The sequence below is a fragment of the Adiantum capillus-veneris genome, chromosome 2 (assembly GCF_014529385.1).
Source record: "Adiantum capillus-veneris isolate H3 chromosome 2, ASM1452938v2, whole genome shotgun sequence".
NCBI lineage: Eukaryota > Viridiplantae > Streptophyta > Polypodiopsida > Polypodiales > Pteridaceae > Adiantum > Adiantum capillus-veneris.
In genome coordinates this window covers 159,491,132-159,563,220 of record NC_140932.1, presented here as the reverse complement: position 1 = coordinate 159,563,220, position 72,089 = coordinate 159,491,132, and the positions used below count along the sequence as shown (strand labels likewise).

At 44.1% G+C, this 72,089-nt stretch overlaps 1 protein-coding gene across 1 annotated transcript; it reads right to left on the bottom strand.

Moving 5' to 3' along the window:
- Nucleotides 1–23,910: 23,910 nt before the first annotated feature.
- Nucleotides 23,911–71,763, bottom strand: PEX4 (peroxin4). Its single transcript, XM_086529811.1, has 5 exons — nt 71,616–71,763; nt 25,622–25,741; nt 25,423–25,551; nt 24,222–24,351; nt 23,911–24,142 (listed from the first exon to the last, which is right to left on the bottom strand). Exons 1-5 carry the CDS (start codon nt 71,616–71,618, stop codon nt 24,051–24,053), a joined length of 474 nt encoding a protein of 157 aa, XP_086385937.1. The 5' UTR covers nt 71,619–71,763; the 3' UTR covers nt 23,911–24,050.
- Nucleotides 71,764–72,089: the final 326 nt, after the last annotated feature.

Below are 72,089 nucleotides of genomic sequence, written 5' to 3'. Positions count from 1 at the left end.
CGAACTTGAGCCAAACAAATTTCCGGGGTCTTTGAGAATTGTGCCGATGCACAGGCCACCAAATGGATGGTTGATGATCCATTATCCATAGCTTTTGGTTGCTTTTGTTCATTGTTGTCGCGGGCGCTCGAGCAAGGGGGTGCCTTGTTGAAGTTGCAAAACATGGAAGTGAACTCTCCCCTTCTTGCACTCCAATAATTGGCCGCACGATCTCCAAGTTGAATCGCCAAAGCAAAACTCTCCGATCTCCCAAGCCGCGTGAAGGGTCTCGTCCAAAGATCCTTCGTTGCTCCTCACAAGTCGCCTTCTAAAGCTCCTCGCAATGCCCGTCCAAGTTGCTCAAGCCATGCTCCGAAGGTCTCCTCCAAATAGGCTACGAAAGCTGTTTCCCACGAGGTACCGCCCTTGCATTGTGTCCTCCAAGGCAAGGCCAACACAACCCCTAGCCTAGTACCTTGGGGCACCCTCTCTTTGCCAAGCAGCATTTTAAGACACTGGCCAAGAGGTGGCAAAAAAAGGGGCACTGCCACCATGTCGCTGCCAGGGAGGGCGAGGTCGACTGTTGGATTTGAGGGGGGGGGGGCGGGGGGGGGGGGGGGGGGGGCACTGACGCGCAGGGCTGCGTGCGTCTGAGAATGCTGGAACCAGGAAGGGGAGGCGCCAAGGGAAGCTGCCGCAATCGGCGTTTCAAAACAATGTAGCCCAGGCGCCACCACTTGTCAAAACGCAACGCCGTTTCAGAACGCTGCTAAACGCTACCTCCTGTTGTGCTTACACTTGCCTGTTCAATAGCATCTCAAAATGCTCTTGAAGCAATCTCCTGCTATCAGCGTTTTAGAATGCTGCATTTTCTGAAGCTGCCGACCACGTCAACCATTGCTCCTTCATCGCAATCTTGGTGTTGATATTCCTCTTCTCCACATGTTGCTCCTCCCACGATCAATGAGCACAAAGCTCTAATACCATGTCAAAGTCGACGATGCGGAAGTGTAGAGACCAAGGGGAGTGAGGGCGCGCGCGAGAGAGAGAGAGAGAGAGAGAGAGAGAGAGAGAGAGAGAGAGAGAGAGAGAGAGAGAGAGTCTCCTGAACCAATCAACCTTGGCAATGAATAACTGAATGTGTATACAATGGAGGCAAGGGGTTACCTGTATAACAAGCCTTTTTAAATATAGTAATTTTTGCACATATTGTTAGAACCACGCATCGCGTTTCTTCATAAATGTTGAAGCAAGATTAGTGACCTTATTCAAGTAGATTGTCCAATTTGTTAGCCAGCAGACTCTAGTAAAAGGAACTTGCTTGGTTGCATTATTCGATCCAATAATTATTTTAAAATATTTAATTCACTATTGTTCTTGTATTTTTAAATAACAATCGATTAAAAAAATTAATCATATTGTTATCGATCAATAAAGTACTTACATATAGACACGTCACACGTAAAAGCTCGTTCTGTATTGCTTTCCACTCATAGTATTTACCTCTCTCTCTCTCTCTCTCTCTCTCTCTCTCTCTCTCTCTCTCTCTCTCTACATAACTACATACCCCCTCTCTATCATGTGATTAGCTAGCATTGCAAACTTTAAAATGATAAAAGTTTTCAAGTTTTTGTATACATGTACATGTGTTTGATGTGCCCTCGGTGTGTCTAACTCGCATATGGGGTGTATAGAGTAGATAGACACTACTGGTAAGGTTTGATTCACCATATGGTGTGTCATATCCCAGAGATAGTTTAGAGGTTAGGGTTTAGATATTACTATGGGTTGTTGTAATTCAATATAATCTGCTACTCCCACAATAATTTAGGGAAAAAAATAGATAGCACACCTCTATTTGACTCGCCCATGGTGTTTCCTACTTGAGTGCTTCTCAGAAGATCATAGATATCAGGTACAATGTTTGACTTGTTGGGGTAAAGCCCCATGTGGCCGGTTAGGCCAGGTGCCCGCCCACTATACTTATTCATTATGTACATAATAGAATAAGGGGGACTCACATGTAGAGAGTGAGTTTTTAGCCCCTGCAAACACAAGGTCTTCAGCACTATTGGAGCTCAGCAGGGAAGTAGGCAGAGAAGCACCAAAAACTGCAGCACGTTTTTGCAAGTCTGTTTTGACCTACCAAAACGTCTTCATTCAAGCCAATTCTATCACATTGTAACCAACTTTTTGTCCTCTTCAACTTTGCAGAAGAAAGTTTTCTCAAAATCTTTACCAATTTTGAGATACGTCACCCAGACTGCCTGTACGTCTAGGATACACCGCTACAGATTTTTACAGATTTGTTTTGACTTATAAAAACAACACATTTTAGGTCTATTCCCGTAATTTCCAACCGTCTTCGCATGGTCTACAACTTTGCAGAAGGAAGTTTCTGCAAATTCTGAACGGTTTGGGAGATATGGGTTGACCGGTTGCAGGGTATTAGGAAAGTTGAAGATTATGTATGCCTATTGTGGTGATTTGCTACATTCGGAGAGCTCGGATTGAGCTTTGTCATCCTCTTGTTTTGCGCATGATGTTCTTCTCTCAATGAAGAGAGTGTGGGTTGAGATTTTCAACAAATTTATGGGCATACGTTGAGAACACTTTGTGGATGTATGCATTTTTCTGAACTCTCAGGATTCGAGAGTCGGATTCATCACAGGTTATGTGCATTGACTTGTGCGATTAAGCAGATTTCAAGAGTGTGGTGCATGGATTTGCAGAAAGATTTGCAAGCATTTTTAGCATGACTATGAGCTGAATTTTCAGCTGATTTGGATGCTCTTTGCTATACATTTGGTACATGCTTGATGTTCGTTTACATTGCCATGTGGATGCACATGATGTGCGCTTTTCGGTGGATGGTATTCTTCGCCTTGCAATGGCATATGTGGGCTGATTTTCAGTTGTTTTGAGTATCAATTTGTGTCCTATTTTGGTTGGTTTGCATCCAAGTAAATGCCTCGCTTATAGAGTGCGGTTGATGCATTTTGTGTTTCGGATTACAGGATCATTTTCCAAGTTTAGGGAGTTGAGACTTTGTGGCAACTCATGTATGCTTGAGTGCCGATTTTGCGCATGATTTGCTCATGGTTTTGAGCATGTTTATGGCATGTATGGTTATTATGGTTAGATAGCCAAATACTGTCGAAACTCTGTCGGAATTTTCTTGCGAGTTTATTTGTTTATTTGCATAGTTTGCAATCGTGTTTTGATTGCATGTGGCACTCAATGGTTGCTTTGCCATAGTGTTTTGACATCGCATTGTGAGAGTGTTTGTTGACCCGATTACATCATTTGACATATATAGGGTAATCCCTTCAAGAGGGCATTGATTACCACAGAGTGCTCTTTGATTAGAGCGGTTTTTTTGGCATCATTTGAGGTGTTTTTCTCATTCTGTTTTGTTACATTGATCGCCATATTTGCCGATACTTCTCTTAGACAGCTTATGCCAGCTTATGTTGTATTTTAACAATACTTGATATATGAGTTAGCCAGGCTTTGGCTGTTGTCAGTTGATCGATTTGTGCTTGGTCTTCACAGGTTATCGCCATGGATTTGGCATGTACATCATTGTCAGGTTTGTGCTTTTCCATACAAAGTTTGATGGTTCAAACTTTGAGCATTGGAAAGCAGGTATGCAAGATGCATTGACTGAGTTGGGCCAAGTGTTGCCACTATAGGGCATGGATGCTAGGCCAGAGTCTATGACTGACGATGAGTGGGAGAACTTGGATGAGCTTGCACGTTCGACGATCATGTTACACCTTGGTGAGTCTGTCTATCGCATTGGTTTGGATGCATGTACAGCTAGAGAGTTATGGCAAAGATTGTGCAATGCTTTTGGCACAAATAAGTCTAGAGAGATCCTCAAAGGACGATCTCACAGACATAGAGATATTGTGTGTTGGCATTGTGGTCAAACAGGGCATGTACGTAGGCGTTGTTTTCGGCGGATGAGACAATGCAGGAGACAACACAAGAGGAGTGCTATCACTTTGGATGATGTGGGAGCAGATGTAGCTTATGTGCCTACGCATGAAGGAGATGTTGATTTTGCTTTTATGTTTACTCTTGACTTTCTTATGTCAGTTTTTGATGACACATTACCTTCGAATTGGATACTAGATGTGAATGTTAAATTTCATGTCACATAGAGTCGTGAGTGGTTTAGCACATATGCTAGTGGTATGCTTGGACGTGTGTGTCTAGCTAGTGGTTCAGTGCATGACATAGTTGGTGCAGGAGATGTCAGAATATTGTTGTCAAGTGGTGCATCATTTGTGTTGCGAGATGTACGCCATGTGCCAGATTTGACGCAGAGCTTGATCTCTTTAAGTCAGTTACGAGACAGCGGATGCCAGGTAGTGTTGGATGAGCGCAGTTTTAGATTGCATCGTGGACAGCTAGTCATAGTGAGAGGTGCTAGTGTTGGCACGATTCATGCGATGCAAGTATGACACAAATGAGACGACACAGTCTTCGTGAGTACGTAGCCATGTAGAGAGGTGAGGCATGTCTCCTTTGCAGATAGGTTGGATGATGCTCCAGTTTGTGAGCATGTTCAGCCACTTGTGCAGACAGTTGTGCAGCAGGGCATGTCATTCGTGGATATGATGACAAATGGATGGCTTGAGTCCAGAGGATTCATCCGTGATTCAGTCATTCATGGATATGCTTAGGCCAGAGGCTGATGTGTGTGGATTAGAGCTAGGTATTGCTCTTACAACACAGGGTTCAGGACAGACATGGGGCTTTATCCCAACAACCTCCCACGTAAAGGCCAATGTGGCTGTGAGAGAGAAAAGAAAACCGTACAAAACCTTTACAAGGCCATCACAAGTATGACCTCAGCCAATGCCCACTGGCTCACTGAATTTGTGTGCATCCAGCTCTAATCGTATAGAAAGTATAGAGCAATCGACACCATACTCCTCACAAAAGCCGCACATATCCTGCAGGTATCTCACCATACGCTGCAAAGTGCCCCTATGCTCAAGGCCAACGTCAGTCACTGGGCGACTAACTGCTCCCACTGCAAATGCAATCCCGGGTCTCGAAATCAGTATCTCGTACATGATAATCCCAAATGATGCAATCCTCCTAGCAATATCTGTCAATCTGACCATCTTAGTCAAATATGGCTCAAGACTCCACTCATGGAAATCACCTTGATACCCAAACTGCACTACTTGGTATCCACTGTCTCGTAACTAACTCACAGGGATCAAGCTCCGCGTCAAACCTGGCACATGGCGTACAGTTTGCAACACGTATGATGCACCACTTGAATCGTGCCAACACTAGCACCTCTTGTTATGACTAGCTGTCCACGATGCAATCTGAAACTGTGCTCATCTAGCACTACTTGGCATCCACTGTCTCGTAACTAACTCACAGGGATCAAGCTCTGCGTCAAACCTGGCACATGGCGTACAGTTCGCAACACGTATAATGCACCACTTGACAACAATAGTCTGACATCTCCTGCACCAACTATGTCATGCACTGAACCATCAGCTAGACACACACGTCCAAGCATACCACTAGCATATGTGCTAAACCACTCAAGACTCGGCGTGACATGAAATCTAGCACTCATATCTTGTATTTAATGCGAAGGTAATGTGTCGTCAAAAACCGACATAAGAAAGTCAAGAGTAAACATGGAAGCAAAGGCGACATGTTCGTCATGCGTAGCCACATACGCTACATCTGCTCCCACATCATTCAAAGTGACAGTATCCCTCTTGTGCTCTCTCATGTGCTGTCTCGTCCGTCGAAAACACTACCTACGTACATGCCCTGTATGACCACAATGCCAACACACAACATTTCTATGTCTTTGAAATTGTCCTTTGACTGTAGGCATCTCTCTAGACTCATTTTTGCCAAAAACATTGCACAATCTTTGTCATAAATCTCTAGTTGTACATGCATCTAAACCAATGTGATAGACTCACTCACCAAGGTTTAACACGATCTTCAAACGTGCAAGCTCATCCAAGTCCTCCCACTCATCGTCTGTCATAGACTCTGGCCTAGCATCCATGCCCTGTAGTGGCAACACTTGGCCCAACTGAGTGAATGTATCATGCATACCTGCTTTCCAATGCTCAAAGTTTGAACCATCAAACTTTGTATGGAAAAGCACAAACCCTGACAATGATGTACATGCCAAATCCATGGCGATAACCTGTGACAAGACCAAGCACAAATCGATCAACTGACAATAGCCAAAGCCTAGCTAACTCATACACCAAGTATTGTCAAAATACAACATAAGCTAGCATAAGCTGTCTAAGAGAAGTGTGAGCAAATATGGCGATCAATGTAACGAACAAGTGAGCAAAACCGCTCAAATGATGCCAAAAAACCCGCTCTAATCCAAGAGCACTATGTGATAATCGATGAAACTATCATCAACAATCTCCCTCCTGAAGAGATTACCACATATATGTCAAATGACATAATCCGGTGAGCAAACACTCTCACAATGTGATGCCAAAACACTATGGCAAAGCAACCACTGAGTGCCAAATGCAATCAAAACACGAGTGCAAACCATGCGCATAAACTCGCAAGAAAAATTCGACAGATTTTCGGCAGTATTTGGTTATCTAACCATACATGCCATAAACATGCTCAAAACCATCAGCAAATCATGTGCAAAATCCGCACTCAAGCATACATAAGTTACCCCAAAGTCTCAACTCCCTGAACTTGGAAAACAATCCTGTAATCTGAAACACAAAGTGAATCAACCGCACTCTACAAGCATATACTAGCATAAACTTGGATGCAAACCAACCAAAATATGGCACAAAGTGATGCTCAAAACAGCTGAAAATCGGCCCACATATGTCATTGCAGAAACTTCCTTCTGCAAAGTTATAGACCACGCAAAAACTGTTGGAAATTGTGGGAATGGACCTGAAATGTGTTGTTTTTACAGGTCGAAACAAATCTGTAAAAATCTGCAATTGTGTACCCTAGACGTGCAGGCAGTTTGAGTGACGTATCTCAAATTGGTGAAGATTTTGAGAAAACTTTCTTTTGCAAAGTTGAAGAGGATTAAAAACCGGTCACGAATTGCCGAAATCGGCTTGAATGAAGACATTTTGGTAGGCCAAAACAGATCTACAAAAATGTGATGCAGTTTTTGCTGCTTCTCTGTCTGCCTCCTCGCTAAGCTCCACTGGTGCTCCCAATCCCTAAGCTCTGATACCAGTTGAAGTGCGCGAGGGAGAGCGTGTGTGAGTGTGTGTAGCAATGGAAAAGAAAGGAGAAGAGGAGACCTTGTGTTTGCAAGGGCTAAAACTCACTCTCTACATGTGAGTCCCCTTATTCTATTATGTACATAATGAATAAGTATAGTGGGTGGGCACCTGGCCTAACCGGTCACATGGGGCTTTACCCCAACAATAGTTGACAGGTTTAGCAAGCAAGAACACTTTATTCCTGTCAAAAATAAGTATAGTGGGTGGGCACCTGGCCTAACCGGTCACATGGGGCTTTACCCCAACAATAGTTGACAGGTTTAGCAAGCAAGAACACTTTATTCCTGTCAAAAATACTATTAAGGCACACCAAATGGCAACTCTCTTCATATCTCAGATGTTCAAACACCATGGATTGCCAACATCCATCATGTCAGATAGAGATCCTAGAATGAGCAGTAATTTATGGAAAGGTCTCTTTGAAAATCTAGGTACAAGATTGAATTTATCTTTGGCCTATAACGCACAAACGGATGATCAAAGTGAGATAAACAATCTTACCATACTCGATCTACTAAAGACTTATGTTACAAAAGTAGATCAACGCTCACAATGAAAAAAGTACTTACCCCTTGTAGAGTATGCGTACAATAATAATGTCCATACTACTATGGGAAAGGCACCTTTTGAGATCATAGAGGGAAGACCTAAAAGTCCCTTGCTACTTAAAGTACATGGGAAGATCTTTGCTGCCGATGAGTATAGCCGTGACCTACAAGAATCTTTCCAAAAGATTAAGGAGGCTATATCTATTTCTCAACAAAGGCAAAACGTTGTTGCTGATAAGCACAGAAGGGTCTTAACGTTCAAAGAAAACTTAAGTTTTCCAATGCTCGATTGAGGCAAACGACGGGCAAAAATCATACGGGCCATCAAAAGTATTATGTTAAACTAGCAAAAAGATACTATGGTCCTTTTCAAATATTGAAGCCAATCAATGATATGGCTTATCAACTCAAGTTGCCCAACCATTGGCTCATACACAATGATTTCCATGTGAGCCTACTTAAGCCCTACAAAGGAGAGCCACCAACAAAACCAATTATTAAATACACCCCAAAAACCGAAGACCAAGAAGAGGTGCTACAACCCAAAGCTATTCTTCGGCATGAAGACAAGGTACTACGACATGGTAAGATTATCTGATGGTATTTTATTAAGTCAAAAATTATCCTTTTGAAGATGCTAGATGGATGCAAGGAATACAGCTTAAGGATAGTATGAACCTTGTCAATGCTTACTACATTAGAGTAAGAAATATACATGTTTCTTTTAAATGATTAATGTTTTTGTCTTATAAGACTAATTCTCTTTTTATTTTGCACAAACTTAAGTAGTATGCATGCTTAGAATCATGTTTGTGATGACGATGTTTCTCAAACACCAAGTAGAATTTGTCACTTTACTTTGGGAGAATGAAATGGACTCAAGAACAGACATGCTTGTGGCAGCTAAGTCTCCCAAGTCCCAAATGGAATTATTCATCCATCTTGGAATGATGTTGTAGGGTAAAAAGGGATCCTCTACCCACTAAGAAACATTGATTAATGACTAAGGCTTTATCTATTCTACCTCATAGTCGAGGACGACTATGATTTCAAGAGAGAGGTAATGTCATAAAATCTAATATCTAACCAACCCAAATGATTTTCTCATATTAAACTGATCATTTAATGTGGGAGAATAAATGGGAACAAAGGTTAGAATATAGGCATGTTCTTATGGATCTATCTCAACACGAGGCCAAAGGCAAAGGGTCCAAATGAGAGATGGTCAGTCAAAGAGCAATGCTAGAATGGAACTTAAAGACCTTAGGGTTAGCTTCATTAAAGACCTCCAAAGGTTAGTGGTAGAAGTCCTTGGATCTTAGGCAAGCTAGGGTTGTGCTTGAGATAGGAACCCAGCCCAAGCTTGAGGTGCTTGTCGTGCTTGCTAACTAAGGTGCTTGAGGTGCTTAATGACTAAGGTTCTTGAGAGGCTTAAGGTGTTTCCAAAGTCAAATTGGATCCTTACTCATGGGGGGTGAGCCCTAATTGTAGGGGCATGAGCGAGAACACACACACCCTTACACAAGCCAAGCCTTGTCTAAAGAAGCAACAAGGACACATGTCAAGTTCCTCTTCATGTTGCCCTCATAAGGTGCCTAAAGCCTATTGGTTGGCCTCTCAAGGGGTCCAATGATAATTTAGCAAATCAAATTAATTATTTATGCATTTATCAAGTTCTCTCACTCAAAGGGGAAAGGGGGACACTTGTTCTAAGGCTAGCATGGTTGCTTGGTATGCACTCTGCATGTGATTGGCTAAGCTTGTAGGGGTCCAATCAAATTGAATATTGAGCTACAATGAGGGGTCGACCAAGGAAGCTAGGGGTGTGCTTCTGGGGTCTACTCTCTCTCTCTCTCTCTCTCTCTCTCTCTCTCTCACACACACACACACACACACACACACACACAAGGTCATTCTTGCTTGGCAAAGTGCAAGAGCTCCATCTGCTTCTCCAAGCTTGTTGAGAAGTTAGGAGCCTACACCAACACTCTTGTCTATGGAATGCAAATCCAACCAAGAGCCATGCTTCAATGCTTAAGCTTGCTATCTTCTTCATCATCATTATTATGCTATTATGTTATGCTATGCAAGAAGAGTGATGATAAGTGAGGAACTATCCCTTTCTCATATGTTATTTCTTCTTCCTCTTCCCTACCCTCATTTTCACTAGCTCTCTCTACCTTCGAAGGTGTTTGAGGCCTAGGGACTGAGGCCGGGAATGGTTAATGCTTTTACAAAGTTTATGTTATGCTCGTGATGCATGAATCTTTCCATCTTCATTGCATCACCTAGGTCACAAGGAACACAAAGATTGTATTGTACCAAGTCTCTCTTTATGGGAGAATCAATAATACAAAAGCCTATTGGAGGGGGGACCGGCTCCACATAAATCCGGTCCTCAACTGTTGTCATGTTCTCTAATTCTCTCTCTTGCAAAAGTATTGTTCATGCCAAGTTAATTAAGTATAATGGTTGTTTTGATACCACTAATTAAGTTCAACCCTCTATGTTCTCAAAGTAGTTTCATAAAAATGCTCACTATAATTCGCTTAATTCCGCTATTCTCAATGTTCATAGGTCATTTCCATTACATGTGGTCATTTTGGGTCCTGTAAATATGTGTACAAATCCTTACACAATTCCTTAGGCACTTGTAGAGGTAGTGTCAACCTTTTGGAATCATAAAGTCTTGTGATGCACCTTTTAGCCGTAACCTTACCCTTGGCCCTTCCACTCTACTTTATTATCTCTTACTAAAATGATAATTCTAGTGAGAGAAAATTATTTAAGTAGACCAGAAGTTAAATTTTGTGACATTACCTCGCCCTGGAAAATCATTATAGCATTACCTCGCACTTCTTAAGGTAGCATCATGGGTGTTGGTACCCTATAGTTTTGTGATGTACCTTTCTGCCATCATTATAACTCTTGCGCTTGGTATCTTTTAATTTTTCCCAAAGAGAAAATCAGTTAAGTAGATGAAGAGCTCAACATTATCCTACTCTAACGTTCACGTCATCTTTGACTCCTCATGGGCATTTGTAAAGGTAGCCTGTGCCTTGCTGGCACGATAGGGTCCTAGGATGCACCTTTTTGCCATCATTATAACCTTGGCCCTTTTATTCTATTATTTTCTCCCTTTAAAATGGCCAATTTTAGAGAGAGAAAATCATTTAAGCAGGCCAAAATTCATTATTTCACCCTTATAATCATAGTCATCCTTGACTATGATTCGTATAAGGAGTGATTAGTCCTTGCTCCATTGGCATTTTGTAGAGGGTCCCTTTTCTGCATTCGACACCATTCCATAGTAGATAACCAATTCACTAGGTGCTTGGGAGCTCATGCTGCCATAAGCGTGTATTAATATTTTTCACTACACACATTTCTACTGCAAATATCAACTCTAGTTAGTACTTGGGAGGCAAAGCTACCGCAAGTGTGTATTCTTAATATTTGAGCCATATACATTTTTCATGTACAAAACAAGTCTACTCAGTACTTGGGAGGCAAAGCTATCTCAAGTGTGTGTCCCTTTGTATGCATAGATATTTAAAACATTTGTAACATTTGTAAATGAAGAACAACTAAACACAAGGTCTTGAGTTTTACGTCATTACATCATTTTGCAACATTTACATCAATGTTTACATTTTATACAATTCTTTTGTAGCATTTAGTCCTTTAGCTAGAGCTTGAGCATTCTTTTAGCAACTTTGAAAGGACAATTCTTAAACTTAAACCAATACTTACACAAGACCTTACCAATACTGAACATTTTGGATTAAGAGGAGAATAAGTTGTAGAACCTTGAAGGGATTTAACCCTAATTAAGCTTTAAATGGACTTTTATGAAACATTCCCTTACAGTAATCTCCTACTTTGTTCATAGGAACATATATGACAAGTTTGCTTCAAATTTACTCTTCAAATTTTTCCTTCATTAGTCGTGTGATTCCCACTTTTTTTGAAGTGTTCTGCAAATCTTTCCATAGATGTGGTCTAATCTTCAATAATTTCCCCAATGTTATGGCGCATTGAATGGTTGTTGACATGATCAAAATAAGATTTTTCACATCAAAAATTTTCTTTGCTTCATTTAATTTGGTGGTCTTACATAGCAAAGATTTTTCTTCGTTATCTTCCAAGTATGAGAGTAGGGTTTTGAGTGTTTGGACTTTAGAAAAGCTTGACTTGTTGGCCTCTTGAAAGCTTCTCGACACTTTCAACACAACTTTGATTCATTAAATCAAAATAAATTCAACCAAAAGATTGATTGAATAATCAAAATACACAAAGAAAACAACATAAACAAGAATCAAAACAAAACAAGACACCATATTGTGCAGCTTTGCTTCGATGGAGATTCTGATGGCTCTGGTGGCTTTGAAAGGAGGGTAATACATGAGTTCATGTGGTCAAGAAGCTCTCAGAGCACTCGTCTTCCTCGTGAAGAGCCAAGAAGTTGATTCCTACTAAAGAAGTGTGATGCACGCAAAATTACAATTTTGGGATTCTCTTTCTCTCTTCATGCATGCACCCCAAAATTGAAGTGGTTGCATTTCACTTAAACTCTAAGAATAATAGGTAAAGGAGAGTTCTATTTACATTACTTCTTTTGAATGGTTTTTGAGAATACAACATAAGCAAATTTGATAGAATGTCCAAAGGTAATAATAGTGATAACATTTTTACTTGATAGGGAAGCAATTGTCCTAAGTTGTTGCAAAAAATAGAAAAAAACTAGGAATCTTCAAAATTTGTGTGGAGACTAGGTAGATCTCCACAAGATATTTGTTGCATCAAGTAAAATACTTAGAGAGAACTACCCACTACTCATCATAATATTCTGAAAAGAGGAAACCAAAAAAGTAACTACAATCCACATATCCAAATATCTGCAAAATTGAAAGAGATCTTTGCTAGCAAGCTCTCAAACAAAGATAACAAGAGCATGAAAACATTGAAAATCCATCACCTTTTACAATGTTCAAAGGGAAAAATCTCAATCAAGTATTTCTCTAAATGATGCACTAAATAGCTATCAAAGGGAAAACTTCAGATGTCAAACAACACATAATAACAATCAAAGGGCAAACCTCATCATCAAATTACCATTGATGAACTATCAAATTATCATAGTCATCAGCCAAAGGAAAAACCTTAGGGAGAGAATAAAAACTTTCAGCTTTTAGAAGTTTGATATGCTTCTAGGATACTAGGATGAGAGCGGAAAAAACTTAGGGAGAGAATAAAAACTTTCAGCTTCTAGAAGTTTGATATGCTTCTAGGATACTAGGATGAGAGCGGAAAAAACTTTTTGGCATCCACTTGGCGCTTTCAGGGCCATGATTCTTATACTTAAGCAAAAATATACCACTGCGTGTCAAAGTGCCTTGATGGTCTATAATGGTCTCAGATGCAAGGATTTTAGAGTCTTCTTCTTAAAAAGGTGGATCATAAAAAAGGATAGGGAGTGATGGTAGAGAACCTTGGAAAGGACAAAGAAGAGTTATGTGAATGTGTTAAGAATTTTCCAAGAGTCAGGGAGAGATAATCGAAAAGGACTCATTGAGTCAATGCATTTCATTTGTGTTATCGTCATGGTTTGTTCGAACTAGTGTTAGCAGTCAAAATGTGATTCAATGTCTCATGATTTGAGATAGTTTGTTTGAGTGTTACATGTCTTTAAAATAATATTTTTATAATCTAACATGTGTGAAACCATTGATGCACTATGCATTTATATTTAAATTGTTTTTTATTTCTCAGTGCAAAAATGACGCATGAACAAAGGAAAGTCATCATGCGGGCCATTTTCAAGGAGCGTATACAGGCAATTTCATTATGTGCAAATGCCAGAATCCAACACATAAATGAGAGCAAAATTTTTATTAAATATTTCATTAGCACCATTTGAGAGAATAAAAAGTGCACACTGCATGGAGAAGGCCACTACGAGTTATTGGTGCATAGATTGAAGTCTTCACATACACTTACTTTCTAGCTCTATTGGATCGATAGGTTTGTACTCTTGTCCACACTTACCTGCCATCAAACCTTGCACTCCTTGAGCATTTGTATACGTGAACACATAAAGATTCTTACGGTATGTTGGCTCCCTAGCATTGGGGTATAGACGTTATTATGATCCCCATTTATGAACTTGTACACGCCCATATAAGCGTAATCCTTCACTAATCTCATTGCTTCATTTATCTTTATAAATCTCACATTAGGTTTACTGATCAGAGGAGATTTTTCTCTAGTTCTCCATGAAATTTTTCCTTCATACCCATCATTCGTGTACTATTAACTATATAAGGGTCAAATAAAATTCAATACTCAATTCCATTGTTGCCAAGTTACTAATCTCCATTGCAATCCACTCGTGCTAGTTCCTAGTTCTATCATCTATCTTGACACAAAATAATGCCCTGTCAGGTCTTTATATATTTTTGCTTCTAGTCATTTTCAAATTGGTATTGCAATTGCATGAGTTTCATTGTTGGTTTATTAGTGGATGTCCTAATGACTTCAATTTCGCTCTTAAAACTCACATGTATAGATTTTCTAGATATAATGTGATAAGACTTGTTAGATGATGTGTTCGACAAGATTTCTTCTTGGATGGGCTCTAAAGGTATTGAAAACCCCTCATACTCTCTTTAGTTGATAAAGTACTAAACCTATCTCCTTGGGCTTGATTTTGAGACTGATACAATCGTCCTGATCTAAAAAAACATGAAAATTGCAAGGGAAAGTCAATACAGAACCCCAACTTGAAATATGTGAGAGATAAAAAGCTGCCAGTCACCCAAGATTCTTCTTTGATTGAACCCTAGAATACATTTTTTACTTCTCGCTGACATTTAGCTCAACATCGACGCCTACCAAGGCCCTGTTCATCAAGATAGTGCTTACTCTTTTGAGACGTTGACCTTCACAATTTGGCATTCATCAAGCTTCATAACAAAAGATGACTTTATTGTTACACTCTTCCTGTCTCGACCCATAAAACATGCTTGTCTACTCTTGAAGCTTTGACAAGTCAACATACATATTTCTTAACTCTCTACATAGCAAAAGGAATTTTTGTCTTCCATGGGCATGACATCATCCACCCATTGAAACCCACCTAATGACCTAGCATTCTCATTATTGGTACATTTCTTTGCAAGGCTCACAATGTAAGTTATTGGTAGCAATGTAAATAGTCCCTTTGCCCTATGTCCTAGCATGACAACTTGTATGATGATTCTTATGCTTTGAAACTTATTCTTGCATTGTCACATATCTCTATCATTTCCTTAGGTGACACGGTATTCTTCAATTCAAAGAAATACTTGTGGCACAAAAACTTTGGTGATGTTAACATTGGATGGGTCATCCAAGAGCTCCACAAGCTCCTTTGGCTTGACGATGTGCTACAATAGTGTATATCGTGTTGCTTGAGCATTGGAGTTCATTCCCATCATCATGCGCACCAAATGACTGCACGTTGAAACAATGACTACTAGTAGCACCAAATGACTACTAGTAGCATACAAAAACTATAGAATACATGTTGAAAGCATGCATCACTACCATATCCGGTTCGTTGGACATGTTTCTTTCATGCTCCACCACATATAGAAAGCACTGACATTGCTCGTCTATTGCGTTTGTAAGTGTGGAAGCTAAGGGAAATATGTATGAGATGATCAATTTGACGCCGTATATTACTTGCAATGTGTTGGAGTTTAACATATTTTTCTAACCGCCACTCTTGCTCCTACTTTTGTGGCTTAATTTCTCAGTGAGCTTCGCCATTTTTTCATTGAGCTGCTTGGACTTCTCATTGGTATCCTCTTGGACTTGTTGAATGTCTTTGACATACTTCTCTCGTAGAGAAGAGTACACAATAGACATTTTCTTTCTTGCCTCCATTTCATTGAACAACATAAATACATTTTCTTGCAATAGCCAAATAGGCCTTCTTTTCCATCACCTATGAAATGCAACAGCTCCTTGATATTTCAAAATGGTGTTGATGCATTAATTAGAGGATCGCTTGGTGGTAAACCTAAATTGATTTCTTTGTACCCAATGCTCCATAGTTGATCTGCAGCTTAGGGATTGGATGTGTCACTTCACACGGTTGCATATTCTTGCTCCAAATCAGCATTAGGACGACACTGTTTTGTCTTGTTAGTAATGTTTTGAAATGAAAGTGGACTACTTGATAATATTTAGAGTGAGCCTGATCAAGCTAATTAGAGAGACAAAGTGTAATGGTGATTCACAATGCAAAAGCTACAACCAGAGGATGCTAGCTATGGAGAAAAGAACTAGAGAGAATTTGGAGATAGAAGATTTGGATGATTTTGTGAAGTGAAAAAAGGAAGGGAATTTTGGATAGCCTCCTTTGAATTCAAATGGTTTCTCATGGTTGTGATAGATAGAGAAATTCTGCTATACACAGGTAGAATAGAGACTCCCATTTCTCTAAGCTGCTTGAGGTGGAGATGGACAAGGATAGAGAGAGAGAGAGAGAGAGAGAGAGAGGCGGGAAAACGAAAATTTAAACTTCAAACACATATATCTTAAAATTAAGTTATCCACCTCTCATTTTGGTAAAAATTGCCTAGTTAAATACCAAAATGTAGGGGGGGGGGATTATAAGCTCAACATAGATCTTTTATCTACTCTTTTAAGCTTGGTCAAAGCTAGCTTAAGCTTTAAGAATTTTTTGAAATTGTCAAATAAAGAGGCCCTCCTATACCCCATTCACTTCTTAATGCAGGATTGTTTACTCTCAGGTTTAAACTACACTTTAAGAGTCATTGTCTTCCTAGATACAAAGAGAGGTCACCTTGCAATCATTTGTTTCCTAAATGGCCAAACTCGATGATGCAAACACTCCTTAAGTTCAACTTCAAAAAATTCTCTTGGGCAAGATATAAGCATGCACAAGTTAAGAATATGAAGAGAAAAAAAAGAGAATGATACCAATGGAGCAATAATTGGCTAAGCACAAGAAAAATGTGAAAAATGAAATATTATAGGACCAAGTAGAGGCCACATGTGGAAGTCAGTCATGAAAAAGAGATAGAAGTCAAAGAAGGATAGGAGTAGACTTGAGTTGATCATCATCATGAGGATCATGGATTCATGGATCCAAACAGTCATGGTAAGAGAAAATTTGGATTGATAACCCTCTTTGGAATATTCAAAAAATCCAAGATATGCCAAGCAATGCAAAAACAAGTCTTGGAGATGGTGATCAGCAACAAAAGGAGCAAAGGGGACAAGTAGTTTCCCAAATCAGTTACAATGCAAGGCTCCAAGACATCCAATTCCAAGAATTTTAGTTCTTTTCTAGTCAAAAAATGCAATAGTCGTAATAAGAAAATGGATGGGGGGGTTTCTAACTAGCCAAGGTATAGTTGGGGAAATGTCATTTGCTTCTCCTAGTGGAAACTTTCTCTAGGGGCAACTTCCATTGAGACCTCCAAGGTGATAAAGGCCTCTTCCTTTGTGAAATCAAATGCTTGTGGTCTACACTCTCTAAATAAGGATAGCCCCCAAACACTCAAACCAATCTTGCTTCATTACCCTTGACACAAGCTTTTGAAGTAGATATATCTCTCTCCTTGGGGTTATTATGTAAGGAGGATAACAATTTGCAGACTCACAACCAAAAAAATTGGATGCATGCATTCCAATAGCATCTTTTCAACTAATCACCTTGGATGAGCAAATGGAGAAGCGCCATTGTTTCCTTCAATAAAAGGCATTCAACATACAAGGGATGATGGTACATGCTCAAGTTGACAAAGCTGACTTTTGACACAAAGTAAACATCTAAGAAGAAGACTCAGGCCAATTATTATCTAAACTCAATGGATCAAACTTAGGACATAAACTAGAGAAAGAATATCTTATCAAAAGAAACTTTGAGTAGTCGACAAAGTCTGTAGAGAAAAATCTCAAGGGTGGTTCAAGTAGAGAAAATATTTATGACGCTAAGAGGTGGGGCACAAATGTGCACAATGTTCTACCAAAGAGACATGACACAAATTCGATTATGACCACTAGAATATTGGGTCGACCCTTTTCATGTAGCCATCATATATAACCTACTAATGGCCATGAGACCTTTTACAATGGCCAATAGTACAACTTTTACATTCAAAGTGACTCACTATACAAGAATGAACCATAGAATTTTTGGAGAGGAGAGAAACGTAGGGACATAAGACAAAACTTATCCCCAATATCTATATGTATATGTATATTCTATAACGGCAGTGAGAATGCCCTTTACAAGTGTCGAGAGCTGCGAGCTGAAGGTTAAAGTCCAAAACGAGCCTCTGAGAACGATAAAGAGCGAGAGAGAAAGAGAGAGAGGCTGCCGAAGGCAACCGGCCGTACTAGTATTTTATTACGGAAGGTTGGCAAAGCTTCTCAGGAGGCTTTATGAATGGGGTGGTGCGTATGATAAAGTTGTTCATCTTCTTGGCGGCCGACAGTCTCATTTTCTTCTGTGCTTGTGGTTGGAGCCACCTTCGCGTTGAGTTGGGGCGTGGACGCCTGCGCCGCCTTGTGTAGGAAGGTACCGCCTCTAGCCCTGGCAAGTGCGTCTTTCTCAAAGCCGCACCACACGCCTACGGCTGCTGTTACCAACCCTGCAAACGACCCGAAGCTCGCCATCGCTAGAGAGAGAGAGAGAGAGACAGAGAGAGAGAGAACTCTTCTGCGTTTGCGTGAATTTATGTTGTTGATTTTCTGTTGTTTTTGTGCTTTTCGGTACGTAAAGCATATTCCAATCCAGCTTTAAGAAATACCCACGTCATTATTTATGCTTAAGTGCTCTTAAAGACATAGGAAAATTAAGTCTGAAAGCATGCCTTGTGAATCACAAGAAGATTTAGAAATTTTCTCATGTAGGGAAATGGAGTCTTTTCCAGTGTTTTTCATACAATGCATAACATCATGAGCTTCGGCGCCGGAGGCACCACATACCTAGCTAGGTACGATTGGGGGCAGGGGACCACCGGCCCCCTCAATCGTACCTAGCTAGGTATGCGGTGCCTCCCTCACAGAAGCACCTTCCAAGACAATTTCCAAGATTGGGGAGACCTAATTATTCTACCTTCAAAAATTCAATTGTTTGTCAGACTCTTCTAGAGTAAGGAGCTCTCAACAAAAGTCTGAAAGAACTAGGCGACTTTCATGTAGAATGCAAATGCCCTTGGACCTTCCATTTCTTTCTTGTTAGTTTATGGTCGATTTTTTCCATTTTAAACAAAATGGGGGGGGGTGTGATATTGCCTCTAATTGTGTACTCATTGGTGAATTTTTTTGTCTAAGACCCTTGAAGATAGATCCCCATTGGTCAAAAAATAAACTATGCTATCATCTAAACAATCTGCCCGAATTCGATATAAAGGTATACTAGTACGGCCAGCCGCCTTCGACGGCATCTCTCTCTCCCTCTTTATCGCGTGCAAAGGGGCTTTTTTTAGTTCTGGGCTTTATCCTTCAGGTCGCAGATTGCGACACGTGTAAAGGGTTCCCCCTTCCGCCATATTATGTTAGTAGATTGCGAATTTTGGGGATCTACTTTGGGCTTAAGTGGATCCGGCTACCTATTAAGCAAGGGGTTCAACCTGAATGTATCATAGAGCTCTTTCCCTCCCCAAGTCATGCCTCCTGTGCCATGCGTTAGGTTTAATGAAGATCGACACTATCCTAATCACAGAAATTGAATCAAGTCCATGTAGATAAAAGGAAATTCAAGATTCCGCTTTGAAATGTAAGGTGACAAAGTAGTGCTTAACTTCCTTAGAAGTCTAAGAAATCATCTTGAAAGAGTGTTGAGGTATCCCCTTTCTTACTTGTTCTTTGGAATAAAGTAAAATTGAAACATTGCAAGCAAGCCAATCTTAGATTGTTCATTTCAAAGGAAAAGTTAGATGCTCTTACTATTTGTTGCAGCTCACACAGAAACCAGCAGCAGCATTGCAAGCACACACATACGCGTGTACACGCACAGAGAGAGGTGCGCGCGACACACAATGCGCATGCAGTCATTTCAAATGCTTGCAGGACTCGGTGGTGTGCTCTATGGCTACAGCACAGCACATGCAATCAACAGCAAAGACACACATGCAATCAACAATGATCTTGTCTTTGCCCCTTCTAATCATCCTTCTCAGCAACTAGACAGCATTACCGACTGTACGAACCAGAAGCAAATGGACACTTCCAAAATAGCATCAGCCCCTGCTACACCGTCTTTCCCATTGATGGCGTACACTGAAATTGGCCCCCAATTCGACGGCCTCCATTGCTTCGAGACCTTCGTCTCATGTGCGCACATGAGATGAGGATATACTGTACTCTTCATATCAAACTTATCATGAAATTCAATCTCATAGAAACTTACCAATTACTTCGCCACTTGGAAGGTGCATCAACAGCTCTGTAAAAATCTGAATAAAATTGTATTGACACATGTCTTTACTCATGAGAGTCCAGGTTCAAGGTGTAGTCACATAACTTACACAGACTCTCTCTCTCTCTCTCTCTCTCTCTCTCTCTCTCTCTGTGCAGATAGATTTTGAGTTCAAAACTCATCGGATAGACCTTTGAGGTCTCTTGGGATTGTTCCTACCACGTCAAAATTTCTCTCCTCCTGCTTTTACAGTCCTCCCCTACTTCCTTGTCTTTGTATTTCCCTAGTTTTATCCCCTTATCCCAAGGGTTTTTCACCACTGGTTTGTATCTGTGATTTTGTAATTTTTCAAGCAATACGAAGGGCTCAAGGCCCGCTTGTGAGAGAGAGAGAGAGAGATGAAATGTTATATTAACATCTTCCAAAGGCCAAAAAGACCTATGACACCAAAGAGTTACATCATGGTGAATCTGATACAAGGTCTGGATAAAAAGAAAGAAACTTACTAAATAGAAACACCACTAGTGAGCGTGAGGGGCACACATACAAAAGGTGGATGTGTATCTCTACGAACAGATATAAAATGGTGGATATGTGTATCAGAATCTGGAGATGGTTCGCACCAGTCAGTGCATGATCGTATCGATGTCCTCCATGGTGAGAGCGCACAAGGCATCTTCCATGTCTCGGAAATATAAATCCGATCCTTTGCTGCAACCTCCGGCCACGACCCTCATCCCTCTGCCTCTTGAATCTCCCCAACTCTGCTTCTCGATCATTCAGTGTAACTCAGTGTACCTCTGGTAGTGATATGCCTCGTATCCCTCCTCCCTGGGTGCTCTCATCTCTACTCAATCTCTAGATGGAAGAACATTGTGCTCTCTCTCTCTCTCTCTCTCTCTCTCTCAAGTGTAGTAGATTGGTTATGCCATTTCCCTTTTGAATAACAGGTTTTGAGTTCAACTCTCGTCACATAGACCTTTGAGGCCTCTTGGGATAGTTTCCTGCGATGTTTAAATTCCTTTCTTCTCGGGTGTGTGTGTGGGTATGTGAGTGTGTTAATAAAAAAAATAAAATGGTATAACATTTCTCTCACCCAAGTGTGGTAGATTGTTCATGCCATTTCCCTCTTGAATAACACGTCTTGAGTTCAACTCTCGTCTAATAGACCTTTGAGGTCTCTTGGGATAGTTTCCTACGACGTTAAAATACTCTTCTTCTCAGGTGTGTGTGTGTGTGTGTGTGTGTGTGTGTGTGCTTTAATAAAAAGAGGAAAATGGTATAACATTTCTATCACCCAAGTGTGGTAGATTAGTTATGTCATTTCCCTCTTGAATAACAATTCATGAGTTCACCTCTCGTCGGATAGATCTTTTAGGTCTCTTGGGATAGTTTCCTAGGACGTTAAAATTCTCTTCTTCTTCTTCTTCTTCTTCTTCTTCTCTCTTAATAACCCTACCGATGTCGCTAAATTTCCCGAAGACATCTTTGATCCTGGTATCTTATAACTCTAGATAGAGGCCCTAAATCCTCTATGATAACAACCACGTATCTCATAGTATGTTGTCCAATGGCATATATAGTGGAGCTTTGTCTCTAGCTCTCTTTCACACAGCTAGCACAACCTCCCCTCAATTGAGATGCCTCGAAATCGAGCAGTCTCAATCTCCAACTGCTGTGATGATGTCCCAATCCGTCCAATAGCATACCGTAAGCCGTGGGACGAGTGACCATGTAGGCAAGCCTGGATAAGAACCCATCCTTTGTGAGTTGGGAAAAATGCTCTCTGTATAAAGTCATCTTCATGCCCAGCTCCTGTATAGGTTGTATCCATGTCCTCTGGGTATCTAATTGCAACAGATCCTATTGTATAAGTCTAGTGGCCTCCTTCCGAGAGAGAGAGAGAGAGAGAGAGAGAGAGAGAGAGAGAGTACATCTAGAGAACCCGAATTTTTCAAAATTACCACAATCAAAATCTGTTCACGATATTGCGTAGGGGTTGTCAAGAGGATCAACTTTGACTTCTACCGCACATCCAAATTCTCATTCATTGAAGAGATCTTGAAAGGTCTTTGAAACACTTAAAAAGAATTAAAAAGCATGTGTTTTGGGCTTTTTAGGGCAAAAACGAACTCATGTTTCTTCATCTCCTCTTTCTGTAGTCGTTTCTTCTTCTTCCAACTCCATAGCTTCCAATTGTACGTTGATGTAGGAACAGTTTGCTTGTGAGACCAGCAAACGATGATGCTCTAATACCATTGTAATCACTTCCGATGAGTGACCTTATGAAACAAATACAAAACCACAATCTGCAAAACTTGGGAACCCTTACAACTTCAAACAACTTGAAACAATTGAGTGTAATAAGAGAGTGAAAGGGGAGAAAAGGAAGATGTCAGAGCGGGATGCCCCTATACATAGTAGGTGGCCCTAAACTGCCATTGTCAAAACACCATTCAAATATTTCTTTGTTAGTTGAACTCTTCTCGTACAAGGAGTGGGAGGGCTGAAATCCGAGAGTTGGTGCTCATTCGATCAGGCAGTGTCAATCTGCAAGTTTTCTGTGCACCAGGGATGCCCAAAGGATTGCTTTTGTAGGCCTAGAGGACATACAACAATAGCAGGTGTCCCAAAAAGCAGGGGCTCCCCAAAAGCCCCTTCTGCTTTTGCCCTAAAAAAGAGAAATGCTATTCTTAATTCAGTTTTAGAGAGAGAATCAATAAGTTCTAGAGAGTGAAAACCATGGATTCTAGAGAGAGAATCAAAAATTGAGGTTTGAAAAGAATCGACAAATTCTAAAGAGAGAACCAATGCACGTAGAGGATCTCGGCTCTTACAAAGGGATTGGCATGGACCCCCTTTCTAGAGAGAGAGTCTGTGACTGACCAAACAAGTGCAATGATGAGTTAAGTCTATGACCTTGACGTAGGAACCCTAACCCTAAAACCTATCACACAATGTGTATCAACTCCTCCCTATAAAGTACAGCCACTCTGCTCGACCCTTGGATCTCGTCTATCTACTGGCTGACTCCCATCTACATCCGCTAACATGTGGGAAACTCTGTGCAAGTGCTTGGTGCGTCTCCGAGTAAAATAGAAGCCATCCCTTCCAATGAAACTGTCCTCAAAGGCTCCTACATCCAATCTCAAAGACTCATTACAGTTCCAAGCAACAATGTTGAGTTTGGTCCCATAGGCATAGTAGGAACAATCACAAGAAACCAAACTAACAAATCTGCTCTTGAGAGAAGTGGGCTTACCAATCTACCACTGAAGTGTAGGGGTGACAGGTCCCATTTGCATTGGTCAGAAAGTGCCCCATTCATTTGCAAAAGAGAGCTCTAGACATGCATGTGTGTTCAAACTAAAGCTTCAATACCAAAGATTGATCGCACCTCACAGCAGGGTTGCCAATCCCGAATGGACAATTCCCCGGGCTGCAGAAACTTCGCGGAAAAGCAGCGAAACACATAGCACAACCTGCCTAGAAAACTTCAAGAGACACTCCTCCATCTCACCTTGTATCTTCAGTCCCATGTCAATAGCAAGACAGCAACCAACCTTTCTTTTCACCAAAATGTCTCACCTGACCTCCATATAATCAACATATATTGTGTACAGCAAAATGCTTCAAACTAAAGCAAACCTTGGTCAACTGAGTAAGTAAAATTAAACAGTAGCTGTCAGTAAGTAAATAAGATATTCAAACGAATATACATTGGGAATAGTATGGTTCACTCTCTCTCTCTCTCTCTCTGCATCATCCCAACTAAGGCTCTCATGTAAATCAATGGGAAACGTTAGGAGAAGCAGCAAGGCGAGTATACATGCGTGCCATTGATTGGTACCCACGAAGATCGCCAGACCTCAAAAGATTGCCTGTTAAAACCCATTAGCATAAATAAGGAGTACTTACGTAATAAAATGTTAAATGCTGGCATCACGAAAGCTCTCTCACCACAATCGCAGTTAAGTGGACTGTCAGCCTCAGGATGGGCCATGAGAGCAATGATCGCCCGGCAAACTGACTGCAGAGTCCATGCCGGACTCCAAGCCGTCTTCAATATATCTAGACAAATTTCACCAGTCTGCAAAAAGCACCAGGAGGAATGCCCAATAAAGGAACAGAACTATCAACATGAAAAGCATGTCTTATCCCATCAACGTTATCCATTTAAAGATTACAAAAATCAAAATAAATAGGACTGGAAATGGACTTAAATTTGAAGAGATCCACAAAAGGTTAGTCTGTACATAACAGACCTTTCACTGTAAAACAGACTAACCAATCAGAAAAGACCCTCAAGAGCTACACATCAGAATACCCTCGCTATGTGTAGTTTCACAAACCCAAAGCCCTTGGAGATTGAAATGCACAGAACTTCATATCAATGAGTTCTACACATCATGACTTGTTATAGCCAAAGACAGTGAGAGCCTGCCCATGCTGAAGGATGTCTTGAAGGTGTTGCCAGCAGTATGTTAGCTGCATTCGAGAGGTTCCAAAACTCCTAACACTGACTGAGAAGACAAGGGAAGTGGCTTGATATTCATACCCTTATATAGCCATGCTATACAAGGCTCCGTTCCCAAGCCATGTGACTTCATAACCCCTTTGCCAAGCCTTGCCCGGACCCTTGTCCTCACACTGACAAAAGTTAAACTGGCTGTAAAAGAGATGCACATTAGCTTCATACATCTCTGCTGGCACGCAGGACCACATCACAGCACTTGTAGCACCCAAGAAAGGAGCAAAGGAAGGTCCATGATTGCATCAAAGAACCCCATGCTTCCACAAATAACGAGAATTTTATTGATACAAACTTTGAAAGAAGAAACCTGAGCGAACAGAGAATCACTTGAAAACTAAGATAAATAACAATAACAAAGAGTTTGATAGAAGAAACATGACTGTTTGCTTGAAGCTAAGCAATGATCATACATCAGGGATTGGCCATTTGAGGTTTGAAGCTTAGAGGAATCAATGGCCTCAAGCTTACCAAACCCCCCTACCCTAGTGGATATCACATACTTGTGGGAGTAGAAGAAAACCAAACTCCTAAAGGAAGAGAGAGCACACAAAAGAAGAGCAAACAAGTAGCAGATAGCACTCAGGCCAATACAAGCAAAGCATAGTCAGCCAGGAAGAGATTGGGTACCTTGAAATGCACATTTGGATGAAACACCTTCGTCAAAAACCTCACTTGAGGGGGAACAAGGGGATACTGCTCTGGCACATTTATGGAAAGTTGAAAAATGCCTTCCTGATATGGTGTCTCAGCAGGGCCCTGTCACCATCTTGAGAATTATAATGTTTGCTCTTTTCACCTAACTTAATTTGTAAGAACGTTCAGTCACCTTTATATGTGCTGTCCATCTGTAAATGTTGTTTTCATCACACGTTAGCAGAATGTCTGTATCTGCTGATTTTTCCCTTTGCACGTCCTTGTACTCTTTGAATAATCGTGCACGCGAAGCCTGCAATTAGCAACTAAAGTCAGTACCCACAAACATCTGAGGGCTCTTACCAATGCCCTGAAAAGAAACACAACACAGCTTGAAAATCTAATTCATGCCATACTCTATGACTCTCATTTTTGTAGCTCAATTTGAGAAAATGTATCAAAAAAAAAAGTATTAGAACTATTTAACATCTTTAATGGGGTGTGTTTTGCAAGAAACACACAATCTGATGGCTACAAAATTTGGCCGTAATCTTCGTGCTCGTAGTCATTTATACTTTGTGTTTCAGAGCCTCAAATTCCAAGTATATGTTGTGTTAATCAAGCATCTTGAAGGCATAGAAGTCTCAGTAGAGGAAGAGGATATGCACTTGGTAACAAATAGATGTCACTGTACATTGGCTTGGTGCAAGCCTGATCACCGCTATGCCAGCTATAACACGAAGATGTACACAAGAAAGTGTACCATGGGGCAACCGACGAGTCAAGTGGGTCACTTCAGAAGCAGATTAGCCCTTGACCAGCCGAGGACTCGGGTGGCTCTGTGTGCCATGTTGACATGCTACTATGCAAAGCCGACCTGTAGACTATGAAATCCTAGGAGATCTAGCCTGGCACTGTTGTGAGCTTGTTCGTCGGACCTGCATGCCAGGACAAGCCCATTAGAGTACTTAGGACGCCTGCATAACCCAGTCTACGAGGTCTAGTTGGGTATCCAATCATTGCTGGCAGCACCAGTGACGTCGGCATGCACAATTCTCGCGTCTCCACCAATTCAGAACACAAAGCATGTGATGTGTGAGGATGTGCAGTCCTCACCAGGTGTGTTTTTTGCAGGTACCTCTAAGAAAGATTTAACTGACGGTAACTTGGCAATTTTAGCAAAGATTTCAACATGGTATTTTGTAACAAATGGTAGACTCAAAATTGGCCAAGACTCGAGTATAAAAGTGACCCTTCAGATCTTACTTTAGGCAAGATCAGTAGAAGAAAAAGGAACCTCAGATCTCAAAGGGGGGACCAGCGCAATCTAGACCTCTACAAACCCGGTGTTTTTGCCAATATTTAGCTGGCGACAGCCCATCATCCAAAGTCACCTAAAATGGGAAACATTTCTTGACCAAGGGGTCAAAAACGAAAACGATGAAGGGGAGAAACAGAAACAAGGACAAAAAATGCTTAAAATTCTCAGCTTTTTACAAACTTCAGCTTAAGCCTTTTGAGGTTTTAAAAACAAATAAATTTCGCACGTTTGAGCACTAGTAAAAGCAAAGGGGCCGAGAGCCTATAAATTAATGGCCTTGGGAGAGGTTCTTAGACAGAGTTTGGACAAGTGCTCCTCCTGGAAGTTGTATTTGTGGAGATCAATAAGTAAAGAAACATCGAAGGGGTGCCTAGGGGCCAATGCTTTTGGGAGTGGGGCTCCGCTACTCTATGTCCCGTCCCAAGTGTAATATTCTCTTTTCAATTCAAATGTTTTAAGTGCTAAAGTTGTCACATGCACATCTAACTCTATGTGCATGTGGACAAGTTGTAACTCGTACTTCTAGGGTTTAGGACAGCCTAGGAAGTGTTCTTTGTGAGCCTGTACGTAGGACGTGCATGTCCAGGCACTTCAGAGTACCTGCATATACCCTCTAATTGCATATGAGCACAACGAGTGTCTGCTAGGTGTAGGCACTGGGGAGTGTTCCCATACAGCTGCATTAGTACCAATGCCCAGGGAATTATCTACATACGAAGCACCTCTTCTTATGAGTTTAAGCTCATCAATAAGTGACATTTAGCCAACAAGTACAAGGTTGTGGGTGCCTTCTAGCATTATTTCTGGTCGACCTGGCCCTTTTTACCCATATAGGTGATTGTGGGGTTCACCTCTCCAGACACATCCAGTACCTGCAACACAAGCACTGTCACAAGGCTATGGCAACCACTAACCTTAGTTGTTGGTTTCTTTTCCTTGATTTTTATTCAACTTTTGGGACCCTCTTTTTGAAGTCACAAATGGCCGGACATTGTGTGGCCAATGTGAAGCGGCCGACGGCCAAGAGTTTCATTCGCAGCAATGAAGGGCAAGTCACCACAAGATGGTCGGAGAGAGAGGGAGAGCTTTTGAAGGTTTGCTTTAATTTTAAATGCTTTTAATTTACAAGCTTTTGGGGCTCTGCTTTTGGCATCCCTTGTAACACTTTATAAGTGTAGTTGGGCTCCCACTTCTCACAGCATCTGGACGCCGAGTCTAGGAGTGAGACCCAACCACTCCGTGTACTTTGTGCAACAAATTAATACAGAAAGAAATACCGAAAGGGGCGCCAGTCTTTGGGGCCAGTATCTCTAGACACGGAACTCTATCGGGCCATGTCGAATCAATTGTGAACTGTGAACTGATTTGAAGTGAATTCTTGTCGTGTCACGGTGGAATCTTGACTTGGAGTGTCCAAGTTTGTTACATTAACCACCTGTTCATGGATGGAAGGAACGTAGAAGTCTCCACGGACAAAATTCCAAGTACACGGTGAGTTTCCACACTTTAGAGCACTTTACAAAACCTGGCAAGAAATTGCAGCACGCTGAATTCTTTGTTTTGCGCTTTGACTAACGTGCCGATCACTTCTGTGGATAGCCCTCGAGCTCTCATACCTGTAGGGTCACTTGCCCCTTGAATTAAACGAGATTCCTCATAGGAAATATCTCTAAATTGTCTTAGACAAGCACCCAATGCTTTCTCAAGGCTCCCCTAGCAAATAAACGATCCGAACGCTTCCACCTAACCCTCACCAAGTTGTCAAAACCTGTCCATGGCTGTAATTGCAGGTTTTTGACTCCATTTCTCCAACATAACGGTGCAAAAATCCCTGTAGATCAAAAGTACACGTCAAGGACACTTTCCCTTGCAGTATGGAAGCTTTCCAATCAACTGCAGGTCAATTTCAGCATGCTGTAATTCCCTGTTTGGTCATTGTTAGGTGCCCAAAGCCCTATTTAAGCATCCCACAGCTTTCCCAAGGCTCCCCTGGCAATGTCCTGCAGTTTAGGTGCGAAACCCTAAACCTGCAGAAAAACACAACAGGCTGTAATTTTCTCTTTTGAATCGTTTTGGGCGGAGCGAACACCTCTACATCGAAATGGAACTGTGCGTACCTGAAGGGAATTAGCAATTAGCTAACCCTGTTCCTGTACAGAAGGCTCTTGCCTCGGCAAACACGCATAAAACCCCTAGAACTGTTCATGGTCATCTGAGAAGTCCAACTAGTGGGGCATTACCATATGTGCAAAGGAGAGAGAGAGATGTGCGATAGCAAATCGTCACACTATATAGAGCAAGGGAGAAGGCAAGCTTTCCACTAAAGCTACGATCACCTGCATTCACTACTCACACACATTGTAGCACACTGTAGAGTAAAAATCAGCCCCCTCTCTTGAAATGGAGGGCCCCCCTCTTCATGCAGACTGGGAAAGCTAATCAGGAGCCCCCATGTGTCCAGTTTGCCTCTTTTGAGTTAAGTTCCTAGTACCCACCAACTTATAAGTGTAGCGAGGGGCCTAAATGACTTTGAAGTAGGACACTGTCACAAAGTGACCAAAGTGATGACGTGGCTACGGACAGCAGAAACCCTAATTTTTGCCAAAAACCCTAAAATTCCTGCAAAACCTAATTTCTGCCAGAAACCCTAATTTTGCAAAAACCCTAATTTCTGGAAACCCTAACCCTAGCTGCTGGCTGAAACCCTAAATGTGGTGGAAACCCTAATTTTTTGCGCCAGTGCCACGTGGCAACAGCAGTACGGATTTCCGGGATTTGCGGCGCAATTTGCGGAGAAAAAAAGCAGCCAGCCAAGCGACGCTAGTTGATGCTTTTTCTGGCTATGCTTTGGGAGAAAGAGAGAGAAAAAGAGAACTTTCTTTTTGCTGGCTCTCATTGAGAGAGAGAGAGAGAGAGAGAGAGAGAGAGAGAGAGAGAGAGAGAGAGAGAGAGAGAATCTTGCTTTTGATTTTGAAAGCTTTTGGGGCTCTGCTTTTGGCATCCCTTGTAACCTTTAAATTAGTGGTGAGGGCCTCACTTCTCAGAGCATCTGGACGCAGAGTCTGAGAGTGAATCCCGACCCACTCTCTTGTACTTTGAACTGATTAATACAATAAGAAATATCGAAAGGGGCGCCAGTCTTTGGGGGCCAATATCTCTAGGCACGGAACTCCGCCGGGCCAATGCAAATCTATTGTGATCTGTGAATTGTTTGAAGTGGTTATTTGGTGCTGTCGCGATTGAATCTTGACTTGGAGTGTCCAAGTCCCCCTATTGCAACCATGTCTATTCGAGATCAGTCAAACCAAAATAAATGTTGAATGTCATGTGATGTCCTGTGATGTCTAGTGATGTCGTGTGATGTGACTGTCGATTTGGTACATGTGCTAGATGTGTGTTCCTAGTACGTAGGTACTAACAGTCAATGTCTGCTAAGACGGTTTATGGCTTCTGTCGGTTTTGCAGGCGTAATTGCGGTCGATTACGATGCTTTCAAGAGGGGGGTATGTCACAAAGTGATGACGTGGCTACGGACAGCAGAAACCCTAATTTCTGCCAGAAACCCTAAAATTCCTGCAAACCCTAATTTTGCAAAACCCCTAATTTCTGGAAACCCTAACCCTAGCTGCTGGCTGAAACCCTAAATGTGGTGGAAACCCTCATTTTTGGCGCCAGTGCCACGTGGCAGCAGCAGTACGGATTTCCAGGATTTGCGGCGCAATTTGCGGAGAAAAAAAGCAGCCAGCCAAGCGACGCTAGTTGATGCTTTTTCTGGCTATGGTTTGGGAGAAAGAGAGAGAAAAAGAGAACTTGCTTTTTACTAGCTCTCATTGAGAGAGAGAGAATCTTGCTTTTGATTTTGAAAGCTTTTGGGGCTCTGCTTTTGACATCCCTTGTAACCTTTAAATTAGTGGTGAGGGCCTCACTTCGCAGAGCATCTAGACGCAGAGTCTGAGAGTGAATCCCGACCCACTCTCTTGTACTTTGAACTGATTAATACAAAAAGAAATACCGAAAGGGGCGCCAGTCTTTGGGGCCAATATCTCTAGGCACGGAGCTCCGCCGGGCCAGTGCAAATCTATTGTGATCTGTGAATTGTTTGAAGTGGTTATTTGGTGCCGTCGCGATAGATTCTTGACTTGGAGTGTCCAAGTCTGTTACAAACACCCTTTTACTGCTCAGATTTCAGTCCCGGTCGGCACGACCATCTTGTGGCAACCTGCCCTTCCCGACTGCAAGTGAAACTCTCGGCCGTTGACCGTTTCACACTGGCCACACAATGGCCGGTCATTTGTGACTTCAAAAAGAGGGTCCCAAAAACTAAATAAAAATCATCGAAAAGAAACCGACAACTTAGGTTAGCAATTGCCACGTCCTCGTGACACGGGAAGTCACCTTCTGCACGGGGATTTTGTTTATGAAGCCTCCTATTGCGGTTATGATGCTGAAATCGGGCTAGAGTAGGTCATTTTTGGCCCGATAAAAGCGAGACAACTCGTAGGAATTTGCAGGTTTTTCTCCCAAGTCTAATAAGAATAAAGAAATATTGAAAGGGGTGTCAGTCTTTGGGGCCTACAGGGTGTCATTGTCTGCTTGGAAGCACTCTAGCTCCCAAGCCGTCTTTCGTTTGAAGTGTAATTATTAGTCACAAGCTTGTTCGTGAAGTTTCTCTGTGTCGTATAGTTCAAGTAAAGTTTGTCAAGTAAAGAATTGGGTGAGAGTGAAAGTCTACCGCCCTACGGGCCAGTTTCAAGCACCCTCAGCATTTTTCAGCCATCAGCCCATCGCCTACTTCAGTAGCAGAATCAACCCAGCGTTTTCAGATTTCAGCCTAGCCTTGTCATCAGTTTGCAGATCCAAGTCTATTCAGCCCACAATTTTCAGTTTTCAGCCCTTAGCCTTGGAGATCCAAGCATCCACCGCAAGATCCCATAAGCATCTCAGCATCCAAATCCATTGTATCAACATTTCTACAATCGAAAACAAATACCTCTAGCGATATCCTTGGGAGGGAGTTTGGGACCCCATCTAGTGTTATTCTCTCTATTCACTCACAGAACCTTCACTCATAGTATCATTCTCTCTTCTCTCTCTAGTCTTTGCACATCTCTTCATGAAGTAAAAAGAACTCTCTCATTCTCTAAAAGGAACCTTGAGTACACACACTGAGCACTCATTCTCAACATTCACCATAAATCACTTCCGTTGCACATTACAAAAGTTGTTCCCAATCGTTCTATTAGACGGCATGTGGTGCCCTCCCGATTACACAGGCAACCAGGCTGTTCTGCAAGTCTGTGTGTGTGTGTGTGTGTGTGTGTGTGTGTGTAAGGTGCAGCGGAATGAATGTTTGAACTTTGCTCAAGATGAGTGCTCTGAACTGTGCTCAAGGTTCCTTTTACTTACGGAAGGGAGAGCCTTCCGTTCTTTTAGTGAGAGAGTGCAATGGACACAAACAAAGTGAATGGACACAGTGAATGGAAGTGCATGAGACTGAGAGATAGAGACGTTGTAAAACCCTCCTCTGAAGGCCCCACTCTCTATGGCGAGAACGGTCTACTTATGATTGCACAAATCTTTACAATGCTTGGACTTGCCGACGATGTCGACGACGATGAGGACGACAACGAGACGGCTGAAATCTGAAAATGCTAAGGGCTGAAATCTGCAAATCTTGTATCTGCTGAATTCTGACTTTATGTCGATGATGACGTCAATGGCGACGGTACGACGACGACGCGCTGAAAACACAGATGCTGAAATCTGCGTTTTCCTGGCTGAAACTACAAACTTCGATGGATCCCACCGTGCGGCGAGGAACTGCTGCGGGAAGGTGAGATCTGCGAAGTTCAGGACTTGATCTGCGAGTGCTAAAGGCTGAAAACTGAAAACGTTGGTCCTAGGGCTGATCCTGTCGCGATGATCTGCAAAAACACCAAGGTTGATCTGCAAACCAAAAATGCTAGGGCTGAATTCTTACTTTGCGGGGAAATCTGATAACGCTGGGAAATCTGCTGTGTTGCTATGGGAATCTGCTAACGCTAGGGCTGATCTGCTGTCTACTGTCGCCGGAAATCTACAAGTGCAAAAACGCCGGCTGATCTATTGCAAAAACACTAGGCCTTCTGTTGAGAGAAAACGCCAGAGTTGTCGTGGGGGTTGGTCTTGCTAAGAAGTTGCCTGTTGAGCAAGGTGCTCTCCTGCCTCTTCTGCCAGAAAGTGCTAACTCTGGTTTGCTTATATACAAACTTACTCAATTTGCCCTACCTACTTTTCAACAAAAGTCACTTAAAAATAATAAGTGAAAAATGTCAAAAATAGGAAAAATAGGCTAAATGCACTGGAAAATTCCCCTTAAAGATTCTAATGGATTTTGATGGGAATGCTTATGATCATGCTATGTGCAACCAGAGGTTGTGCATCTACACTAAGTGCCTGGGCATGCACGGTCTGCGAACAGACTCACAAAAGTGCCAGATCACTTCTAATCTATACTGACTGGACTGACTGAACCCTTGTCGTGTTGTAGCTTGTCCATGTATACACAGGGTTGGATGTGTCACGTGACATCCCCTCCTTTTCAAAGTGAGGTAATGGTACCGAACTATATGGCGTCGAGGGAGATCGCCAAAAACATCCGGAATCCCGGAAGGGACTCTTCGCCGGCCCACTCGAATGTGTGGGTCGTGCGGGACTTGAACTTCATAAGGGTTTGCAACGCTTGCTTCTTTGGGCCGCGCCAAAAGCGACACAAAGTATCCTGTGGCTCCTTCGATGCTTCAACTTTGTCTAGAGTCCTGCTTCTTTCCTCTTCAAGAATCTCCATGGGTGAAAATTCCTGAAACCACTTCCAACACAAAAACATGAACATACCCATTCCATGTAAAGTGAGTGGAAAAAATCTTGTCTTCCTAAAAGACTGTGCATCCAATGTAGATGAACAAATAGACGGAGTGCAAAACCATTCACCCCACACACGCAAACAATGAGATCGACTCTTGTGTTGCTGATCTAAATCAATCGACTGTGGCAATTCACAACGGAAATGCCCATGCTTGGTGCTCATACTTTCATGTGCTCTTTCTACAAATGTGTCACGCCAAGGAAGAGACATGGAATGTGACTTCCTTACATACATACTTTTTAGCTTTTCATGAACAATCCGCATACATTCGTGCTCATTCATGAGTGAAACGTGCTCAACGTACAATATGTCATGCCTAGGAAAAGGGATCACATAAAGATGCGGACTAAAATATGATCACGAATGAAACACTCGAACAATGCGTGCTGACAAATCATGCGAACACATAGTACTTCCTGTGAGGGTTCTTTGGACCTACGCTCGAGCCAAAATCAGTTCTTCGTGATTGATCGAATCTGCAATGAGGTTAGCTTCACTAGAGAAAGTATCAACTAACACATCATCCTTGTGAACAATCACATCATCTTCATGCAAATTATCATGCTTGTGAGAAATCACATCTTGATCATCATGCAAATCATCATGCTTGTCATTATCATCCAAATCATCATGCTTATCATTGTCATTCAAATCATCATGCTTTGGAGAAGAAGAGACTGAGAGAGTCTCCTTTTCCCGAATCTCTTGCATCTGTGCCTGCACTTGAGAAAAGAGTCGCAAGAATTCTTTCATGTGTTGGTCGCTCTTTTCTTTGATGGCTTTGTTGTCGCGATCAAATTTGGCTTGACTTTCTTTGATCTCGCGATCCAATTTGGCATGTCTTTCTTTGTCTTCCAAGTCGTACTTACGCTCTATGGCTGCCATGCTTTCTTCGTATTCACGATCTATGTCCGCCATGTCTTCTTCGTAGGCCTTTCTGTCTACTTCTCTTTCTGCTTTTCGTGTTGCGCGGTCTAACTGTCGTTCCATAAACAATTGCTCCAACTCCTCCATAGGAGTTAGTGCAATCCTTGGCGTAGATGGAGAAGGGGGAGGCTCGAAAAAACCTCCTAGTGGGGAAATTCTTCTTCGCCTCTCTCATGCTCATCACCTCCAAGCGAAGTATCCATTCCGCTTCGAGTGATGACCATCCACTGAAGTGTTGGGTTCTTGTGGGTTCTTGTGGTCTTGGGTTCTTAAGTTCACAAGGAACTTGGATTCTTGAGGGTCTTGGGTTCTAAGTTCACGAGGAACTTGGGTTCTTGGGGGTCTTGGTTCTTGGGGTTCTTGAGTTCTTGAGGTTCTTGCGGGTCTTTAGGTTCTTGAGGTTCTTCTTCCGCTTGCAATCTGCGTTAGAGAAGGATCTTCTCTTCACCCGAGTTCTGCTCTTTTACGCGGGCGCACCCCTTCGCGGCCTTGCGCTCACACAAAGGTTGCTTTTTCCCACCTCACGTCGATTGGCCGGCAACTAAGTGCACGATCCGCTCTCAATGAGTGAAAAGAGGCACAAGGGGAGGCTGGACAAGCCCTTCTTTCTTGGGTTTCCTGTCACTCTTCAAAAACACGATTAGGAATCGACACGCCCAAGTGAACTTGGGTTCGTGCGACCTCAACAAGCAAAAAAAAAAATCTTGTGGTTCTTTCCTTGAGTGATACAGAACACTGCCAAAGCTCTGATACCAATGTAAGGTGCAGCGGAATGAATGTTTGAACTCTGCTCAAGATGAGTGCTTTGAACTGTGCTCAAGGTTCCTTTTACTTATGGAAGGGAGAGCCCTCTGTTCCTTTAGTGAGAGGGTGCATTGGACACAAACAAAGTGAATTGGTTTGCTTATATACAAACTTACTCAGTTTGCCCTACCTACTTTCCTACAAAAGTCACTTAAAAATAATAGGTGAAAAATGTCAAAAATAGGAAAAATAGGCTAAATGCACTAGAAAATTCCCCTTAAAGATTCTAATGGATTCTGATGCGATGCTTATGATCATGCTGTGTGCAACCAGAGGATATGCATCTACACTAAGTGCCTGGGCATGCACGGTCTGCGAACAGACTCACAGAAGTGCCAGATCACTTCTAATCTAGACTGACTAGACTGACTGAACCCTTGTCGTGTTGTAGCTTGTCCACGAACACACAGGGTTGGATGTGTCACGTGACTCTCTCTCTCTCTCTCTCTCTCTCTCTCTCTCTCTCTCTCTCTCTCTCTCTCTCTCTCTCTCTCTCTCTCTCTCTCTCCGTGCTCCTTGTCATCACACCTCCCGCTGCACTTTAACAAGATATCAAAGCCTAGGCTTGTCGATGCCTAGTGGATCCCGAGTGCATGAAGGGCTGACTGGGCTGTAGATTTTCAGCCAGCAAGAGGGCGACTTGTGGCTGCATTTTGCCGCAACGTTTTTGCATTGGGAGGGGGGCTGACCTTGCTCTACTTCAATTAGGACCCTTGAGAATTGTGCTTTCTAGCCAGTAAACGATGACTGAGTGATGCTGTTTTCCAGTGAGGAGTTGGACCAGATTGGGGCTGCGTTTTGAAGGCAAACGGGGACTCCCCGGTTCGGGCATGTATCTTTGCGAATTTTCAGTCGGTCAGCTGGAGTGTTTTGTGCGGCAGAGGGGGCTGATTTTGGATCAGTTTCAACCAGTGTAGCTGCCCTTCAAGAGGACTTTGAAGTTTGGAGATCCCTTTCCACAAATTGTTGCTTGCAACCTTGGAGCCCAGTTTGCACCTATCTACGTGGACTTTCTCCTGTGTCTTTGCATCCGTCGGAGATGGACAATGAAGAGTATGTGATGGAGACTATGGTGAGTTTGCATGGTCTTCTCCTATCCTACAAACAAGCCAGTGTCCACCTCAACCGGGCAAGAGTCTTCCAAGGAAGAGAGAGCCAAGGGAGCCGGATGAAAGTTCATCAAAGAATTCCAAAGAAGTAAGGGACTAAGTTGACTTCCATGGGTTGTGACGCAGCAAGGGAATCTATTGATGGTTCATCAAAGAATTTTGACGATTCTTGGGAAAAGCCGCTCCTTCCCCTTTCTTTTCATTAGGCGTGCCTTCTCAAATCGTAAGAGCACCCAATCATCTTCCTTCATCTGCAAGTCACGTCGATATTTATCAGCTATTTTCTTATGCCGTGCTTGAGACTTCTCAAGAGCCTCACGAACCTTAGCAAAAGCAGTGTCCAAATCTCTCATATACTCATCTGCTTCAAAAATCTTATCTTTGGTGCTTAGAAATGGAGGAACCTTCTTAGCACCCTCGATTACTTCCAATGGCGCCTTCCCCGTCGATGTATGAATCGTGTTGTTCTAGGAAAATTCCACCAACGGCACGTACTTTTTCCATTGAGTCTTCTGATCCGAAATGTAAGACTTCAATAAATTCAAAACCACTGAATTGGCTATCTCATATTGCCCATTTGTCTGTGGGTGGAATGAGGACAAGAACAACTGCGTGCCAATGTTTTTTTTTTTTTCCGAGAAAAAGATCCTTCTATTAGTTAATGAATATTGCCCATAGGGCTACAACCACCTCTGCAAGAGAGGGCTACAACAAACATGATGGGGAGACTCCCAATGAAAAAACAGCATATATACAATGAGGCTAAATCAAGAGATGGAAGGAGGGAAGAGCCACACAAGTGGACGGTAATGCCATCTGAGCACTCCCTAGACCATGGTGAAAAAAGGCCGAGGACGCCAAAGTCGAAGGAAAGCCTCTCTGCACTCCCGCATGCGGTCAGAACTGCCTTGGAGTCTCTCGAATTGTCCTCCGAGAGTATGGATCAGCTATAGCCAAAGATCCCGAACAGTCTCTACTGGTGGTACTCAAGTCTTAGCGAGCCTCCAAGATGCGGAAGCAGCGGTCCCATTATAACCAGAGTGTCAGGCCACTGATGAGCTCCCAACACTCCTCTCTCTCACTGCACCACTCCTGTGGAGTAAGCTCTGTAGCAGGCTGGAGTGTAGGTCGACCTCCCTGCATCACTATCATCCTACAGGTGGAAGATAGCTCAAACTGAAGTGCCGGGCCCGTGAGAGTGGACCAAGCAGCTACCCCCCAAGTGTACTGCTAAGCTGTGGAAAGAGTTGGTTGGCATCAGCCGAAGGACACGAAGCCACACCTGCTGTGCCAAAGGACAGTCCCAAAGACAGTGACACTAACTCTCCACAAGATGGCCATGTTAGGAAATAAGACGTAGCTAAATAGATAATTGAGTAGATTACTTAATGGAGAGAGACAGATTTATATACACGAGATTATAGAGTAGAAAGAGAGAGAGAGAGAGAGAGAGAGAGAGTACACACGATATACGTGGTTCACCCAATGTGGGCTACGTCCACGGGAAAGCAGCCACTCAATGGCTTTAGTACTTCAAAACAAGAAGTAGTTTACAAAGGGATTATACCCTTAATGGAGCTCCCGCCTTGCTTCACTCTCACCACCTCACACTCACCTTGTTGCATCAACTTCACACTATGAAATGTGTGTAGAAATGGCCTCCTTTTATAGGCCAAAAGGGCTGCCCTCTCTTATGAGAGACAGCCATGTGTAGCCGCCCTTGTGCGAATAAGTCCAAATCGGACCCTCCAATCCGCCCATGTGTGGCCGCCCTTGAGAAGACAAGTCCGCTTTTGAATTCGGCCACCGGCCATTGACTTCCGACCACTGGCCATCGGCCATTGACTACCGGCCACCGGCCAACCAACCGGTTGTTTTCCGACCACTTTCCGGCCGTCGACCGGCCATAATATTCCGGCGAAAAAGAATATTCCGCCCTTAAAGTTGCCCCTGATTCTTCTCCGTGAAAATTTTGGTTTCCGGTGAGTGATTTTCCTTCACGCACGATGGCTTCTCCTCATAATGGGGGCCTTACAAATGTGCGCTTTTACCACAGAAAATTACAAGGGTAAATCAGGCTCCATACTTAACAATCTCCCACTTGGAGACTAATCTCCAAACCAAACCTGTGACTGCTTTCCATTCTGGCTTCTTATCCTTGAATGCCGATTGAAGATGAGCAAAAACTCAACTTCTCCTTGTTGACCACCTTTGTAAACATGTCTGCAGGATTTTCACTTGTATGCACCTTTCCTAGCTTTAGTTGTCCCTCTTCCAAAAGAGTGCGTATGAAGTGATATCTCACCTCAATGTGCTTTGTCCTTGAATGAAAGGCTGAGTTCTTCGCAAGATGGATAGCGCTTTGGCTATCACTATACAAGACACAATTGTCTTGTTTGAATCCAAGCTCTTCTAAGAATCTGTGAAGCCACAGAATTTCTTTCCTTGCCTCCGTCATTGCTACATACTCTGCTTCCGTGGTAGAAAGTGAAACCACTTTCTGCAGCTTTGAAGCCCAGCTTACTGCTGTGCCTCCAATCATGAACACATAGCCAGTAGTGCTCCTTCAAGTATGTTTGTCACCTGCCATATCTGCATCAGCATACCCTTCTAGAAAAATATCAGTTCCTCCAAAATACAAAGCATTTGTTGTTGTCTCTTTTAGATACCTAAGTATCCACTTCACAGCTTGCCAATGCTCTTTACTTGGGTTGTCCATGAACCTACTCACAACTCCCACTGCATGTGCAATGTCTGGCCTTGTCCAGACCATAGCATACATTAGAGAACCTACCGCTGCAGCATATGGAACTTTAGACATATAGGCTATCTCTACTTGTGTCTTTGGACACATATCCTTCGTTAGTTTAAAATGACCAGCCAAAGGTGTAGAAACTGGTTTTGCATTTTGCATTGCAAACCTTTCTAGTACCTTCTTGATGTAATCTTGTTGAGATAGCTTTATTGTTTTCTTCGTCCTGTCCCTTGATATTTTCATACCAAGTATCCTCTTTGCAGCACCTAAATCTTTCATTGAAAAAGATTTGGACAGCTCCTCTTTTAGGTCTTTGATGTCCTGCATGTTAGCACTTGCAATCAACATGTCATCAACATGCAACATTAGGATGATGAATTTCCCATCTCCCAAATTCTCCGTGTAGACGCAGTGATCCGAGTTGCATCTTGTGAATCCATGATCCAACATCCATCGATCAAACTTCAAGTACCATTGTCTTGATGCTTGCTTTAAACCATACAAGCTCTTCTTTAATCTGCAAACCATTTTCTCCTTACCTTTTACTTCATACCCCTTTGGTTGAAGCATGTAGATTTCCTCCTCTAAGTCACCGTAAGGGAATGCCGTATTTACATCCATTTGCTCGAGATTTAGATCATGAGCAGCCACAAGGCTTAAGACAAGCCTAATTGAGTTCATTTTTACAACAGGAGAAAATATTTCATTGAAGTCAATACCTTTCTTTTGAGAAAAACCTTTTACCACAAGCCTAGACTTGTACCTTTTCTTCCCACCTTCTTCTTCCTTTAGCTTGTACACCCATTTGTTTTGAAGTGCCCGCTTACCTTTAGGCAACTCAACCAACTCCCATGTTTGGTTGCGATGTAGTGAGTCCATCTCCACTTGCATGCTCTTCGTCCATTCTTCTTTGGATTCATGTTGCATAGCTTCTTCATATGATTCCGGCTCTCCAGAATCTGAGATCAAGAGATGGTTGAAGAAAGGGACAAACCTTTCTGGAGGTCTACTTGCTCTTGTAGATCTTCGAGGAATAGGTTGAGGCTCCTCATTTGGTTGACGTTGTTGCACATTGTCACCGTTTGCAGTCCTTGAGTCTTCACCGTCCTCAAGCTCCATGTACTCATCACCTGTTTCTTTTGTTTGTTTTCTTTCCAAGTAATCTTTGTACATATTTTGTTCGTTAAAAATTACATCCCTACTCCTTAAGATTTTACCATCTTCAGGATTCAATAGGCGATACCCAAAGTCTCCTTCTCCATAGCCAATGAAGAAACACTTTTTGGACTTTGCATCTAGCTTTGATCTTAAGCTTCTATCTATGTGCATGAAAGCCTCACACCCAAACACTTTGAGAAATGCATAATTCACCGGTTTACCTGTCCATGCCTCTTCTGGAACTCCCCCATCCAATGCCGTTGAGGGTGAACGATTGATTAAGTACACAGACGTACTTACAGCTTCCGCCCAAAGCTCAAGCGGTAGGCCTGCATGTAGCCGCATGCTTCGTGCTCGTTCCATGATTGTTCTGTTCATCCTTTCCGAAATCCCATTTTGTTGAGGTGTCCTTGGGGTTGTCCTTTGCCTCCGAATGCCATTGCTAGCACAAAAGCTTTCAAAAGCTTGGCTGCAATATTCGCCTCCATTGTCGGATCTAAGGCATTTCACCTTGGTACCTGTTTCATTCTCCACAAAGGCTTTCCACTTTTGAAATATGGAAAATACATCGGATTTATTCTTCATGACATAAACCCATGTTTTTTTAGTCGCATCGTCTATGAATGTTACATAGTACAATGAGCCACTAAGTGATTGTGTACTTGCAGGACCCCAAACATCAGAATGAACCAACTCAAGTTTTTTATTTTTTCTTTCATTTCCTGATTTTTGAAATTTTACCCTCTTTTGTTTACCATAAACACAATCTTCACAGAACTCTAAGTCCACTTCTTTCAAACCTGGTAGAAGCTTCTTTGTTTGAAGGATTTGCATTCCTTTGGCACTCATATGCCCAAGTCGGTAGTGCCACACCGCACTGTCAACTTCTGTAGTTGCTACACAAGCTGAAGGTTGCGTGCTAACAGTACACAAGTAAAGTGTACCGACTTTTTCGCCCTTGGCAACCACCAAAGATCCCTTTGAGATCTTCCACCGTTTGTTTCCGAATGCAATGTTGTGACCTTCATCGTCCAATTGTCCTGTAGAGATCAAATTTTTGCGAAGAGAAGGAACATGCTTAACATCTTTAAGCTTCCATTCATTTCCGTTAGCAGTTTTGACAGAAACTGTACCTTTGCCGACAATCTCACAAGCTTCATCATCTCCCAAGTATACATACCCAAAATTACCTTTGGTGTAGTCTTGGAAATGTTGCTTGTGTGGTGTCGCATGGAATGAAGCCCCGGAATCTACTATCCAGGAATTAGACACATTGTCTAATGAGAGAATTAGAGCATCTTGCTCTACTTTACCTGCCACATTGGCCTCCGATATTGGCTTGTTGTCTTGAGACTTTGTCTCCTTCTTCTTCTTGGACCAGCAATCCTTCTTGACGTGGCCCTTCTTGCCGCAGTTCCAACATTCAAGAACTGACTTTGTGCGTGACTTGCTCCGCCTTGAGCGATCACGACCCTTTTGGTTTTTGAACCTCTCCTTAAGCCTTCCTCTTGTTTCCACTGATAGTGCAGCACTTGATGATTCTCCTGTGCTTCTCCTTCGCATTTCCTCGCTTAGGAGAACACCCACAACATCATCAAACTTAAGAGTATTTGTGCCAGAGATAGAATTACTTACAGCCATCACAAGGCTGTCCCAACTATCCGGTAGAGATGATAGTATAAGGAGAGCTCGCACTTCGTCATCGAAATTGATTTTCACTGATCGAAGTTGACTTATGTTTGTGTTAAAGTCATTTAGGTGTTCTGCAACTGAACCATTCTTTGCCATCTTTAGATTGAACAAGCGCTTCATAAGAAATACCTTATTGGATGCCGATGGTTTCTCGTAGAAGTCGTCAAGTGACTTCATCAAGTCCTCCGTGGTCTTCATCTCCGAAACATTGAAGGCCACCGTTGACGCCAAGCTTAACCGGATTGTTCCCAGTGCCTTTCGATCAAGGACAATCCATGCTTCATTTGCCATTGTTGCGGGCTTCTTCGCAAGACCGCCTAGTGGCAAATAGAGGTCCTTCTGGTAGAGATAGTCTTCAATCTGCATCTTCCAATGTTGGTAGTTTTTGCCATTGAACTTCTCAATCTTGAGCTTCCCTTCCTCCGCCATAACTCCCACTCAATTCAAGGAATCCTTTCCTTAAGATAATTTAGCTACGAGCAAACCTTGCTCTGATACCAGTTGTTAGGAAATAAGACGTAGCTAAATAGATAATTGAGTAGATTACTTAATGGAGAGAGACAGATTTATATACACGAGATTATAGAGTAGAGAGAGAGAGAGAGAGAGTACACACGATATACGTGGTTCACCCAATGTGGGCTACGTCCACGGGAAAGCAGCCACTCAATGGCTCTAGTACTTCAAAACAAGAAGTAGTTTACAAAGGGATTATACCCTTAATGGAGCTCCCGCCTTGCTTCACTCTCACCACCTCACACTCACCTTGTTGCATCAACTTCACACTATGAAATGTGTGTAGAAATGGCCTCCTTTTATAGGCCAAAAGGACTGCCCTCTCTTATGAGAGACAGCCATGTGTAGCCGCCCTTGTGCGAATAAGTCCAAATCGGACCCTCCAATCCGCCCATGTGTGGCCGCCCTTGAGAACACAAGTCCGCTTTTGAATTCGGCCACCGGCCACCGGCCATTGACTTCCGACCACCGGCCACCGGCCATTGACTACCGGCCACCGGCCAACCGACCGTTGTTTTCCGACCACTTTCCGGCCGTCGTCCAGCCATAATATTCCGGCGAAAAAGAATATTCCGACGAAAAAGAAAAGCCTCAGGGGGCCTCCGCCCCCGAGGCCTTTAAAGTTGCCCCTGATTCTTGTCCGTGAAAATTTTGGTTTCCGGTGAGTGATTTTCCTTCACGCATGATGGCTTCTCCTCATAATGGGGGCCTTACAAATGTGCACTTTTACCACAGAAAATTACAAGGATAAATCAGGCTCCATACTTAACAGGCCACAAGCTGTACATGCGGCCAAGAGACCACAATGTACAAGCCAGCTCCCTACTGCTGTAGCTCTGGAACAAAGTGACTCGTCTCTGCTGTTTGGAGTCCTTAAGCTCTCCCAAAAAGCTGCCAAGAACTCAACTGTGAGACCCTCCTCCTGCCAATGAGGTGTTGCAGCAAGACGAGCCTCTCTCTGCGCTGCCAGTATGTGACGTCCCAGTCGAACAGTGTACTGAAAGAAAGGGACGCCTGGATGGTCTGCAGAGAGAGGGTCCCTCCAAAGCCACTCTCCAGGATCCCACTGTACTCGTGCCAGTGGACAGCTCTCCCAAGCCCACAGTCTCCAATGGCCAGTCTCAAGAGCTGCTGGGTCGGGATCTATGCCAAGTCCTCCACAGATGCCCACCACACGGATCCTCTGAAAACAGCACTCTGCCACCTGCGAGGCCTCTACTGCAACTCGGTGTAGGCGTCCCCCACCCTGTAGCTCGAAAAACAGGGAGGGTATAGTCTCTGAGCAAGCCCGAAGTGAGATAAGAACCTCCAATCGCGTGAAGGCTCCCATCCATCTGGGCGCTGTTGACTCGAGAGGTGTGAGCCACTCAGCTGGTATTGCCTCTGAGATGTCCTGACACATGCTCCGCACCCCTCTCATGCCCTGTAGCTGAATGCCCTGAAGCTCCTCTGACAAGCCTGAAAATTGTAACCAGTCACCTAGAGAGCGTGCTCGACCCTCTACCATGGGACCCCAGGAAACATGAGGCCGACTACCAACCGAGTGGCCTCTCTGAGTGCTAACCATGGGGTTCCAAACAAGGGGCTGTCTCAGGCGCTCCTCCATGCAAGTAGGTTGATGTTGCTCCAAGCCTCACCGCAGTTGCGGAGCAAACTCACAACGAAGCAGTCCTCCAGTCTCCTGCTCAAGCCAACTCTGTGCATCTCTGTGAAAATCCATTGAGTCGAGGGTCACTATTGGGTTAAAGGCCTAAATAACCCCTTTTTGTACATTTTTATACTTTGTCCAGAATATGAACCTGGACACATTTTTTAAAGGTCACTTATAATAAAAGTGGGAAAACCCAAAACTTACTTATTGAGTTTTTCCCAAAAACGTGAGCTCTCTCTCTCTCCCTCTTCTTCTGCTAGCGCTTCCTCTCCTGATGCTCTTCGCCTCCCCTCTCTGCACACACACTGCACTTCCTCGCGTGCTCTTTCACTTGCACACACCGCCGCGCGCTCATCAACTGGTATCAGAGCCCGATTAGGGTTTGCCTCCGAACCTGCAAACGTTGAATTTCAGCCAAGAAGGTCAACTTTATCGCAAGATTTTGCAATTTCGTCGCCAAAGGACTCGTCCCCGGACAGCAGAGAGCTCCTGGCAACCCAAATTGACCTAAAACAGGTTGAAATTAGGTCAAAAACAGGAAATTACAGGTTATGACAGCGAAAATACAGGTTTTGCAAACGATGTATTAAGGTGTGGGAATACTTTTGCTAAGTCCCCGCTACCCGAAAACCCTGAAATTGCCGAAAAACAAGCCCTAAAACAGGTGTTTTAAGCAAATTTCAGATTTACGCAAGTTTTTGCAAGTGTTTTTATGGTGCGATTACATTCGGGAAAGTGCAAATTGATGCAATCTACGCACATTTGACAAATTTTGTCGATGTATGACCATTTGTGGCTCAATTTCATGCAATTTTGATGCTACAAATTGGGGCTTTTGCACTTACATGCTTCTGAAGGCTGTGTATTAGCTTTATGTATGTGTTCTGAGGCTAAAAACAACTAAATTCTTTGTTTTCGAGCACAAATTCGCTCGCTGAAATTTCTTGCACATAAACTTCAGAAATTGAATTTTGTGTCCAAATCGTCCTATTTTGCCCCAAATTGCTCCTGTGACCATTTGGAGCTGTAGTGCACATCTCTGTGAGGCTATACTCCGATTTTTGCGCATTTTGCCCAAAAATTCAGCGTATTATCCCTCTCATTTCGTGCAACTATGGCCTCATCTTCTTCGGATGTGAAGAACCTCTTCGAGATTAGGAGGTTCGATGGTACAGGTTTTGATCTTTGAAAAGACAGGATTCAAGGATCCTATTTCTTAAGGATTGCAAAGGGGCACTTGAACAGGTCAAGCCACAGAATATGACGGATGAAGCATGGGTTAGCATGAACAGGAAGGCCGTTACATACATTAAAATGGCCATGACAGATGAGACCGTCATTGATGTAAAAGGTCTCACGATTGCTTTTGATGTGTGGGAGAAGTTAAAGGGAATGTATGAAAATACAACGCCTGTCAACCAGCTGCACTTGATGCGAAAGCTTGTTAGCATGCAACTAGATGAGTCCAAGAGCGCGACAGAGCACTTGTTATTGTTCGCACCTACTTTGTCGCAGTTACAGGATTCTGGCTTGCCCCCTTTTGATGATAAGCTGAAGACTATCTTCTTGCTTATGACCTTACCTGAGTCATGGGAAACTTTGGTGGTTTCGTTGTCCAATAACCACAATTTGATCTTTGATGGTGTTAGGGGTTCTATCTTGAATGAAGAAATCAGGAGGAAAGCAAGTGGAGAGGGAGGCAGCTTTGCCAACATGGTTAGACGCAGGACAGAAAGAAAGAATGCTTATGCACAAAGGAGTAAGAGTAGGAGTAAAGAAAGGGGAAATGCAAGCAAAGGCAAGGGTGATGTGACTTGCTATCAATGTGGCAGGAAGGGTCACAAGAAACCCAATTGCAGGTACTATAAAGCTGAGTTAGAAAGGAAAAAGAATGGCGGAGACAAAAAGAAAGAGAAGAAGGAAGTCAAGGCAGATGCACAGGATAGCTCAAAGGACAAAGAGAAGGCCAATGTGGCTTCTAGTGTCGTGATTGAGGAGCTGTCAAATGTAGAGGACATCTTGTGTGCCACTTTGTCAGATGATGATGCTTATGACTTTGATGCCTCTCTAAATGTTCATTCACAGGACATGCAGATGTTGCTAAATTGGCTTTATCTTACAGAAAAATAATTCTAAATGAATTATTGGATTTATAAGTGAGGGTTTTCTCGCTTGGAACACCAAGGAAAAATAATTATAAATGAATTATTGGAATTTTAAGTGAGAAGGCTTTTCTCACTGGAGACATCCGAGTACAGAGTATTCCTAGTGCGTCATTTAAAGTAATGACGAGAACACTGAGAACGGGAATATCTGTAAGGCCACCAGGAACGGGTACTTCTGATGCATCACATCGGATGGGTGACAGGGAGCATCGGAAAGAAGTATCCGACCATCCGGGAACGGACATCTCTGATGCTTCATAGGATGGGTGACATAGAGCATCGTGAAGGAGATTGTACCGTAAGTTCGGTAGGAAAGGCCTAGGTGATGGGTATTCCTGATGCGCCACAAGGTGGGTGACGGGTGCATCGGAAAGGGAATATCCATAGTCGAGAGGAAATTCCGAACTGTGTTAGAATTGTGCACAAGGAAAAAAGCAAGCACTTGAATGAAGATGGGTTCAGAGGAAACTTTGAGGAAAAACAGATGCTTTTTGAGAAAGCGGGATTGCTTTTCGGGAAAGCAGATGCTTTCCCGCGAGGAAGTCTATGTCTGCATTGCAACTGTGCATGTGATTGCATCCAGGGACGCCTGGGAAGTGCTGTGAAAGCATTGTTTTTAACTTATCAGGTTTTATTGAGTTTTTGGGCAAGTTCATACTATTTTTAAAATACGCCGGCCGCCCACTTAATAAGTGGGCAGCCATCTGATAAATAAGGCAACAGATCAGCCAGCGTTTTCTCTCTCTGTTTCTGGCAGAACAGGAAAAAAAAAAAAAAAAAAAAAAACGGCCGCAATCTCTACGCGAGCAGCTATTCGTGCCCGTGGCTAGGAGCTATAAAAGCATCACATGCCCTCACTTAGAGGGGAGGACCAATCTTTGCGAGGAGGAGATGCTCCTGCAGATTTTAGCCGTAAAGAAGACGTTGCCGGTGATGCCCATGGCTGCCCCAAGTGTACCAGATGTTGCCAAGACCCAGTGCGCGAGTTCCCTCGCGAAGAAGTGCCTACGAAGCGTGTTTCCATCGTGACAAGCTGCTGTTTTTCTCTGTTTTCAGCCCATAAACGTCGTAGATGGGGCTGATTTACAAGAAGGAACCCGAGAACACACCTCTTTTGTGTGTAGGATTGGAAGAGAGGATTTTCTATAGAGAGATCTCTTCCGGGGAATTGCTTTTCGAGAACGGAGTTGCGTTTCGAGCGTCGAGACTTTGAAGGTAACGTTTTTCATGTTATGATCTTTGAGTATTTGATTGCAGGTGTACTTCCTCTTCGTGAGGGAGTAGGAGCAGAGGAAGGCATGAGCCTCTGCAGGAGAAAAGCGCTCTGAAGAACTAGAGCCAGATCAGCCCAAGGGTTTCGTACCCGAGTTGGGAAGTAGATCCACGGATCGGAGAGAGGTAGTCTCTCAAGTTGTGATCCGGAAGTTGGGATTCCCAAGTAAGGACTTCGTGTCCGGGAAAGCAGAGTTGTTCTGCGGGAAGAGGACTCTAGAAAGAGAGTTGGAAAAGAGTTGCAGGGATGCCAGGCCTTGAGTCTGGAAGGTGAGATCCAGAGGCGAAAACCTTGATTCTCGAGGACTTAGAATAAGGAACGGAAGTTCCTGGAATAGGGTTTTGCCCTAGGAATCGGAAGCTGAGGCTTCCGGGAACCATCAAGTCTTATTCTAGAACGAACGTGGTAATACGTTCGGTTCAAGTGCTTGTATAGACTTCTCCTCAGTAATAAAGATACTATTACGGGGGGGGACCAGCCCATCTTCTGGTCCCCAGATTGTGTCTATCTTCTCACTCTCTATCTCTCTCTATCTATTTCTCTCTATATCCTTTGGCTTCAGTATTAAGTGATAAATTCTATTTATCCGAGTATATGTTACATTGTTATGCGCCCCCGTTTGTGACAGCAGATCACCAAGAGTGATCTTATTGATGCTTTATTGACTGTCAATGATGCATTGTCCCAGACTTGGATTGTTGATTCCGGTGCTTCATTTCATGTGACTCCTATCAAGGAGTGTTTCTCTACTTTTGATGCAGGCAAGCGTGGCCATGTATACCTTGGAAACAATCATGCATGTTCCATTGAGGGTATTGGCACTGTGCATCTCTCCATAGATGGCACAAATGAGCTTGTCTTGCATGATGTTCGATATATGCCGGGAATCAAGAAGAGTCTGCTTTCTGTTGGTCAGATGGATATGCATGGTTACAGCATCTTGTTTGAGAGAGGGTCATGGAAAATGACCAAAGGCTCAAGGCTGATTGTAAAGGGCACAAAGAAAGGGACACTTTACTGCATGCATGGAAAAGCCGTGTTGGGCAAGTTTATTGCATTGGCTGAAATTAACTCTCACATGGAGTTGTGGCACAAGAGGCTTGGCCATATGAGCCAAAAGGGCCTTTCTAAGCTTTGTACTTTGAACAAGCTTGATGCTAAAGGCACAAAGCTCGACTTTTGTAATGAATGTCAATATGGCAAGCAAGTGAAGCGTTCTTATTACTCTGGTGTCTCTCGTAAATCTTGTGTGCTTGATCTTGTACATTCCGATGTATGTAGCATGCCTACTAAGTCTATGGGTGGTGCATGTTATTTTGTCTCCTTTGTTGATGATCATTCTAGGAAAATTTGGGTTTATTGGCTTAAGTCTAAGGATGAAGCCTTTGTTGCGTTAAAGAGATTTCATGCATTTGTGACCACCCAAACAGGTAGAAAGCTAAAATGCTTGCGTACAGACAATGGGGGGGGAGTACACAAGTGCTGAATTTAACAAGTTTTGTGAAAATTTGGGCATTAAGAGGGAGCTTACTGTGCCATACAACCCCTCTTCTAATGGTGTGGCTGAAAGATTCAATAGGACACTTTGTGAGAGGGTGAGATGCATGTTGTCCACAGTTAATCTCTCCCATGGATTTTGGGGAGAAGCTTTGAAAACTGCAGTGCATATATGCAATCGATCCCCTCACATGTCTATGAAAGATGACATCCCTGAAGAGGTTTGGTCTGGCAAGCCTGCTTCATATGATCACTTACGCATTTTTGGTTGCGAAGCTTTTGTGAATGTTAGACCTGAGTTGAGGAGTAAACGAGATGCGAAGTCCATTAAAGGCCTCTTCATGGGATATGGTGAAGAAGGCGAAATGGGTTACAGGATTTGGTTACCTCAGCTCAAAAGGGTTATACGGAGCCGGGATGTTGTTTTTAATGAGTCAAGGCTGCTTCAAAACAATTGTGCCTCAAAGCATGACCATAAAAGGGTGAAATTTCAGCATGACCAGCCGCCTGTTAGGCCTATTTTTGACCCTCAGGATGCACCACAAATGGCTGAAAATGTAGATGATCCAGTGGTGTTTGAGCCAGATGATGTTGGACAGCAAATTGAGGCTCCTGAAGGGCATTTGCAGCCAAGAAACAATGCTGAAAATGGTGCTGAAAATGATGTACAGCAGCCCATTGTTGATGATTTTGTAGTGCCACCTGATGTAAACCCATTGCCGGATAAAGTGGATAATTGGGTGAGACGGTCTACTCTTCAAAGACGGCCTGTGAGTCGATATGACCCCTCTTTGCATCACATTATGTTGACAGATGAGGGAGAGCCTCTTACGTATAAAGAGACAAAGACATGTGAGCACAGCAACAAGTGGGAGCTTGCTATGCAGGAAGAGATTAAAGCTTTGCATGCTAATCATACTTGGGATTTGGTTGAATTGCCCAAAGGAAGGAAGGCTATTCCTAACAAATGGGTGTATAAAATCAAGACTGTTGATACAAAACCCAAGTATAAGGCAAGGCTTGTGGCAAAGGGATATGTTCAAACCAAGGGCATAGACTTTAAGGAAGTGTTCTCTCCTGTTGTGAAGATGACCACTTTGCGTGTATTGTTTGCCATTGTGGCTGCTCTTGATTTGGAAATGGACCAAATGGATGTACATACCGCTTTCTTGCATGGTGATGTGGAAGAAGAGCTTTACATGAAGCAACCCGAGGGTTTGGTTATCCCTGGCAAGGAACATTTGGTATGTATGCTCAATAGAAGCTTGTATGGGCTGAAACAATCATCTAGACAGTGGTACAAGAAGTTTGATCGCTTCATGCTTAAACATGGTTACAAAAGAAGCCATGCAGACCATTGTTTGTATACCAAACGTGATGAGGATGGCAGCCCTATCATTCTTGTGCTCTATGTAGACGATATGTTGATAGCTGAAGAAAAGAAGCATTGTTGATGCTCTTAAAGGGCAGTTGAAATCTGCGTTTTCAATGATAGACCTTGGGGCAGCTGAACATATACTTGGAGTGCGTGTTACACGGCAAAGAGACAAGCGCCTATTGTATTTGTCGCAAGAAAAGTACATTGAAAAGGTGCTGGACAGATTTAACATGGCTGAAGCAAAGCCTCTTGGTGTGCCATTACAGCCATATGTTAAAATCTCCAAGGATGATTATCCCAAGTCAAAGGAAGAAGCCAATGACATGCAAAGTGTGCCTTATGCTTCAGCTTGTGGTTCACTTATGTATGCTATGGTTGCTACTAGGCCCGACATAGCCCATGCAGTGGGAGTTGTGAGCCGGTTTATGGCTAATCCAGGCAGGTTGCATTGGGATGCAGTGAAGTCCATTATGAGGTACTTAAAATGGACTAAAAACAAATGCCTCTGCTATGGTAAAGGACCAATGGAGTTGAAGGGATTTTGTGACTCTGACATGGCTGGTGATGTGGATACACGGAAATCCACAAGTGGCTATGTATTTACTCTTGCGGGAGGTGCTGTTTCATGGTGTTCTAGATTGCAAAAGATTGTTGCATTGCCTACGACAGAGGTTGAATATATTTCAGCCACTGAGGCTTCCAAAGAAGCTATTTGGTTAGCACGCCTATGCAGTGAGTTTGATTTGCCTGCCAAGGCACCTATGCTTGGTTGTGATAGCCAGAGTGTCATATGTCTGGCAAAGAACGCCATGTTTCATGCACGCACAAAGCATATTGATGTGCGGTATCACTTCATACGAGAAGTGCTTGAGGATGGCCTTATTACATTGGTTAAGGTCCATACATAACAAAATCCAGTCGATGCTCTCACTAAGTGCTTACCCAAAGCACAACATCATCTATGCATAGAGATGGTGGGAGTCACGTAGCTTAAAGGTGCCATTTATGCCTTTAAGTGGGAGGTTGTTGGGTTAAAGGCCTAAATAACCCCTTTTTGTACATTTTTATACTTTGTCCAGGTTCATATTGAACTTGGACACATTTTTTAAAGGTCACTTATAATAAAAGTGGGAAAACCCAAAACTTACTTATTGAGTTTTCCCCAAAAACGTGAGCTCTCTCTCTCTCCCTCTTCTTCTGCTAGAGCTTCCTCTCCTGCTACTCTTCCCCTCCCCTCTCTGCACACACACTGCACTTCCTCGCGTGCTCTTTCACTTGCACACACCGCCGCGCGCTCATCAGTCGCGAGGGGCCTCTAGCCTGAGGCACCCTAGCACTAAGCCGTTGAAGCAAGAACTCCTTCCAAGACTCCTCACCTGGAAGAAGTCCTCTAACGATGAACTTCCCAAGAAGGGCTCTACTCTGTTGTGCTGGATCTATGATCCCCAACCCTCCATGAGAACAAGGAAGAGTGATGACTTGTCACGTGACACATCCAACCCTATGTGTCTGTGGACAAGCTACAGCACGACAAGGGTTCAGTCAGTACAGTCAGTCTAGATTTGGATGTGATATGGCACTTTTGTGAGTCTGTTCGCAGACCGTGCATGCCTAGTCACTTAGTGTAGATGCATATCCTCTGGTTGCACAGAGCATGATCATAAGCATTCCCATCGAATCCTTCAGGGGAATTTTCCATAGTATTTGACCTATTTTCCCTATTTTTGACATTTTTCAATTAGTATTTTTAAGTGACTTTTGTTGGAAAGTAGGTAGGGCAAATTGAGTAAGTTTGTATATAAGCAAACCTAGACTAGCACTAATTGGCAAAAGAGGCAGCAGGAGCACCTTGCTCAAAAGGCAACTTCTCAGCAAGACCAACCCCCGCGACTACTCTGGCGTTTTCTCCACAGAAGACCTAGCGTTTTTGCATCAGATCAGCCTTGGCGATTTGTGCACAGTAGATCAGCCCCGGCGTTATCACGACACAGCAGATCAGCCTAGCGTTTTGCATTTGCAGAACAACCGGAGACAGCAGAAGACCATTTCAGCCCTAGCGTTTTTGCATCTACATCATAACCCAGCGTTTTGCAGATTCGCCGCGACGGAACATCAAGAAAGCTCAGCGTTTTCAGTTTTCAGCCCTTAGACAACGCAGATCAAGTCCCGAACCTTGCAGATCTCACCTTCCCGCAACAGTTCCTCGCCGCACGGTCAGTTTCCGCAAGGTTTACAGTTTCAGCATCTGCGTTTGCAGCGCGTCGTCGTCGCACCGTCGCCATCGACGTCGTCACCGACATAGAGTCAGAATTCAGCAGATAAAAAGATTTGCAGATTTCAGCCCTTAGAATTTTCAGATTTCAACCCGTCTCGTCGTCGTCCTCATCATCGTCGACAAGTCCAAGCATTGTAGAGATTTGTGCAATCAATAGTAGACCGCTCTCGCCATAGAGTGGGGCCTTTGGAGGAGGGTTTTACAACGGCTCTGGTGTCGTATTCTCTTCTCTATCTCTCAGTCTCATGCACTTCCATTCACGGTGTCCATTCACTTTGTTTGTGTCCATTGCACTCTCTCACTAAAGGAACGGAAGGCTCTCCCTTCCATAAGTAAAAGGAACCCTTGAGCACAGTTCGGAGCACTCATCTTGAGCAAAGTTCAAACATTCATTCCGTTGCACCTTACATGACTTGCCATGCCACTTTGTCCCGGGCAATCTGAGTGTCACGCCCTGACCAACGGAAGTTCCTGATCAACCTCTCTACATGAGAGATACAAAAACTCGAGAAGATCCAACAAGAAGTGATGTACCACATAGTAGCCAACAACACGTGGTTGGCCACTACAACTCTACCTACCAAAGAAAGTCGTGCGGAGCTCCAATGTAACAACTTCCTCCTGATAGACAAGAGGAGGGGAGCAATCTGCTGCTCGAGAGACAAGTCCAAACCAACTTGACAGCCCAAGTACTGAATTGCAATCCCTGGGGGAATCCACCTAAAACCCTCACCTGGCATCCAATCGGACGTAGGAGCACTACCAACCGAGAAAGCCACTGTCTTTCTCCAGTTGATCAGTGCGCCAAATGCACAACAGAAAGTCTCAAGAGCTTGCTCACACCTGTGTAGGTTGGCCTCCTGGCCATCCAAGTACAAGGCTAAGTCGTCTGCAAACTCAGCGTCCAGTAGCTCATCTCCCCGAATAGGGAGCGCTAAGCCACATAAGCCAACCTGCTGTGAAACCAAAAACCTGCTCATCGCCTCAGCATAAAACAAAAAGAGAAAGGGGGCAAGAGGGCAGCCCTGTTTGATTGAAGTGAGCATGAAGCGATCACCTCTACCTCCTAACAAAAGCACCTAACTGTGTGCCCATCTGTACAAAGCTGACACCCCTCTGATCCAAGCATCTGCGAAGCCCAACCTGCGTAGAGTGCCCTTGAAAAAATCCCAGTCAACTCTGTCGTAGGCCTTCTCAAAATCAAGAAGAAGAATCACCAAATCCTCACCACGGAGCCGCGCGAGGGCAGAAGCCTCCCAGAAAGTAAAGATGTTGTCAAGGATACTACGCTCCTTGACAAAACCTATCTGAGTCCCATGTATAAGGCTCTCTAGAAGTGGCTGAATCCTCAAACTCAGAGCCTTGGGAAGAATTTTATAGGCTGAGTTGAGGATGGTGATGGGGCGCCATTGTCGAATCTCATCCAAGGAGCCACCCTCCTTGGGAATGAGTTAGATCAGGCCCTCACTCATGCTGTCAGGCATCTCACCTGTGTGCAGGATGTACTGAAAAGCACTACAGAGATTTGAGCCAACTAAGTCCCAATACTCCAAGAAAAAGCTGGGAGTCAAGCCATCCTCACCTGAACAGCTGCCACGGGGGAGTGCATTAAGAGCCGTGTGCAGCTCCTCTAGCTGTAGAGGCAGTTCAAGCCTCTAGCGCATCTCCTCGGTCACAAGACAAGGCGTCTGTGCCCACACCTGCTCTTTGTATGCATCCCAACGCTCTGACTGGGGCTCTGCAGACAGTAAATCACGGTAAAAGTCAGTAGCAACTACACGCATGTCCTCTGGCTCTGAAGCAACTGACCCATCGAGCCTCCTCAACTGACTGACCTTGGCATGCGTAGCCTGAGGTCCCACTGCCTCAGAGAAAGCGCATGTCACTCTGTCACCCACCTGGGTCCACTGAGATGCCTGTCGATGGAAAGCAAACTCATGGCGCCTCTCCTCAGTGCTGACAAGCTCCTGGCGAGCCTGCTGTAACTGCTCCTCCAACCAAGGACTGTCTGGATGCTGCTCCTGCATCCTTTGCAAGGAAGCAACGCCCCGTCAAAGACGTTGCTGCTCCTCTCTCGCTGCAGCCAGGTGAGTCGAATACTCCTGAAGAAAGAGTCGACTAAGCTAAGCAAGTCCTGAGGCCACTCGGTCAGCAGGAGTGCATGTCTATGTGTCACCAGCGTGTGACTACTATCTATCCTTTTTGTTGATTTCTTTCTTATTATCTATTTACTTTCACTTTTTGGAAACACCCCTCGGGAAATCTAACTGCCCTGCATTGCATAGCTAGTGTGGAACTGTCCAGAGGGAGTCCAGGCCTGAGGGCAAGAGAGCACTAAGGTTGGACAAGGACTATGGTTAGCCAAGTGGGGTCATTGACTAGCCAAAGTGGAATCCTTTGCTACAGAGGCTACATTTCAGTTCTGGGTGTGGCCGCAGTGTACAAAGAGGGTCGGATGACCTAGAAAGATACGATGGCAGTATCTCCTAAAATTTAGGTAACTGCTATTTTGGGACCTGAAAATGTGTTGGCGTCATTACCTCCGGAATGACAAAGGGAACATTTTCTTACTCTGCCGTGAAGTCAACTGGGCAACCGGTTGGGATATTTTTAGGCGGCAACCCCGAAACGGGAAAATGCTTATAAATGTGCCAAGTGGCACCTTCTGGTGCACTTGCCTCATGCAACAAGAAGTGGCGCTGAATTTAGGAGGGGGAGAGCCTCATTTTCAGCTTTTGTCACAGGTTAAGAGCTATGGAGTGCTTGCTTTCCCTCTTATGCACAGTGCGGTGCCAGGAGTGATGCCCTGCACGCTACGCACTGCCCTCTCTCTCCCCTTTGGCAATATGTTATGCCCCTCTAGTGGGCTCTTCATTTGACCAATGTACAGTTGTGTGGGTTCATGCGCGATTGCCGAGGCAAGAGCCTCTTGCACAGGTACTGGATTAGCTAGCGGCTAATCCCCCCGCAGGTACAGGTGAATTCGGAGAGGTTTCACGCTAGAAATCTCGTCCGATTCAAAGGGCAAGTAGCCCTACAGGTGCGGGAGCTCGAGGACTTGCTAAGGATGCGACCGGCACGCGAAACGGAGCCCGAAACAGTGAATTACAACCTGCTGTGTATTTTTGCAGGTTTAGGGTTTTGGCCCTAAACGGACCCTAATACCCCCAGGAGGTTCGGGGATGCAAGGGGACCGCTGTACAGGTGATCTGGCGCAATTTCAGGGCTGAAAACAGAGAATTCATTCTCGCCAGGTTTTGCAAAGTGCCCGTATGCGTCGGGAAAGTCAGTCAATGCGTGGGAATACTGACTGTGAAGGGTTCTAGTACAGTTATGCTGCCGAAATCGGGCTGGAACAGTGGAAATTCAGCCGAGTTTGTGCGGGGCAGCTTGTAGGGAACCTCAGCGTTTATTCCCTCTTTTGAACAATAAAGAAATACCGAAAGGGGCGCCTAAGTTAGGGGCCAATCTGGTGTCCATCTACTCATACAGGTGCAATCTAGCAGCCTGTATCCCTCTCCCCTTTGTTGTGTCTTGAAAGTACAGGTAAAATAGACGACTAATAATGGGTGAAAGCTAAATCAAGGTTTGAAGTAAAGTCTACCGCCCTTTTTGGATTGAACAGGCCGGTTTCATGGTTCCATCGACGGGATTAAATCACTTTTTCCCATAGAAGTGAGCCTTGGTCAGTTTTGGGCTTGAAGACACAGGGGATCGTAGACCAGACACAAGGAATTGCAATTATGGCTGACAGACCAGATGATGTGACTGAAGAGGTTTCCTCTTCACAGGGTCAACAGACACATGAAGTGGGTGAGTCCTCAAGACCACCACAAACAGATGACGATATATTCAGGACCCAGTTGGCTACTGTTGTGGCTATGTTCACACAAGTAATGCAGAATCCGAGGTTTTTAGCCTTTCTGCAACCTCCTGTTCCGTCTCAGCAAGTTGGGTCACTGGATCATATTCAAAAGCCTGTTAAGGCTCGAGCACAGGTGATTCATACCGCACAGTCAATGGAAACACCTGTACACTTGACGGAGAACATGCAGTCTCCACAATCTATGCCTAAGGTGCAAGAACAGGTGGCTGAGATGCCAGTCTTTCAAGCTATACCAGTTCAGCCCGCCACCTTTCAGCAGCCTATAGCTGGTTCTAATGGGCAGGGAAGCAACCTACAGGCTATGCAACAGGTCTTCCCACCGCCTTCAGTACACCCTGGCTATTTTGGAGGTGGATCGGTATTCTAGAGCATGGCTGGTCATGCACCTGGAAATCAGTTTTACACGCCAGGAACAGTGTTTGGGGGTGCTCAAACGATGATGCCTAACCCCATGTACAGTGTCATGGGTATGCAACCAGGGTTTCAGAACACTCAGGGCCAATTTGGGATGCCACATGCAAATTTTGGTATGGCTGGAATTACAAATCAGCAGCCAAATATGGCATTTCCAAGTCAAGTTAATAGCGGCCAAGGAACACAGATGAACCCTAATAGTGTTCCCATGTTTCAGTCACTTCCATATGACAATTTAACGCCGCTGGAGAGGCCAACTCCGTACAAAGAAGGTGGCAAAGGTGTGACATTCACGACCTTTACAGGGTTTGATGACAGGAAGAAGGCTCTCTCATTCCTCCAGCAGTTTGACAAGGCCTATGCAGGGGGAAACTTTACAGAGGCTTCAAAGGTCCGCAAGGCAGCCACTTTCTTGATAGGAAATGCGGGACAATGGTAGACAACTTTATTGCTTCAAAGGCAAGCTCCGTCCACATGGATTTATTTCAAGCAGATTTTTGCAGCAGCATGGTTATCTGATGACTTTGAAGCAGATGTCATGACATAATGGCACCAGCTTAATGCTGCCACTTGCCGAAATCTGGATGATTACAATCGGAAGTTTTGGAAAGCTCTACTTCCAGTAACTTCCTATAGGTTTGTGCCATTGACAGAACAAATCGAAAAATACTGTTGTGGCCTACCTAAAGGATTGAGAAAGTACTGCACGAAGACAAAAGTCACTACTTTGACGCAGCTCATCGAGGTAGCAAACACTGGCAATGGTTTGCTCAAGGGAGTGAATTTAACATTGGCGTCAAGGCAGGATCAGGCAAGAAAAATTCAGCCACGAAGCACGTTCCCAATGAGGCTCCTAAAGGGACTCAGGAGTCAGCAAACGCAGGGAAAGATAAAGCTACGGCTGAATCAGAAAAAGGACCAGCAAAGAAATGGAAAAGACGTTTTCCTCGCAAGTCAGAAGAGCAAAAGAAGGTCCTGAGGACAGAAAACAAATGCTTTATATGTGAGCAGCCTAGCCACATTGCTTACAATTGTCCTACAAAGAAAAGGCCAGCTAATTCTGATGACAAGGAAGACAGGAAAGGAAAGAAGCCCATGGCTGGTCTAGTGCCAGATATGGTGGGCGACAAGCCAAATTCAGATGCAAGTGAGCTTTGCAGAGCATGGGGAAAGGTCAGGGATCAAACAGTGCTTATCTTCTTTGATCCAGGTGCCAAAGCCAACTTTATTTCCCCAGAATTGGCTTCAAAGTTGGGAATCAGACCTGAAGAGATGGGGGGTATAATGCAGAGGCAGGGTTGGCATGTCCTGGCCATACAGAGGCTGTGACACCCATCATTGGAAAGTTGCGTCTACATATTCAGTCCTATGTAGATGCTGAAGAATTTTACATCATGCCACTAGACGGATGTGATGTGTTATTAGGTATTCCTTGGTTGTTTCGTGTACAGGGAATCATGGATGCCTACAACAAAAAGATCACTGTACAGAGCAGGGGAAAGACTCACATTCTGGATGTAAAGCTTAAAGGGGAGTCTATTCCTACTGTATCAGCTTCTGCTATTACTTCTGTAATGAAAAAGCATCTTTCTGCGTACTTGGTTTTTGCACGTGAAGTGTCAGATTGTGATGAATCAAATTTATCTATGCTAGATAAAGAAAGGTCAATGTTTTTACAACAGTATAGTGACTGTTTTTCCGATTCATTACCGTCTCAATTACCGCCAGAGAGACCCGAGGACCATGCGATAGATTTGGTGCCAGGCAGTAGCCCACCAAATAAGCCTCCGTACAGGGTTAGTGCGGCTCAGCAGAAAGAGATAATGGGCCAAGTACAGGAGCTGTTAGAAAAGGGGCTGATTCAGCCCAGTTCATCTCCATTCTGTTCTCTAGTGTTGTTGGTGCAGAAAAAGGATGGCTCATGGCGTATGTGCATCGACTACCGTGCACTGAACAAGAATACCATCAAGAATAGGTTCCCTATACCTAGAATTGATGATATTATGGACAAATTAGAAGGAGCAGCTATGTTTAGCAGGATAGATCTAAAGAGTGGGTACCATCAGATCCGCATTAGATCAGAGGATGTGCACAAGACTGCTTTTAGAACGACGTTTGGCCTTTAAGAATTTTTAGTGATGCCCTTTGGTCTCACAAATGCTCCTGCTACGTTCAATAGGATGATGGACAGAATTTTCCGTCCACACCAGCAGTTTGTTGGTACATTCTTTGATGACATGATAGTCTACTCGAAGAATGAAGAGGAGCATAGGCATCACTTGGCCATTGTGTTCAAAGAGCTACGCAGTCATAGGTTGCTCATCAATGCAAAGAAAAGTGAGTTTTTTCTGGAAGAGATTCACTTTTTGGGACACATTGTCTCTAAGGATGGTGTCAGAATGGATCCTGCAAAAGTTGAAGCGATCAAGTCATGGCCAAATTTGAAGACGGTGCATGATGTCCGAAGCTTTTTGGGACTATGCTCCTATTACAGAAGGTTTATCCGAAATTTCGCTGAGATTGCTTCACCTTTACATGCTCTTCAAAAGAAGGCAGTCACCTTTAGATGGACACAAAAAGAGATTTCAGCTTTTAATCTCTTAAAGGAAAAGATGACTTCAGATCCAGTCATTGTGTTGCCAGATCTTAGGAAGTCATTTGTGGTCCAGTGTGATGCCTGCGGTAGTAGCATTGGTGCAGTGCTAATGCAAGATGGCAGGGTAGTAGCCTATGAGAGCAGAATTTTGCAAGGGCCAGAGATGACCATGCAGGTCTATGAGAAAGAGTTACTGGCTGTGATTCATGTGCTCTTAAGTTGGAAACACTACCTACTAGGTGCAGATTTCGTTGTCCAAACGGACCATCAGACCTTGCGATACTTCTTGACACAAACAAAGTTATCTGAGAAGCATATGCGATGGGCAAATATCTTGTCCATGTTCCATTTTCAGATTGTGCATGTGGAAGGCAAGAAGAACGTTGTGGCTGATGCCTTGTCAAGGAAGCCACAAATTTCAGCTGTGTCGATTCCTTATCATCATGAACTTGATGATATGAGAGAACAGTATGCAAATGATGAAGATTTTGCAAGGGTCTTCGAGCAACTAATGGATGGACAACGTCATGAACACTATCTTCTTAAAGACGGGTTCATGATGATGCATGGCAGATTGTGTGTCACAAAGCCATTGCGACGCAAAGTTATGGAAGAGAGTCATGTCCCACCGTATGCAGGGCATCGTGGTATCGATGCTACAGTTAAAGCGGTTGAGACATTCTTCTATTGGCCTACATTGAGAAGGGATGTGGATGCCTTTGTGCGAGAATGCCTAATATGCCAAAAGGTCAAGTTTGACAGGCAAAAGGCACCAGGGTTATTGCAACCACTACCTATTCCAGATAAACCATGGGAAAGTATTGCTATGGATTTTATCTTTGATCTTCCGAGAACACAGACAGGAAACGATGGTATTTGGACCATTATTTGCAGATTCAGCAAACAGGCTCTGTCAGGAAGAAGATAAAGCTAGATCAGATGGCACGCTTGTTTATGAGCAATATTTTCAAGTATCATGGCATGCCACAGTCGATTGTTAGCGACCGTGATCCACGCATGACAAGTTTGTTCTGGAGAGGCTTGTTTGAGAATATGGGCACCACGCTCAAATTCTCTTCGTCATTTCATCCTCAAACAGATGGGCAGTCAGAAGAGGCAAATTCTACTGTCCTAGATCTGCTGAAGTGCTATGTGTCAGAGCATAAAGGAAAGTGGGAGCAGTATTTGCCATCGGTGGAGTATGCATACAATAATACAGTGCATTCATCAACTGGCAAGGCACCCTTTGAGATAGTTGAAGGTTGCAAGAAAGTTCCTCCCATACTTCATACAAAGGACAAGATATTTGAAGCAGATAAGTATGTTCAGGACATGGATGAAATGTACAAGAAGGTCAAAGTGGCCTTAGAAAGGACTCAGGCAAAACAAAAGAAAGCAGCTGATCGTCACCGTCGTGAAGTGGTATATTCACTTGGTGATTGGGTGCTTTTACGCTTTAAAAAGGCAAGGTTAAAGAAGATGAAGGGCAAGGAAAGACTGTTTCCAAAGCTCAGCATGCGTTACTATGGGCCTTTTCAAGTATGCGACATAATCAGTGATGTTGCATATAGGCTGAAATTGCCTGACAGTTGGAAGATTCACAACGCGTTTCATGTGAGTCTTCTCAGACCCTATGTGGGTGATGTGCCAGAAGATATGCCAGCTGAAGATCAGCCGGAAGTCGAGGAACTGGACGAGATCTTGGTCCCGGAACAGATTTTGGCACACAAAGAAAGGAAAGTGAAAGGCAAGGTTGCTAGGCTACTTGGTAAAGTTCAGAAACTATCCACCAATGGATGCTAAGTGGATGGAAGAAGGTGAACTTGCAGAGTCACCAACTGTGTTATCACTTTACCTGGAAGCCTTCGATTTGCAACCTACCTTGACCCCTTGAGTTTCAAAGCTAAATGAATTGTCAGTGTGACAATGGCTTCTGAAACAAATGATGTACATGGTATTTAAAGTTAGCTCAAATCAAATACCTGTTACATGAATGTTAGAGCTGTACAGATTGTCAGTTTGGCAATTGCTCTTATGGAATGTCCAAAAGTTGGTTAGTGCTATAGAAGTGAGTATTTCTTGTCAGTTTGTCAAGGATACAGTGATTGCTTCTATTCAAGAGTACATGTGTAACAGCATTCTTAAACTGTCAGTTTGGGTATGCTTGAAAGTGGTACGGGATCCAACGTGTACTATAAGACAGTGGCCAAATATGCAGCTACCATTTTGTCATTGGAAAGTTAGTGACTCAAAGCAATGGCAGAGTGTACAGCTACCACTATGTCATTGGGACAGGGTTCACACGCAGGCAATACATGAGTCGACGAGGTGTTGAATACACCAGGGTTGACAATGAGCATGTATGTGTCGTATATGTGTCGACAGGTGTTGAATACATCAGTGTTGACAGTAAGCATGTACGACATAGATGCAAACGAGGACGTTTGAGATTTCAAGAGGGGGATATGTCACCAGCGTGTGACTACTATCTATCCTTTTTGTTGATTTCTTTCTTATTATCTATTTACTTTCACTTTTTGGAAACACCCCTCGGGAAATCTAACTGCCCTGCATTGCATAGCTAGTGTGGAACTGTCCAGAGGGAGTCCAGGCCTGAGGGCAAGAGAGCACTAAGGTTGGACAAGGACTATGGTTAGCCAAGTGGGGTCATTGACTAGCCAAAGTGGAATCCTTTGCTACAGAGGCTACATTTCAGTTCTGGGTGTGGCCGCAGTGTACAAAGAGGGTCGGATGACCTAGAAAGATACGATGGCAGTATCTCCTAAAATTTAGGGAACTGCTATTTTGGGACCTGAAAATGTGTTGGCGTCATTACCTCCGGAATGACAAAGGGAACATTTTCTTACTCTGCCGTGAAGTCAACTGGGCAACCGGTTGGGATATTTTTAGGCGGCAACCCCGAAACGGGAAAATGCTTATAAATGTGCCAAGTGGCACCTTCTGGTGCACTTGCCTCATGCAACAAGAAGTGGCGCTGAATTTAGGAGGGGGAGAGCCTCATTTTCAGCTTTTGTCACAGGTTAAGAGCTATGGAGTGCTTGCTTTCCCTCTTATGCACAGTGCGGTGCCAGGAGTGATGCCCTGCACGCTACGCATTGCCCTCTCTCTCCCCTTTGGCAATATGTTATGCCCCTCTAGTGGGCTCTTCATTTGACCAATGTACAGTTGTGTGGGTTCATGCTCGATTGCCGAGGCAAGAGCCTCTTGCACAGGTACTGGATTAGCTAGCGGCTAATCCCCCCGCAGGTACAGGTGAATTCGGAGAGGTTTCACGCTAGAAATCTCGTCCGATTCAAAGGGCAAGTAGCCCTACAGGTGCGGGAGCTCGAGGACTTGCTAAGGATGCGACCGGCACGCGAAACGGAGCCCGAAACAGTGAATTACAACCTGCTGTGTATTTTTGCAGGTTTAGGGTTTTGGCCCTAAACGGACCCTAATACCCCCAGGAGGTTCGGGGATGCAAGGGGACCGCTGTACAGGTGATCTGGCGCAATTTCAGGGCTGAAAACAGAGAATTCAGCGTGCTGCAGATTCTCGCCAGGTTTTGCAAAGTGCCCGTATGCGTCGGGAAAGTCAGTCAATGCGTGGGAATACTGACTGTGAAGGGTTCTAGTACAGTTATGCTGCCGAAATCGGGCTGGAACAGTGGAAATTCAGCCGAGTTTGTGCGGGGCAGCTTGTAGGGAACCTCAGCGTTTATTCCCTCTTTTGAACAATAAAGAAATACCGAAAGGGGCGCCTAAGTTAGGGGCCAATCTGGTGTCCGTCTACTCATACAGGTGCAATCTAGCAGCCTGCATCCCTCTCCCCTTTGTTGTGTCTTGAAAGTACAGGTAAAATAGACGACTAATAATGGGTGAAAGCTAAATCAAGGTTTGAAGTAAAGTCTACCGCCCTTTTTGGATTGAACAGGCCGGTTTCACTATGTCTAAGCTCTGTGTACAAAGAGTCTCCACTCGCTCTCTAAGCGTTGAGTCCAGCAGGACCCTCTCTGGGATGCGAAGCATCGTGCTCCCCCTCCTTTGCGTATCAGTCACTGTAAGGATCACTGGAGCATGGTCCGAAAAGGAGGTCCCTAACAGGATGCCAACTGTCACAAAGTGATGACGTGGCTGTCCGCTCTGCAGAAACCCTAGCCCTAATTCTACCCTAACTCCAACCCTTTAAAAAAATCTGAAACCCTAATTCTGCTAAAACCCTAACCCTAAAATCAGAAAACCCTAATTCTGCCCTAACCCTAACCCTAACCCTAACCCTGAATCCAGCTGACGTGGCAGTTGACACGTGGCAGCTGTACGGATCTTCGCGATTTGCGGTGGATTTTCCAGGAAAAAGCACCAGCGGCAGTTTCTGCTTTTATTCTACACAACGGGAAGAGAGAAAAGCTTGCTTTATTTATTAAGAAATAGAGAGAGAGAGAGAGAGAGAGAGAGAGAGAGACTCTTTTGCTTTTTATTTCAAAGGCTTAAGAGGGAGCTTGAGAGAGAAAGAGAGAGATTGAAACTGCTTTATTTTTTAAAAGCTTTGGCTTTTGATTTTCAGCTTTTGGGGCTCTGCTTTTGGCATCCCTTTTGAGCAGGCCTCTCACAACTCAGAGCATTTGGACGCAGAGTCTGAGTGTGAGCGCCTACCCACACTCTTGTACTTTGAACTCAGATTAATACAAAAAGAAATACCGAAAGGGGCGCCAGTCTTTGGGGCCAATATCTCTAGGCACGGGACTCCGTCGGGCCAGTGTTGAATCAATTGTGAACTGTGAACTGTTTTGAAGTGGTTATTTGGTGCTGTCGTGGTAGATTCTTGACTTGGAGTGTCCAAGTCTGTTACAATGGTATCAGAGCACGGCCGATTTCTCTTCTATGGGAAATCCAATCCCAAAATTTTTTTTTGCGGCACATATGGCTTCACGCAAGGATCAATCGACTCCCTCTGCATCCGGAGATGCGGCAAGGGATCACAACGAAGATTCCGGCAAGGAGTATGGCCCGCCTCGGCCTACTCAGGCGGAGCGTCGAGAGATGGAGTGTCGTCAATTGATTGGCGATGCAACAAAGTTGATGCTCAATTTTGCGAAGGACCCAAAATTTGCAAAATATATGAGCAAGACTTCTTTTCAAGAAGTGCATGCACAATGGCAGAAAACCACAACACCACGCGCGAAACCCGCTCTCAAGAAACTTTCTGCTCACAAGAAATATTCAGAGAAGGAATTAGAAGAGGTGGTTGATGTACAGATTGCTCAGCTTTTTGATGCGCAAAACAAAGCTAAAAAGCACGGCAAAAAGCAGAAGAAAGGCACTCACTTCCCGAGTTATTTGGGTCGTCATTCGACATTTGAAAAGGCAAAGAAACAGAAGAAGCGTGTTCGATTTGAAGAAGTACCCAGTTCTTCTTCTTCTTCTTCTTCTGACAGTTCTTCTAGCTCATCAGACTCAAGCAAAGAAGACCGCAAAGGCAAAAAGAGAAGCAAGAAACAACGCTTCGGAAAGGGCAAGAAAAAGGCAAAGAAGTCTAAATCTCGCCCAATGAGTGACAGTTCTACAGAGGACTCGTCTACAAACAGTTCAGACTCTGATGACAGGAACTTTTATGCAAAGAAGAAATTTTTTTATAAAGCCAACCAATATGACTTTCTACTGTCAATTGGTACATGTGCTAGATGTGTGTTCCTAGTAGGTAGGTGCTAACAGTCAGTGTCTGCTAAGATGGTTTATGGCCTCTATCTGTTTTGCAGGCAAATCGAGGGCGATTACAATGCTTTCAAGAGGGGGGTATGTCACAAAGTGATGACGTGGAGGCCCGCTCTGCAAAAACCCTAACCCTAATTATGCCCTAACCCTAACACTTTAAAAAAATCTGAAACCCTAATTTTGTTGAAACCATAACCCTAAAATCAGAAAACCTAATTTTGTCCTAACCCTAACCCTGAATCCAGCTTACGTGGCAGTTGACACGTAGCAGCTGTACGGATCTCTATGATTTGCGGCGGATTTTCCGGAAAAAAGCACCAACGGCAGTTTCTGCTTTTATTCTACGCAATGGGAAGAGAGAAAAGCTTTATGCTTTATTTATTAAGCAATATATATATATATATATATATATATATATATATATATATAGAGAGAGAGAGAGAGAGAGAGAGAGAGAGAGAGAGAGAGAGAGAGAGAAACTCTTTTGCTTTTTATTTCAAAGGCTCAAGAGGGAGCTTGAGAGAGAAAGAGAGATTGAAACTGCTTTATTTTTTAAAAGCTTTGAGCTTTTGATTTTCAGCTTTTGGGGCTCTGCTTTTGGCATCCCTTGTAACTTTAAATATGTGAGTAACTTTAAATATGTGAGCAGGCCTCTCACAACTCACAACATCTGGACACAGAGTCTGAGTGTGAGCGCCTACCCGCACTCTTGTACATTGAACTCAGATTAATACAAAAAGAAATACCGAAAGGGGCGCCAGTCTTTGGGGCCAATATCTCTAGGCACGGAACTCCGCCGGGCCAGTGTTGAATCAATTGTGAACTGTGAACCGTTTTGAAGTGGTTATTTGGTGCTGTTGTGGTAGATTCTTGACTTGGAGTGTCCAAGTCTGTTACACCAACTGTCCCACCCAAGTCACAGAAGTGGTCACTAGTGTAGAAGCGATCTATCCGAAATAAATTCACGCCTCCCACTCTACGGTCCAAACGAGAGAAGTCGAGGCTGTTTGGGGGCCTCACAAAGCTGGCATGCTGCCACACATCTAAAACCCGAAGAGTCATACAAAACCTCTCCCAAGCTGCCAGCTCAACTCCATGCGCAGTAGTATGGCTACCACCAATCCTGTCAGAGGGTTCCTCCAACATGTTGAAGTCACCGCCTATGCACCATTGCTCTGCCTGCGGCAGAGACTCAACAATCTGAGACCAAAACTCTGCCCGTGCGGGCGCATAGATGTTCAGGAAGCCCATGAGACAACCCTGAACCTGCATAGTGATCCACTTAGCCCTGCCTTGCACAATAATCCCTTTGCCCACAATGGCTTGCTGCAAAGAATCCACAATAGTCATACATACCCCACCCTGGGATGCCTTCAGGTCCAAAAGCAGCTGACAAAACGTCTCATAGCGACCACGCAAAATCTGACCACATCGTCGAATGCGGCTCTCACAGAGATGGTGCTCTTGTAGCATAAGAATGTCAATGTCACCACCCACAAGGCATCTCTGCAGCTCTTGACGCAGCCGACCCCTCTTACGCTGAAACTGGGGCCCTCCTAGTCCCTGCACATTCAATGAGATGATCCTCATGGAGTCAGTGAGAGAAAACAGATGCTGCCACAGCAACCAACCTCACTATCTTTGAGGCCGGTTTCGATGGGGAGTAATCCGCATCCGAGCGACCTCTAGACAAACGCGCAGGAAGTGACTGTCTCGCCCAGGCCCAAGCTGAGCGTGCAGCCCGATGGGCTACATCCTCTGTCCAAGAATCCTCATGCACAAATACATAACACGGAGGGCACTGAGTGTCAGCAAACAAATGCACCACAATGTTCCTACACCCCGCTACATCTGGAGGCGTCACGCTGAACTTGGCAAGAGGCCAAAGAGTCTGTACCAGATCTGTCACCGCTAAGTCCCCTGCATGGTGTGAGAACTTAGTAGCCTGGATCTGGAGCCAGTCAAGCGCTGCGTGCTAGGTACACTCTATGAGATCCCTACCACACAACGGCAAGGTGAAACCCACCGCTGTGTCCAAGGCTTCAATGCCTCTAGCTGCAAGAAAGAGGACGTGGACTCGAAAGCTGGCCTCCTCCAAGTCGGGAGAGGAGTCACCCAGAAACCGAGTGAAGCTATAGTCGAAGAAGTCACACCGTCTGCGAATGTCGAAGTTGGTCAGACCTCTAGGGACCGCTGCAAAGGGAGAAGTGTGCACCAGAAAAGGCGGCCTCGGGTGGGGCTGTCCCTCTCGAGCCACATGGCTCGTAGCGAAAGCACTACCAAGAGAATGCCTCGCGGCAGAAGCGTATCAGTACCCTGCGACTAAGGAGGAGTGGCGGAAGGGGTGGGAGACGAGGTTGTGGACCCCATCGGGGAGAGAGGAGGGGCGGGAGGCAAAGGTGGAGGAGGGGAGGGGGAGAGGTGGAGCGGCAGCGTCTGAGAAAGGAGGAGGAGGAGGAGGAGGCGAAGGCGGAGGAACAGAAGTGGATGGGGCCTTTTCAGGCAAGTCCTGCTGAAGGGGGTCAAAACGGTTCCAATCGGAACCCAGTGCTGCTGAGCTGCAGAAGGTCGGCCACCAGGGGAGTAGTGGGACAAGCCCTCCCCTCTTGGCGGCGGCCACGCACCTGCTGCCAACCATCAGCTGGCTGATCACTGGTCCTTGCCGATGTACCAGCCTGTGCCTCCAGTGTATCTGGCTGCTTTGCATGCTCAACCTTGGGAGGCTGCGCATGCACTGTGGGTCGAGGTCTCCTGCGAGGACAGGCCTTAGCCATATGGCCCATTTGCCTGCAAATGAAACACTGGTTCGGGAGACCCGAATACTCCACACTCTGTCTGATCCATCCCCCACTCACCCTAGGCAGCAATACCACCTTGGGGGAGGGAGTGCGTGTCACGAACGAGAACCAGCACAGTAGGTAAACCTGCGGCCTTGGCCACAACTGAAGCTGCCGTGCGTGAAGACTCCATAATTGTCCCGAACATGGAACCAATCCTGGGTAGAAGGGGAAGGTACTCTCGTCTCAGGCCTGGGAAACAAACCGAAATCGGCAAGTTTGCCTCCTCCTCAAGCGTGTGTAGTAGGGTCAAAACTGTGATGCCAACGTCGGAAGTAAGCTCGAGCTACTCTGATGCTAAGCGGGCTCATCGAAATCACCTTAGTCATCATCTCTGCAAACTTGAACTCGACCTGGTAGTACCCTCTCCCGAGGATCTGGACATCAGTGATCTTGCCCACATCGGAGAGAAGACGGGCTTGTAGTAAATCCTGAACCTCGCCCCGACCAATGATCTTACAGATAACCGAAGTGGTTTGCAAGCGCTCCACTTCGGCCATCAAGCTCGCTTGCTCTTCTGGCGAAAGAGCAAGTCGAAGGGTCGGCTCCGCGGTGTCGGGCGAGGGGGCTTCAATGGAGTCCCTCTGAGGTGGAGTAGAAGCCGCCATTCCATGTTTGCTGCTGCGAAGGCGAACGGGGGGGGGGGGTCAAAGGCATCGAGGCGAAGGAAGCAAGTCGGCGTCGCTGTGAACCAACTCCAATAGAGACACAAGGTGGGTGTGGGGGAATGCAGGCAGGCTGCAGGCAACGTGAGGAGGGGGGAGTGAGGGGCGGGCGGACAGCTCAAGGCAGTGTGAGGCTGAGGCGGGACAGGGCAGCGCGAGGGGGGCCGAGGCGAGACAGGGCAACGTGAGGGGGGGCTGAAGGCGATGGCGAGCGCGAGCGTGGACAGCAGCAGCAGCAGCAGCAGCAGCAACAGCAGCGAGCCTGGTTTCCCTGAGATTGAGCGAGAAACCAGCAGTCATGTGCCAATGTTTTCCCAAATTGCCCTCCAAAACAAACTCGTGAAGCAAGGATCTATGTCCAATACTATAGACTTAGGCATGCTCTATGAGATGAACAGTCTCGCCAAATGGTCAAGCTTAATTGTCTTCTTTACCGGAGTGAAGTGGGCCTGCTTGCTAAATCTATCAATAGCTATCCAAATCCCATCATGTCCACTTTGGGTCTTGGGAAGATCAAAAATGAAATCCATAGCAATGCTTTCCCAAGGGCCGGAGGGAATGGGTAAAGGCTGTAGAAGTCCTCGTGCCTTATGCCTCTGAAACTTGACCTTTTGGCATACTAAACAACTACGAACAAACTCGTCCACATCCTTTTTGAGCCTCGGTCAGCAAGAGTAACGCTCAACACCCTTCACGGTGGTATCTATGCCACGGTGGCCCGAAAAAGGTAGACAATGGCACTCTATCAAAAAAAATTCCCTCAAAAGCTATGTAACACACACCATTGTTTTCCGCATCAAATAGCCGTCCCGTATGAAATAGCCTGCAGCCGTCTCCCCACTCTGTATCCGGTGAAAGATGTCTGCAAAGTCAGAATTTGTGGCGTTCTGATCTACCATATCCTCAAAGCTTCGACGATATATCGCGGAAATAGCCAGAACCAAGGGCTTTAGAGACAATGCATATACCACTAAGTTTTTCTTGACCCTGAACGTGGACTATCTGGAAATGGAACAGTGACAATATGTTAGCCCATCGCATCTGCTTTTCTAAAAGCTGTTTCTGCGACAAGAAATAGCGTAAACTTTGATGATCTGTAAAGATGGTAAAATTAGCTCCGAGTAAATAACGTCGCCACTAGGTAAGGGCATGTATAACTACCAATAGCTCTTTCTCATAAATTTGTGCCACCAACTCAAGACGTGAAAACATCTTGCTCTTGTAAGCAGTGGCATGGCCTTCTTGCATCAAAACTGCTCCCAGACTGCGACCACAAGCATCACAATAAACTTCGAATGGCTTTTGCAAGTCTGGCAAGGCTAACACTGGTCCAATTGTCAACTTTTCCTTAAGAGTCTGAAAGGCTGCAATCTCTATCGGTTCCAAGTAAAAGGAACTCCTTTCTGAGCCAGAATATGTAAGAAAGAAGCAATCTTTGCAAATTTCCAAATGTACTGCCGTTCACACAACACACTATTTAACATAGAGTGTTTGCATCTCATCCCCCAAGCCAACAACCAACCAAATCAGGCTATCATCGCACCCTACAAGATTGTGAGAGTTTGGCGGCAGGGGCTTGCAAAATAGAGTTATCCGGTACCCACATAGTTACATGAGGATGAAGCATTATAATTCAACGGATGTCCACGATAAGAATTTCAATCCCAACACAAGCGTGAGACTTTCTTTTGAAGTTACATGAAGGTTAAGCGCTATAATTCAACAGATGTCCACGATAAAAATTCCAATTCCAACACAAGCATGAGACTTTTCTTTTGAAGCGTATTGTATCATTTGTTTAGTCGGCCTAAAAAGTGCTTCTAATGGCTTGGTACTCTTTTCCTAAGAAGAACTCTAGTAAAACACTATTTATTGTGCACATTGACAAAAAATCGAGTGAAGAAACGCGATCTCTATTATCATGTGAAAACCCATCCGGCATGTGCCATAAAGTCATTTATTGGCAACAGCTTGCCAATACACTAATCTTGCAAAACTGAAAAGTAGTCCAACTGTGTATCTGATTCGCCAGAGAGAAATCACTTGATGCCCACTTTTTATATATTGCCATTTGACTCATAACCTATTCGGCAGTGTAAGTCACTTTTTATCCATGTAGGTAGATTCTTTTAGGTGCAATCTCAAGCTTGGTCTTCCAATAGCTTTGTTCTCTCTCTAATTCTCGCGCATATATGTGATCATGGGTGTATACGCTTTTGCAATGTGCTATTCTAATAAGATGTACCTCAAATGCCACTCACCACGCTCTAGGGGTTGAATGGAGCTCAACCTGTGAACAGCTTACCGATGCCTTTGGACGACTTAACCATATATTGTAGGCAATCCTTTGACGACGTAAAGGTGAACACACTCTAAACATCCCATACCATACTAACAAGCACGTACTATCATGACGACAAAGAGGGTTAGTGGAACCTGATTCTTAACAGCCACCATTGACAACAACAACAGAAAATTTTCTCTGAGTAACTTTCCCAATTCTTGTCAGCCATCATTGACAACACAAAGATAAATCAAAACCATGCATATACAGATATTAACAAAGATTTCTCTCTCTCTCTCTCAAACCATCCTGTTCATAAAGTGACCGGGTGTCAAATAGGGTGAGGATATAAACGAGAGACGAGCATACCATGGCTCTCAGAGCGCCAATCACGATTAAGAAGACGTTGTACTGCAAGCTGCAAAAGACTGTCGACGCGACACTTCTACTCACACAGCTTTAATTTGCCACTTAGCTTAAGGAAGACGTAAAAGACAGGAAATATGTGTGGCCGATCCTGGAAAATTCAAAAGCGATGTCGAGATATGAGAAAAAAAAATTAAAAATTAAATTGGACGAGTCAATAACATTTGCCTGCGTAGTTTTACGACAAACCGCCATGCATGTGGCTGCACCGTCAGTATTTGTGTCTTTGTGTTTGCAAACGTTCAGTAGTCATATGCGCTGTCAGAGAATCTGATGCTTACTTTTAGATTCATTAAAATCAACTATGAAAGGAGAGAGTTTTTCTTGAGAGATAGATATCAAGAAGAACATAGGTTGTGTTGAGTTGATTTCTTTACACAAATACACACTAAAAACACTTTAACCATGTATATAATT

Coding starts and splice junctions, on each gene's coding strand:
- PEX4 (XM_086529811.1), bottom strand. Junction 25,552..25,621: donor GATGGACAGCACATATAAAG/GTGACTGAACGT, acceptor AGATGGTGACAG/GGCCCTGCTGAGACACCATA. Junction 24,352..25,422: donor ATCCAAATGTGCATTTCAAG/GTACCCAATCTC, acceptor TGCTTTTTGCAG/ACTGGTGAAATTTGTCTAGA.